This window comes from Amphiura filiformis, chromosome 9 (assembly GCF_039555335.1).
Source record: "Amphiura filiformis chromosome 9, Afil_fr2py, whole genome shotgun sequence".
In the NCBI taxonomy this organism is placed as follows: domain Eukaryota; kingdom Metazoa; phylum Echinodermata; class Ophiuroidea; order Amphilepidida; family Amphiuridae; genus Amphiura; species Amphiura filiformis.
In genome coordinates this window covers 70,077,444-70,149,532 of record NC_092636.1, presented here as the reverse complement: position 1 = coordinate 70,149,532, position 72,089 = coordinate 70,077,444, and the positions used below count along the sequence as shown (strand labels likewise).

Genomic DNA, 72,089 nt, shown 5'->3' with positions numbered 1-72,089 from the left:
TCAAAATGCCCCTTCTGCCACAAGTAACATGGCAAAGTGATGCCACGTGCACACATGCGTTGACATTAGCCAATGTCTATGGGCGTTTTCATATATTTTGGGGTCAAAGGTCATCAAGGGGTCACAACACGGCTGTGTTCGTGGTCTTAGACCACAGCTAAGTCTAGTTCTTTCTTTCTTCTTTCTGCCGACCACTACATTTGCTCTAGCACTTACATGCTTACACCGATTTTGACCTAACTTTGTCACAACCATCATTGACCATGCCCCTACATGTCATATGAAACTCGTGGGGTCAAAGGTCACGCAGGGGTCATAGGGGTCAAAACGTGATTTCAACTCAAAATGCTTCTTCTCTCACAGATTACGTAGGACAGTGAGACCACTTGCACACATGCATTGTTATTATCTTGTGTCTATGGGGTCCTCACAGATTTGGGGTCAAAGGTCATTAAGGGGTCACTTCCGGTATAAAACGAAAAAACTTCAAATTTATTTATTTGCTAAGCAAAACATAGGACAGTAACGGTATGTTCACACATAAATTGTAGTTACCCTGTGTATATGTGGTATTTTTTAATTTAGGGTCAAAGGTCATTAAGGGGCCACTTCCGGTATAAAACGAAATACTTTTAAAATGCTTCTTCTCCCACAAATTACGTAGGACAGTGACACCACTTGCACACATGAATTGTTATTACCCAGTGTCTATGGGGTGCTAACAGATTTGGGGTCAAACTTCATTAAGGGGTCACTTCCGGTATAAAACGAAAAACCTTCAAAAAATTTTATTTGCTAAGAAAAACATAGGACAGTAACGGTATGTTCACACATGAATTGTGGTTACCCAATTCATATGTGGTATTTTTTTTATTTCGGGTCAAAGGTCATTAAGGGGTCACTTCCGGCCTGAAACGAAAAACCTTCAAAATGCCCCTTCTGCCACAAATAACATAGCAAAGTGGTGCCACGTGCACACATGCATTGACATTAGCCAATGTCTATGGGGTTTTCATATATTTTGGGGTCAAAGGTCATTGGGGGTTACAACACGGCTGTGTTCGTGGTCTTAGACCACAGCTAAGTCTAGTTCTTTCTTTACACAGCCGTGACGTTAGTCACGGCTGTGTCTTTTTTCTTACAGGTTCTTTCTTCTTTCTTTCTTTCTTTCTGTCAACCATTACATTTGCTCTAGCACTCACATGCTTACATCGATTTTGACCTAACTTGGTCACAATGATCACTGACCGTGCCCCTACATGTCACATGAAACTTGTGGGGTCAAAAGTCATGCAGGGGTCATAGGGGTCAAAAACGTGACTTCAACTAAAGATGCATCTTCCCCCACAACTTCCGTTGGACAGTGACCCCACTTGCACACATGCATTGTTATTACCCAGTGTCTATGTGGTGTACACAGATTTGGGGTCAAAGGTCATTAAGGGGTCACTTCCGGTATAAAACGAAAAACCTTCAAAAAATTTTATTAGCTAAGTAAAACATCAGCACAGTAACGGTATGTTCACATATGATCTGCAGTCACCCAATGTATATGTGGTATTTTTTTTATTTGGGGTCAAAGCTCATTAAGGGGTCACTTCCGGTATAAAAAGAAATACCTTTAAAATGCATCTTCTTCCACAAATTATGTGGGACAGAGACGCCACTTGCACACATGCATTGTTATTACCCAGTGTATATAGGGTGTACACAGATTTGGGGTCAAAGGTCATTAAGGGGTCACTTCCGGTATAAAACGAAATACTTTCAAAAAATTTAATTAGCTAAGTAAAACATGGGACAGTAACGGTATGTTCACACATGATCTGCAGTCACCCAATGTATATGTGGTATTTTTTTATTTGGGGTCAAAGCCCATTAAGGGGTCACTTCCGGTATAAAACGAAATAGCTTTAAAATGCATCTTTTTCCACAGATTCTGTAGGACAGTGACGCCACTTGCACACATGCATTGTTATTACCCAGTGTCTATGGGGTGTACACAGATTTGGGGTCCCCGGTCCTTAAGGGGTCATTTCCGGTATAAAACGAAAAACTTTCAAAAAATTTTATTTGCTAATAAAAACAGGACAGTAACGGTATGTTTACACATTAATTGTGGTTACCCAATTCATATGTGTTATTTTTTTATTTGGGGTCAAATGTCATTAAGGGGTCACTTCCGGTCTGAGACGAAAAACCTTCAAAATGCCCCTTCTGCCACAAGTAACATGGCAAAGTGATGCCACATGCACACATGCGTTGACATTAGCCAACGTCTATGGGCGTTTTCATATATTTTGGGGTCAAAGGTCATTAAGGGGTAACAACACGGCTGTGTTCGTGGTCTTAGACCACAGCTAAGTCTAGTTCTTTCTTTCTTTCTTTCTTCTGTCAACCTTTACATTTGCTCTAGCACTCACATGCTTACATCGATTTTGACCTAACTTGGTCACAATGATCATTGACCGTGCCCCTACATGTCACATGAAACTCATGGGGTCAAAGGTCACGCAGAGGTCATAGGGTCAAAAACGTGATTTCAACTAAAATGCATCTCCTCCCACAACTTACGTAGGACAGCGACGCCACTAGCACACATGCATTGATATTACCCAGTGTCTATCTGGTGTACACAGATTTGGGGTCAAAGGTCATTAAGGGGTCACTTCCGGTATAAAACGAAATACCTTCAAAAATTTTTATTAGCTAAACAAACAATAGGGCAGTAACGGTATGTTCACATCTGAGTTGCAGTTACCTAGTGTATATGTGATATTTTTTTATATGGGTCAAAGGTCATTAAGGGGTCACGTCCGGCATAAAACGAAATAACCTTTAAAATGCATCTTCTCCCACAAATTACGTAGGACAGTGACGCCACTTGCACACATGTATTGTAATTACCTAGTGTCTATAGGGTGTACACAGATTTGGGGTCAAAGGTCATTAAGGGGTCACTTCCGGTATAAAACGAAATATCTTCAAAAAATTTTATTAGCTAAGAAAAACGTAGGACAGTAACGATATATGCACACATAAATTATGGTTGCCCAGTGTATATGTGGTATTTTTTAATTTGGGGTCAAAGGTCATTAAGGGGTCACTTCCGGTATAAAACGAAATACTTATAAAATGCATCTTCTTCCACAAATTACGTAGGACAGTGATACCACTTGCACACATGCATTGGTGTTACCCAGTGTATATGGGGTGTACACAGATTTGGGGTCAAAGGTCATTAAGGGGTCACTTCCGGTATAAAACGAAATATCTTCAAAAAATTTTATTAGCTAAGAAAAACGTAGGACAGTAACGGTATATGCACACATAAATTGTGGTTACCTAGTGTATATGTGGTATTTTTTAATTTGGGGTCAAAGGTCATTAAGGGGTCACTTCCGGTATAAAACGAAATACTTATAAAATGCATCTTCTTCCACAAATTACGTAGGACAGTGATACCACTTGCACACATGCATTGGTGTTACCCAGTGTATATGGGGTGTACACAGATTTGGGGTCAAAGGTCATTAAGGGGTCACTTCCGGTATAAAACGAAATACCTTCAAAAAATTTTATTAGCTAAGAAAAACAAAGGTCAGTAACGGTATGTTCATATATGAATTGTGGTTACCCAGTGTATATGTGGTATTTTTTATTTTGGGTCAAAGGTCATCAAGGGGTCACTTCCGGTCTGAGACGAAAACCTTCAAAATGCCCCTACTGCCACAAGTAACATGGCATAGTGATGCCACATGCAAATGTACATTGACACTAGCCAATGTCTATGGGACTTTCATATATTTTGGGGTCAAAGGCCAATAAGGGGTCACAGCACGGCTGTGTTCGTGGTCTTAGACCACAGCTAATTCTTTCTTTACACAGCCGTGACGTTAGTCACGGCTGTGTCTTTTTTCTTACAGGATCTTCTTCTTCTTTCTTCTTTCTTTCTGTCAACCATTACATTTGCTCTAGCACTCACATGCTTATATCGATTTTGACTTAACTTGGTCACAATGATCATTGATCGTGCCCCTACATGTCACATGAAACTTGTGGGGTCAAAGGTCACGCAGGGGTCATAGGGGTCAAAAACGTGATTTCAACTAAAAATGCATCTTCTCCTACAGATTACGTACGACAGTGACGCCACTTGCACACATGCGTTGTTATTAACCAGTGTCTATATGGTGTACACAGATTTGGGGTCAAAGGTCATTAAGGGTCACTTCCGGTATAAAACGAAATACTTTCAAATTTTTTATTAGCTAAGGAAAACATAGGACAGTAACGGTATATTCACATATGAGTTGCAGTTACCCAATGTATATGTGGTATTTTTTTATTTGGGGTCAAAGGTCATTAAGGGGTCACTTCCGGAATAAAACGAAATACCTTTAAAAATGCATCTTCTCCCACAAATTACGTAGGACAGTGACACCACTTGCACACATGCATTGCTATTACCCAGTGTCAATGTGGTGTACACAGATTTGGGGTCAAAGGTCATTAAGGGGCCACTTCCGGTATAAATTGAAATATCTTCAAAAAATTTATTAGCTAAGAAAAACATAGGAGAGTAATGGTATGTTCACATATGAATTGTGTTTAACCAATGTATATATGATATTTTTTTATTTGGGGTCAAAGGTCATTAAGTGGTCATTTCCGGTATAAAACGAAATACCTTTAAAATGCATCTTCTCCCACAAATTACTCAGGACAGTGATGCCACTTACACACATGCATTGTTATTACCCAGTGTTTATGGGGTGTAAACAGATTTGGGGTCAAAGGTCATTAAGGGCCACTTCCGGTCTGAGACGAAAAACGTTCAAAATGCCCTTCTGCCACAAATAACATGGCAAAATAATGCCACGTGCACGCATACATTGACATTAGCCAATGCCTATGGGGTTTTCATACATTTTGGGGTCAAAGGTCATTAAGAGGTCACAACACGGCTGTGTTCGTGGTCTTAGACCACAGCTAAGTCTAGTTCTTTCTTTTTTTCTTACACAGCCGTGACGTTAGTCACGGCTGTGTCTTTTTTCTTACAGGTTCTTCTTCTTCTTTACACAGCCGTGACGTTAGTCACGGCTGTGTCTTTTTTCTTACAGGATCTTCTTCTTCTTCTGTCAACCATTACATTTGCTCTAGCACTCACATGCTTACATCGATTTTGACCTAACTTGGTCACAATGATCATTGACCATGCCCCTACATGTCATATGAAACTCGCGGGGTCAAAGGTCACGCAGGGGTCACAAACGTGATTTCAACTAAAATGCATCTTCTCCTACAACTTACGTAGGACAGCGACCCCACTTGCACACATGCATTGTTATTACCCAGTGTCTATGTGGTGTACACAGATTTGTGGTCAAAGGTCATTAAGGGGTCACTTCCGGTATAAAACGAAAAACCTTCAAAAATTTTTATTAGCTAAATAAAACATAGCACAGTAACGGTATGTTCACATATGATCTGCATTCACCCAATGTATATGTGGTATTTTTTTATTTGGGGTCAAAGCTCATTAAGGGGTCACTTCCGGTATAAAACGAAATACCTTTAAAATGCATCTTCTTCCACAGATTCCGTAGGACAGTGACGCCACTTGCACACATGCATTGTTATTACCCAGTGTCTATGGGGTGTACACAGATTTGGGGTCAAAGGTCATTAAGGGGTCACTTCGGTATAAAACGAAATAACTTCAAAAAATTTTATTAGCTAAGAAATACATAGGAGAGTGATGGTGTGCTCACACATGAATTGTGTTTACCCAATGTATATATGGTATGTTTTTATTTGGGGTCAAAGGTCATTAAGGGGTCATTTCCAGTATAAAACGAAATACCTTTAAAATGCATCTTCTCCCACAAATTACGTAGGACAGTGATGCCACTTGCACACATGCATTGTTATTACCCAGTGTCTATGGGGTGTACACAGATTTGGGGTCAAAGGTCATTAAGGGGTCACTTCCGGTATAAAACGAAATAACTTCAAAAAAAATTATCAGCCAAGAAAAATATAGCACAGATACGGTACATTCACACATGAATTGATGTTACTCAGTGTATACGTGGTATTTTTTTTATTTGCGGTAAAAGGTTATTTCCGGTCTGAGACAAAAAACACTTCAAAATGCCCCTTCTGCCACAAATAACATGGCAAAGTGATGCCATGTGCACACATACATTGACATTAGCCAATGTCTATGGAGTTTTCATATATTTTGGGGTCAAAGGTCATTAAGGGGCCACAACACGGCTGTGTTCGTGGTCTTAGACCACAGCTAAGTCTAGTTCTTCTTTCTTTCTTCTTTCTGTCAACCATTACATTTGCTCTAGCACTCACATGCTTATATCGATTTTGACTTTACTTGGTCACAATGATCATTGACCGTGCCCCTACATGTCACATGAAACATGTGGGGTCAAAGGTCACGCAGGGGTCATAGGGGTCAAAAACGTGATTTCAACTAAAAATGCATCTTCTCCTACAGATTACGTACGACAGTGACGCCACTTGCACACATGCGTTGTTATTAACCAGTGTCTATATGGTGTACACAGATTTGGGGTCAAAGGTCATTAAGGGGTCACTTCCGGTATAAAACGAAATACTTTCAAATTTTTTTATTAGCTAAGGAAAACATAGGACAGTAACGGTATATTCACATATGAGTTGCAGTTACCCAATGTATATGTGGTATTTTTTTTTATTTTGGGTCAAATGTCATTAAGGGGCCACTTCCGGTATAAATTGAAATATCTTCAAAAAAATGTATTAGCTAAGAAGAACATAGGAGAGTAATGGTATGTTCACACATGAATTGTGTTTAACCAATGTATATATGATATTTTTTTATTTGGGGTCAAAGGTCATTAAGTGGTCATTTCCGGTATAAAACGAAATACCTTTAAAATGCATCTTCTCCCACAAATTACTCAGGACAGTGATGCCACTTACACACATGCATTGTTATTACCCAGTGTTTATGGGGTGTACACAGATTTGGGGTCAAAGGTCATTAAGGGGCCACTTCCGGTCTGAGACGAAAAACGTTCAAAATGCCCCTTCTGCCACAAATAACATGGCAAAATAATGCCACGTGCACGCATACATTGACATTAGCCAATGCCTATGGGGTTTTCATACATTTTGGGGTCAAAGGTCATTAAGAGGTCACAACACGGCTGTGTTCGTGGTCTTAGACCACAGCTAAGTCTAGTTTCTTCTGTCAACCTTTACATTTGCTCTAGCACTCACATGCTTACATCGATTTTGACCTAACTTGGTTACAATGATCATTGACCGTGCCCCTACATGTCACATGAAACTCGTTGGGTCAAAGGTCACGCAGGGGTCATAGGGGTCAAAAACGTGATTTCAACTAAAATGCATCTTCTCCGACAACTTAGGTAGGATAGCGACCCCACTTGCACACATGCATTGTTATTACCCAGTGTCTATGTGGTGTACACATATTTGGGGTCAAAGGTCATTAAGGGGTCACTTCCGGTATAAAACGAAAAACCTTCAAATTTTTTTATTAGCTAAGTAAAACATAGCACAGTAACGGTATGTTCACATATGATCCCCAGTCACCAAATGTGTATGTGGTATTTTTTTTTATTTGAGGTCAAAGCTCATTAAGGGGTCACTTCCGGTATAAAAAGAAATACCTTTAAAATGCATCTTCTTCACAAATTATGTGGGACAGAGACGCCACTTGCACACATGCATTGTTATTTCCCAGTGTCTATGGGGTGTACACAGATTTGGGGTCAAAGGTCATTAAGGGGTCACTTCCGGTATAAAACGAAATACATTCAAAAATTGTTATTAGCTAAGTAAAACATGGGACAGTAACGGTATGTTCACACATGATCTGCAGTCACTCAATGTATATGTGGTATTTTTTTATTTGGGGTCAAATCTCATTAAGGGGTCATTTCCGGTATAAAACGAAATGCCTTTAAAATGCATCTTCTTCCACAGATTTTGTAGGACAGTGACGCTACTTGCACACATGCATTGTTATTACCCAGTGTCTATGGGGTGTACACAGATTTGGGGTCAAAGGTCATTAAGGGGTCACTTCCGGTATAAAACGAAAACCTTTAACAATATTTTTGATTTGCTAAGAAAAACATAGGACAGTAACGGTATGTTCACACATGAATTGTGGTTACCCAATTCATATGTGGTATTTTTTTATTTGGGGTCAAATGTCATTAAGGGGTCACTTCCGGTCTGAGACGAAAAACCTTCAAAATGCCCCTTCTGCCACAAGTAACATGGCAAAGTGATGCCACGTGCACACATGCGTTGACATTAGCCAATGTCTATGGGCGTTTTCATATATTTTGGGGTCAAAGGTCATTAAGGGGTCACAACACGGCTGTGTTCGTGGTCTTAGACCACAGCTAAGTCTAGTTTGTATTTGTAATGTTCACACAATCTGACAATGTTCCAACTTATACCTAATAATATGAATCGAGCCATTTAACATGTGCTTGTAGGACAACGATTTTGAATTAAACTTGTTAATTGTGATATTTTAATTCCCCTAGAACACCGCAGTTAAGCGTCCAAAATTGTAAGAGGGTTTTCTTTTATTTTACCTCATTATTTCGCAAGAGTTGTTGTTACCAATAAACATATCATAATTTTGGGCAAAGGATAGCCAAATAGTTGACCGAAATCGTATATTTGCACCAATATTTGACTGAAATCGTATATTAGCATTACCGCCCCTTCGTGGCTTTATTGCAAGCCAGAGTGCTGCTAAATGTGAAACGAGATTACTTGAAATATATATTTCAGAGTTGAAAGAGTTTCAATTCTACGAATATATTTCTGAAATATGTCTCTCTGATTGGTTGATTGTCAAGAGCATTACGGCATCCTCAAAGCTTCTTGCTGTAATTCTCTAATCGATATCTATTATAGGACCGATCTTTTGAAATCCAAACAACCGTGTTCAAATGAAATAGTCTCGAATCATAATTTGTGCACGATACAACGTTGACACATCAGATTTCGGAATTTTATTAAAAATAGGCATAAATCACATTGAAAATGTTGAATGATATAACTATGGATCGAATTTACATTAATCAGTGTCCTGGGCCAGGATAACATTTAGGACTCCTTCGCATTCTAAAACAATACTTCTCCAAATGTCCTTGCTTTCATTTTCTCATTTAATTTGTTTTAATTTTAATTAATTTCTTTATCCACTGGCTCTGTGGAAATATTTCTCGTCCATTACCAGTATTAATCTATTTATTAATTAAAATGCACCATCTATTAAATTCCTGTAATACAATGTATAGGCCTAGTGTATTTGATAACAAATTTGTTTTTATTTTTGATTGGAATTTGGGTTCCATACATGATTTCATATAATATAAAATATGTTTGGGCATGTTATGGCGGAATTAGTATATGATTAAAAATAGACATACTCTTAGGCCCCCTTTTTAATGTTTGTACATTATTAATATTAATATTTATGTACAAAATGCAAATGAATGATATGTATATACATTTATATTTTATTGTTTTGTAAACATTAAATTTGATGTTTACTCATAATTATGTCTGAAAAAACCAAGATGTATCGGTGTTTAGTTTCCTGGGAAAGTGGATCAGATGAGCAGTGAGTAAAAACATTCGCCCTAAATCTTTATTTGATTTTTAATTTTTTATGAATTTATTAGGCCTACTGGTAAAGTGCAGAAAAAACCTCCAAACGCACTCTAGGATTTTTCATCAGCAGCAGTAGAAATTTCTCTTGCATAGATTTTCTGGTGACCTCGCTTGATTTAGCAAACAATGAACCGTCAGGGTTATCGCGCGTTATTTAATATGATTCAACTCGTCGTGGCACGTATATTTATTGCACGTGTAATACTTTTTGACGTCACGAAAAGTATTGTACATACAATATTGTACGTACAATACGGAGTCTGAAGCTAGCCTTAGTGTTGAAAAAAAGTGGGGGTTAACAATAGACGATTGTGTGTTTACATGTTGAAGAAGCAAAGATTAGTTGCTGACTCAATTTTGGATATGATGCTTCCTTTTGGCTGATGATGTTAGGACATTGAAGGTTATTGATATATAAATGTTAAAACGATGTGAAAATTGTATTTAAATTTTAGCTTTAACTGTCGTCACCCCTTTATAGATTGGGAGGACTGCACTGGCCTAAAAAAGTTGTGTGGGCAAATGTTTTTTTAGGTACCGTACATTGTACAAGTTGTGCTCCACTTTCTATGTTTTGAAATCCTGGTTAGGCACTATGCTATAAGTGCATCAGCGCTCAAAATAGGATTCGGATAGGGTCAGGACTCTGTTTTGTCATCTTCCTTCTGTGGGTCTTTGAACCTGCTCATTGTCTGGTGTTTTTTTGTTGTTTTTGTTGTTTTTTGTTTTGTTTTTGTAATTTTGATTTTGAAATGGAGCCTTCATCTTTGGTTCGAGTTGTATTTTTTCCTGTATGTATTTTAATGCTTTCTCTCCCCCACCAGCTCCAAGTACTGATAAAATACAAAAAACTGAAAAAGAAAGAAAGTAAAAAAAAAAAAAAGATGTGGACACCGTCAGTTCCCCTGTGTATTATCCGCCGGCGCCATTATCACGTGACTGTAGAAAATGCTGCTGCCACCAGATATAGGCTAAGTAAAACAGCGTATTACTATCAAGACTTATGTTTGAAAGCTGTCCTCTGACGTCATCTGTCAAAGTCGTTGATGATGACTTGCAAAACCCGGCGGTAAACCAGGTCTTATTTTAAGCTTATTGTTAATTTTGCACCTTCAAACATACAAACCATGTCAAAAGTTAGGTCTTTATAATAGGAAACGTTTTTGGGCGAAGGCACCATGTCAACAATGCCTAGAAAAGTTGCTTTTTGCCTTGTAAAAGTACGTAATTTTTCGGCACTTCCTGGTATCAGCATGGAAGCAGGTCGATTCGGCCAAACCAATTCGTCCACAGTTGACTTGGCCATATGCCAATTCATGCATTTGGCCCCAAGCTAAGTCAGCCACAAACCAATTCGATATTCACGAAAACAGCTGTAAAGTCGGCTCGCGGTCAATTTTGTTTTATTTCGTGTTTAGAAAATATATCATAAGCTTTAAAATGAAAAATCATTTGACTCCAAACGATATCCAGAAGTAAAAAAAAAAGAGGGTTAAGTGCACAACGTACAAAAAAGTGACTATATCTCATTAACCGATGATCCTACAGATATGCGACCACTGACTTTTTTTCCCTTATGACCAGAGGAAAAATTCGACATATGGCACGACTCGAGGATATTTGGTTAAAAAGATAGAGGGTTAAGTGCACAAAATTAAAAAAGAGTGACTATATCTCATTAACCAATGATCCTACAGATATGCGACCACTGACTTTTCTGTTCCTATGACCAGAGGAAAAATTTGACATATGGCACGACTCTGTAGGATATTTGGTTAAAAATAAAAAAAAGTGACTATATCTTATTAACCAATGATCCTACAGATATGCGACCACTGACTTTTTCTGTTCCTTATGACCAAGGGAAAAGTTTGACATATCTCACGACTCTGTAGGAAATGATGTAGGCCTACATCATCATCATCATACTGTTACATCATCATTTTATTTTCATTCAAATCAACATACAAAATATAAAAGACACAACATTTGAATGTCCTCATTGAGGAGATGCTCAAAAGGCCCAAAGGCCTGAAGCGAGCACCCCCTTACACTGCCTTAAGTTACAACATACAATTACACAAAGTTAACAAATAAAAGAAAAAGAAAGAGGAGAAGGAGGAAGCCCTGAAGCGAGCACCCCTTACACTGCCTTAAGTTACAACATACAATTACACAAAGTTAACAATTAAAGAAAAAAGAAAGAGGAGAAGAACATGCAAAGAAAGAACCAATATAAATATTTATAACATTTCATATAGACATTCCACAGTCCACACAAGAAATTGATAGTTGGAGTGGATATGGGTGGGGGTGGGAGGATGGGTGAGGTCATTAAATAATCCGTAAATATTAGATGTAATTGTTTATTAGACTTTTCTTTATTTGTAACTTAAACTGGTTTACTGATTTTGCCATCTTTATATATTTATCAGTAATATTCCATTTCCTAGGACCGGAAGCCCATGTTGTGAGGGCCACAAACTGCGGCTACCAGATACGCGAACGCTGACTTGTTTTGTTCTTTATGACCAGCGGAAAAGTTGGACATATCACACGACTCTTTAGGATATTTGGTTTAAAAGATAGAGGGTTATTGCACAAAGTACAACGAATTGGTTTGTGACCGAATGCAAGACATCAATTCATAAACAACGGTTATGGAGAAAATCACGAAATAGTTAAATTTGGCCAACTTTTTTTGTACATCAATATACAGGGTTCGAATTGGCATGTGGGCGATTTGGTTTGGGGCTGAATTGACGAATAGTATCGATATCGATATTGATATTTTTACAGAGAACGTGATATTTCGATATGATGATTCGAATTGTCACGTGATCGTCAAACCTGTACTAAAGGTGTCAGTTCTGCAGGAACTGACACGAAAAATTTATGGATGAATGATACGTACGAGGATGTTTATAAAGAAAAACAAACTCCGCAAACCGCCCCAAGAACAATAACGCTAAAGTGCATCAAAATATTTTAGCAAATTAGCTTCGGCATGCTAGGTACTGATAATTAGCGTTATTAGCGCTCAAACGCTATAAAGCGCTAATTAGCGCTATTCAATTGCGCGTCCCGTGAGTGTGTGTGTGTATTTATTTCCCTTGGGATATTTAGTCCCAATTTGCAGTGACATCACTCTGTACATGTTTAACATACTACCGAATTTTACAAATTACTCTTATCATATACAATGTATTCTTCATGCATATTAGTACCCCCATGTGGACCCCTCCCACATCCCGAAGGGGGGGGGGGGGTCAACAATTTGATGAATCATTGATTTTATATTGCGCATTATATACTATCAATTTCAGTCATGTAGGCCATATTATTAGGTCAAAAAAATGAAGAATGTCTCTCATGTACAAAAGTACCACTTTTTTAGGATGAAGGAATGATTTTTTTTCCAAACAAGTCTAAAACACTCTGGTTTTTATGTCAAATAGTCAAATTTTTAACTAAAAGCACACTGAACGTGAAGGCCCAGTTGGTGGGGTGGGGTAGGAGAGGCAGTGGATACCAAGCACAAAAAAGTTTAATTATTGCCTTATTTTTCTGCTTCAGCATCAGCCATATTGGTCATGTAATAAAACCAAAAAATATTTTTAAGAGTGTCTCTTGTGCATAAAAGTATAGGAAACTCGAAACTTTAAAGCATGTTTTCTGGAAGAAGGAAGTACTTGTTATTAAAAGTGTAAAACAAGCCAGGAGCTTTGAAATGTTCTTTTTTAATAGCCTCTGAAATGTCCTTTCCTGTGGTGCGAAATGTGCAAAAACCATCTGGCTTACCCCCACCAGGGCCCTTGAGCGGGACCCGAACCCGCGTCCGGTCGTGCTGGGCGAGAGCTCCACTTGCTACGCCCGCTACGATTTGCAAGTTCATGATTTTTTGGGGTCAGCCTGTGACATCTCTGAATTTTGTAACAATCCAAAACGTTGAGGGGTCTCATTTTTTTTTCAACACCCCGCTTAATTGTTGGACTGAGATTGACAAGCCAGTATATAAGCTCCGAGTATTTTGGTCAATTTTTAATATCATTAAAACTTTTGCTCCATTCGTGCGAATTTGTTCCAGCAAAATCATTTTGATAGTGGTTCATCAAGACACGGGTTTTGCAATTTGAGGCCCCGCAGGCGAGAATCAAGGCAGGGGCACACTGGTACCGGTAACCTCCCTCCCGTTTTCGAGGTTCACATCCCCCTCAGACACCCTGCCCGATGGTCGCGCTATTCCTGAATCCGCCACTGCCCTCTCGGCCTACTAAAAATTGCATGTTTTTTTTGCAATGTGGGTGGAGGGGGTATTTTTTGCAAAGGCCATAAAAATTTCTCCATAGGCCTATTAGGCCTATTTCACAACCCATTAGGTACAGGCCTATTAGGCCTAGTTTTCACGTGTTTTTTTCCTCATGCATTACTTTTATGTATTTAGGGGTCTGGCATATTCTTTGGAAGGGGGGTCCGAAATTTACAAAAAGTCAGCGCCAATAAAATTGCGACCCCCCTCCCGGCCACCACCGACACACCTTACTCCTTAACAGGTTGAAATTGTATTGAAATCGGTCCTTTTAAATTAAATAAACACACATCTGTAGTCATCTTGTGACTCAGATTCCCTACATTTGGTCATAAAAAATTTTATGACCCCCTATTTTTCTTTCCAAAAATGTATGACCCCCCGTATATTTGGCCCCCCTTCGAAGAAAATGTCAGGGGTTTTTTTAAAGATTGGTTTTAGGCCTATTTTTTTCTTATTTTTTCTTATATCGTTAGGCTATAATAGGCTATTATATTTTTATATTTTTATTTACGTATTTAGCCCTATTAGATTTCATATTGTAGGCCCTATGGATTAATTTTATTTTTTCTGAGAGAAAGAGAGAAGAGAGAGAGAGAAATAGAGGGGGAAAGCAAGAGGGACTGAAGGAGAGCCGAAGGAGAGCCGAAGGAGAGTGCGGGAGAAAAAAAGAGAGGAAGAAAATGGCAAAGAAAATTGGACACAGTTGTTTGACATAGCGGGTCAAATTGAAATAAGGCCGAGTTGGTACTAGATCGAGTTGTCACAGGGCCAGCCAACGTGAGTGACCTTGTGACCTCTTCGGAAATCAACACACGCTGAAAGTGAATTTCAAATCAAGTGTCCTGAGGATAAATATTTTGAAATTTTGGCATCTTTGGACAAAATTGGAAAGAAGTAAGTTAGTATTTAGAATGTAACGCAATTCATTAATCGTCATGTCCATTTTGACATCAATAGAATGAAAGATATTAACAAAAGAGCGATTTTGTCGTCATGTTTTTAATGGAGTGGCCGTAACTCGATAATTAAAAACCGTCACAAAATGACAGCGGAGTGTGCCTAAACGCCCGGATATTTCATTTTCGGTGAATCCTAGTAACACTTGCATACCACATATGTTATGGTAAGGTATCATAGAAATAATGTAGCTAAGAATTCTGGCGATAACATGATACACAAAAACAATATTATTGTTGCAAAAATGACAACAAAGTGCTAACAGATTCCATGCAAATTTTGTCAATGCTTAAGCTTATAAAATGAAATTAACGCAAGCTTTATACAGGCTGAATAGCAACATTGTTTTATTGACCTGTTTATTATATGCAGCCAAATCAAAAGCAAAATCGGGGCATGCATCACTAAATTATGGCCTCTGTCACACAAATCTTCATGCTCAAGAAACGTGAATTGAAACACTGACAAAGTACATTTGTGTATGAGCTAGATTAATAAATAATAATTAATAATAATGCTTAGAGTGTTAGCTTCGAGATGACCTATGATTTTTAGGTCTACGATGTTTATTTTCTGGAAAAAAATTGGTTTAGGTGTCTACGTACAGCCCAGATTAGGATGAGAACCATAAAAGCAAGGTTTTGAATTGGTGGTGCTATTCACCCTTCTGTTTACACATATATTTTTCTTAATATAATTAGACCTCAATTACATAATGGAATCTTATAACAATAAAGGTATTGGTATTACATATTAAATCAGATATATATGCATACATTTAGTATAACCTTTACTTAATCAGGCATTGCGTTAATAAATAGAAAACATACTGATATATTTTACGTAGTTTTAATGTGCTCTCCCTTTCATATGTAAACAAAAGAAAATCTCATCTAGACTTATTTAGCATTTCAATATGACATTTCTTTTCATCCTTTAGTGCATAAAAGTAAACTTTGTTACCTAAATAATTTATTAACTGAGGCCGCAATTGCATAATTTTGCATAAATAGTGTGCTCTTCCTTTAGTAATTTTAAATAAAGTTTTGCGGTTACAATATTGTTTAGGAATCTTACCAAATAATTAAGTCAGGATATTCTTGATAAAGTTGGCTGCATACTGCTTCCATCTTTTTCTTCCTTCTTTTAGAGTAACCATTTGCTTCAATTAATATAGATATTGAAAATAGCGCTGCCTCAATAAGATTTAGAAAGATTCAAAATTGGTGGCTCTATCTCTTCTTATTACACCATCTGTGTTATTAAAATACACATCAAATATAGAATTCAAGGTTATTACAATAAAAATATGATTGTTATTTAAATTAGATTAGATATATAGAGAAAATTAAACTTTGTCACATAAAGAATTAAAACGTATTAACCGGGCCACAATTGCATAATTTTGCATAAACAGTGTACTCTCCCTTTAATAATTAAATAACTTTCAGGTTTTGCGACTACAATATTGTTTAGGAATCGTATCAAAGAATAAAGTGAGGATAATCTCAATAAACTTGGCTGCATACTGTTCCCATTTTTTTTCCTTCCTTTGTTTAAGAGTAACAATTATTTCAAAATATGGATTTTGAAAATAACGCTGCCTTAATAAGAGTTAGCGAGATTCAAAATTGGTGGCGCTATTCACATTTCTACATGGTGTACTTCTTATTACACCGTCTGTTTTATTTAAATACACTTCAAATATGGAATTCAAGGTTATTACAATAAAAAATATGATTGTTATTTTACATTAGATTAGATATATGTATAGATTAATTGTATCCTTTATTCAGCTACTACCTTTTTAAGGTAGTTTTAAATGTGCTCTCCCTTTTAAATATCGTCACCCTCATAACCAAACTACCTAAGTCATTATTACATGTTTCTCATTTGGAATTTTGATTTTCTGAGTAATAAACCCATAATTAATCAAATTTCCAGTCACATTCTTCATTAACTTGTGGAATACATCAAAAGAGATATATTCCACAAGTTCATGAAGAATGCGGCATGGACTTTCTAAAAACAAAGCCCAACCCAAATACTACAATATATTTACTTTTGACCAGGGAGCACAATCCCAATGATTATTTCAACAATTCAAAATAGATTTGATATATTATAAACCATTTTATGTTCATTTTCGTTGATTTTACACATTTTGGCGGTCATTTTGGACGCCATATTGGATTTGATTTAAAAAAAAATAGAAACACAACCAAAATCTTATCAACTAATAACTTATGACCTTGAAACCCAAGCCCAATGATTATTTTACCAAATTGCCACAGTTTGAATATGTAATAACTTATTTTCTCTGCTATTGCACATTTTTGGCGGCCATTTTGGACGCCATGTTGGACTTTCTAAAAATAAAAGCTCAACCCAAATACTAAAATATATTTACTCTTGACCAGGGAGCACAATCCCAATGATTATTTCAACAATTCGGTCATTTTGGACGCCATATTGGATTTTGGGGGAAAATGCAGGTTAAGTTACATTTGCCTGCAATTTGGACATTTACAAAAAGAGGTCCAAAAACTCCCTTGGACGCCATGTTGGACTTTCTAAAAACAAAGCTCAACCCAAATACTACAATATATTAACAATGATGCGTCCGCGTCGTCTGTGTGGTTTACTTCGCGAGGGCAGCTTTAGCTGCCCGAGCGAAGTAAACCACGCAGACGCGCCGGACGCGAGTTGTTAATCGGCGTTGAACAACGGTGAAACATGATTGAATCCCTTTCAACAACGAAAACAAGCTAACGATCGTGTAATTCACATGATTATTTCCCTGATTATTTCGTGAGGAATGTCAGTTAATCATTGAGAGTCAGCCTTACAAAGATCGGTGATTTCTGTTGATATCAGCAATAAAACTGAATAAAATGGCAATCTTTATCCGATACTTCCATACTGAATTCAACATGTAAGCGTGATACGCACACAGATTCCAGACATGACGAATTTTACGCGCTCACGCGTAACGCGGATGTGCGCTAGCGTTCGCGTAGGCTATACGCTTACTGCCAAAGTGTGGATTCATCACGGATTAACAATGGTTGGCTCCTGTACAAAAGTATAGGAAGAGTTGTTGAAAATGTTACCAACTAATAACTTATGACCTTGAAACCCAAGCCCAATGATTTTTTTTTTTTTACCAAATGGCAACAGTTTGGATATGTTATAACTCATTTTCTCTGATTTTACATATTTTGGCAGTCATTTTGGACGCCATCTTTAATATCACCAGAGTGTTGCTAATATTTTTGTTAACATCTCAAATGTGTATAAAAGGACCATAAAGAGAAGTTAAAAAGTTGGTTTGGTTTAGTCCTGGGAAGGTGCACGGGTATCTTCCGTAGCACATTCACTTTAATCAGTTATAGGCCTGCTTTGGCATAGGGGCAGTATATTATGCAAATTATCATGTATCGTCAACTTTAGAAGGAAATAGAAACACAACGATGATTTTTTTTTTAATGTTTTGGAGGAAAACATCTTGGAATATGCTTCATATCTATATTTTAATTCTGCGTTACTGCATGTAAAAAAAACTTGGAAGGGATATATAACAATTCTTAAACACTTGAGAATGTTCCTGAAATCTTATTGGTTCTTACCCGTGTGATATGACACGATATCACACGGGTCAGCGCGTGTACATCGACGCGATACGCGTACTCGCTTTTTGAACCAATGGGAGGCGCACTGCAACAACGGGACTGATCGATTTTAAGCCCTAGGTAATTCCTTGTAAAATGTAGAATTTAATTTGATTAAAATGTGTATAAATACTTATGACATTTTTATTATTTTGAATTGAAGTGTTTAAGAATGAGAATAAAGGTATTATTTTTAGCCGCTGTCGTGCATCTATTGTCTCATATAACACGGGTGACATCAATATTTTTAGCGTGAAACAACTCGTTGTTTTACTTAAAATAATGATGTCGACCGTGTTATATGAGACGATAGATGCACTCCAGCGGCTAAAAACAATACCTTTATTCTCTAAGTATTATTTTTCAGGTGACTAACTTTGGAATTAAATCATTGGGTATACCGATCATCAGACGGATAATTCATCATGGTTTCAACTTAACAGAAATGCGTACACATGTATACTGTGAGGGCTTTAGGCTTGAAGTAATACACAGGAGGCATTCAGTTGTGTTACTCAGTATATGTGTATGTTTTATTCAGAGCATGTGTTCTTTCAGTCAGACTAGTCAAGTCAGGAGTGCTCTAAGTTGGTCATTTCTGGTCCTTATACACTCGGTTGTTTACATTCTTACATTAGGAACAATAGACATAAACATTTGCTTGCCCGGACAATACAAGTAATATTTGTGGTAGGGAAGATTAGCTAAGCAAGCCTTACCAGGCAAGAGAGGATAACATTGCTTGCCTACACTATACAAGCAAGGATTGTGGTAGGGGAGATTAGCTGAGCAAGCCTTGCCAGGCAAGAGAGGATAACATTGCTTGCCTACACAATACAAGCAAGGATTGTGGTTGGGGAGATTAGCTAAGCAAGCCTTGGCAGGCAAGAGAGGAGCAATGGCCTAGCTAAGTCTTGCCTGGATAGTGGTTGCTGAGCTAATTACCTATTGTGGCAAGGATTTGCCTAGCAAGAGCTTTGCTTTGCTTTGCCCTTGCACCTCAGCAAATACTCCAACAAACAACTATTATTTTGCAAAAGATTTGCCTTAGCACATAGATCAAAAGTAAAAGGGGGGTTGGGCACACAAGCTTAACAATACATTCTGTGGTGTCAAAATCATGACAAACCAAAGCCATTCCAGCACAGTCTCTACTCCAATAGTAGTCGAAAGTGCTCAACCACTATAAATAGTGGGGACGTAATATAACAAGTATTATTTTTCAGGTGACTAACTTTGGAATTAAAAGTGCTCAAACCCATTACAGGTGAGCGTAAAAACAAAATAAAAGTATAGATCTCTGGAAAAGGCAGCCGTTACTATTAGTTTCACAGCATAACCCTCACTTCCGATCATTGGGTATACCGATCATCAGACGGATAATTTGTCATGGTTAACAGAAATGCGTATACATGTATATACATTCTGTGGTGTCAAAATCATGACACACCAAAGCCATTCCAGCACAGTCTCTACTCCAAATTAGTCGAAAGTGCTCAACCACTATAAATAGTGGGGGCGTAATAAAGGGTTCAAAAGACCCCCCGCTAAAATTACAAAACATTTCTTAACATAACTTGACATACATTTGGTTGATTTGAAAAATTTAAAAACCTGAATAGAGGAATCTTTTTGCTACTCTCTAAATTTTTTGAGAATCATTTTTGTTGGTCAAAAATTATCACATTTTCCAAAAATGATGCTTTCAGAAAGAGTTGCACTTTTCAACATCCTATACTAGTCGGGCAGCAAACTACCCAGTTTTTAAGGCCCGTGGCCTTTTGATGAAGACAATGTGCCACCTATCCTAGGATGTTGTTTGGGTCCAAAGTAACATATTTATACATGTTTACAAAAATCCAGATGCAGCAGAAGGCGGCCATCTTGTTTTTCAAAATGGCGCCCATTTTGGCAAAATATTTCCAATATTTGTCAAATTGCCCCTTCCCAATGTCATTTTATTGGCACAGTAGTGATTGTTTTAGGCTTGTTATAGTAGTTTTGTCATGTTGGCATGCAGTAGCACCAATATTAATGATTTACAAATTCAAAATAGCCGCCAAAAATTCAAAATGGCCACCGAAATCAATTTATTTCCTTCAAACATACAATAAGCCTACATCAATCTGGTAACATATGAGATTGGACACGTGACATGAATATTAAAATAATAACACACACAAATCCCATACTTAATGCACAAACCACCCCACACCCTTCCCCCCCCCCCCCCCCGTATATTTCGTATATTATTTTAAAGTGCCACAGAAAATGTATCAAAAACGTTTTCTTGGCTCATACGGGTATCCTTTATACAAGAACAGTTGGTGGTGCTAGTTTGGGCTACAGGCTGTATTACTATATACATCCATAAGCACATGGCAGCAGGGGATATGTGGTTCTTAAAAAAAAAAATTTGAACCATTTAAGGACAATTTTGCCCAAATGTGCCCAGTTGGTTGCACTGGTCTCCACTGAAAACCCACCCATCGATACACCAAAATCGGTACCCCAAAACCGTGGCACCTTCCTGTACACCTTCAAACAGGAAGACCCCCCCAGGACATGGCATTGGCCAGACATTGAGAGGTATTGAGGGGTATTGAGAACATGGTAAAAGGTACCGAGTGGTCCCAGAAATGGTTTATGGGTCCCGGGGGATGGAATTTTTAATGGTTTCTATAGGGATGGTGTTAGGGACACCAGGGATGGGGTATAAAAGAGTACTAGTAAAGGGTACCGAAGGTCCCAGGGACAACAGTTTATGGATCCAGGTGAAGGTGCTAGGTTCCAGGGGTGACATTAGGGGTGTCAGCAATGGGGTTTGGGGTACCAAGGACAGGGTTAGGGGTTCGGGGATGAGGTTAGGGGTTCCAAGAATGGGGAGAGTCCCATGGTCGGTGTTAGGGCACCTAAAACAATGTTTACTGTACCAATAAATTCACAATGGGAAGGGTCAATTTGAAAAATATTGGATAGGGTGAGGGGTACTGGGATGGAGTAAAGGGTCACATGGTTTGGATAATGGGTACCGGGGACAGCGTTAGGTGCACTGAGGAAGGGCTAGGGGTACTGAGGACAGGGTAACGAATTATGGGTACCGGTGAAGGGGCTAGGGGTTTCAGAGATGACCGGTCATGGGTCCAGAAATGGGATTAGAGGTCGCATGATCGTGACGCGTGTTTGAGGTCCAAGGGATAGGATATGGGTGACTGGGGATTGAGTTAGGGGTACCAGGGTTGGAGAAATGGGTACCAGGAACTGGGTAAGGGGTACTGGGCATTGGGTATGGTGAACCAGATGTGGGCTAACAGGTTCCGAAGATTTGGTGATGAGTTAAAGGTCACATAGTTTGTGTTTGATGTCCCCGGGAATAGGGTAATAGGGATGGAGGCCAAGGGTTAGGGATATGAGTACCAGGAACAGGGTAAGGGGTGTAAGGCATTGAATATGGGGAACCAGATGTGGGAGCCAAAGATGGGATTAGGGTCCCAGGGATGGGTCATTGGTCTCGGGGACGGAGTTACGGGTTCCAGAAATAGAGTTAAAAGTCCCATAGTTGGTGTTAGAGGTTCCAGGGAATAGGGTAAGGGGTAATGGTGATAGAATTAGGGGTCCCAGGGTTGGGGTAGCCCATTAAATGGGTACCAAGAACAGAGTAAGGGGTGCCGGGCATTGGTTAAGGGTAACGGGGTTGCATGTACCAAAGGTGGGATTAGGATCCCAGGGACGGGTTATGGGCAGACCTGCCAACCTAGCGCAGTAAGAAAGAGAGACATTGAGGCCAAAACTTTGTACATGTACACAAACCAGGTACCGACAAATTCAAAGACTTGAGGTGTGCAATACTTTCAGAATTCAGGGAAGGTTTTGCAGGTCTAAATTTATCACAATAGACTAAAGAGAATGCTATAGCAAAATTTTGAATTGAAATTTGCATCATTTTCTGCTGTTCTTACATTTAAATTTGCCATCACTGAAATTTTCAGAAAGCAGGACTGTCCCTCTTTTTCACTTTGGAAAACCCCAAATGAGGGACAGTCCCTCAAAATGAGGGACAGTTGGCAGGTCTGTATGGGTCTGGCGAGAGTTCCAGGTTCCAGGAACGGAGTTTAAAAGTCCCAAAGTTGGTGTTAGAGGTCTCAGAGAATAAGGTAAGGGGTAATGGAGATGGAGTTAGGGGTCCCCGCGTTGCGGTAATGGGTACCAGGAAAGGGGTTAAGGGTACCGGGCATTAGGTAAGGGGTACCGGATGTGGGGTTACCGGTACCAAAGATGGGATTAGACTAGAGGTTCTAGGAATGGAGTTAAAGGTCTCATAGTTGGTGTTAGGTGTCCCGGGAATAGGGTTAGGGGTACTGGGGATGGAGTTCCGGGTTGCCAGATTTGGCGTTAGGAGTCCCAAGGATGGCGTTAGGGGTACCGAGGACTGTGTAAGGGTACTGGAGTAAGAGACTTAGGGTATTAAGGATATGGTTAGGGTGCCAAGGGTGTGGTTATGGGTTGGTCCGAGTACATCAAATTTAGCCAGAACATATCAGGTTATGGGCCACTGGGCAGTGGATTATGGGTTCCGGTGTTGTGTTAAGGGGTCCCTTGGAGGCAGCTAAAGTAATCGACAAAGACTCATGCAAGCAAACCAGATGGATTAGAGAAGCCATGTGGATCAGAAAACGGGTGGCCAACGTTATCAACCGCGATGAAGGGACATACTCACTCAATCATGTATATGACCAGCTATTACAAAGAACTATACCCTCTGGAGATGAGAGTAGGAGTGTTGCTGGTTCATCACATTACTGATAAAGTCTTCCGTAGGAAGATGAATGAAACGTCTAAAAACGTGAGTAATCAAGTGGATTTGTAAAGCACAACTTTCCAATAACATAGAGTTCTTGCAATGTTCTGGACGGCTGATGTATATATCATTATTCACTTGTCCTGCGATGGTACAATATGTGACAACAAATGCACATACAAAAATAATCAAATATAATTATTCTTTAAACTAATCAGTACTTAGCCAGCATTATTATTATTCTTGATGGTAACATAGAGTTCTTACAATGTTCTGGACGCCTGATGTATATATTCTTATTCACTTGTCCTGCGAAAATCAGCGAAGTCCATTGTACACTTGCATTGATAAATATCCTTGCGAATAAAATCCTCACACAACAATGACGTTGCTTTCTTCAAACATGTATCACCTTGCGCTGTTTTCTCCAAACACATATCCCCTTGCGCTGCTTTCTCCAAAAAGGGTGCTATTCCCACCTTTCACACAATATCTTCAGGAAGCAGGACTGCGATTCAGTTGTCCCCACTTATATTGACAGCTGTGTTGTATAAAAAAAACAGACATCAGCAAGTCGACAGAAGAATATATATTCCTTTCTTGGTAGAAGTACGTTCTTTGACGTATTCTAGATCTTCTCCGACAACACTGGCAGGCAGTAGTACATTGACTATAAACAATATTTCTGGTTCGCAATCTCTTTTCTTTGAAAGAATTGGACTCTAAGCACATTAGCTAGCTAGCCCAGATCAACACTAGAAACTGTGAAGAATCATGTTTACATTTTCTTATCTACCAAGCACTGGAAAAAAAACCCCATTCTATTAAAAGCCAATTACTACCTTCACACTATGCTACTACCTGGTAAATTCCCAAGTCTTAATTAAAACATTAACCTTTCACATGACATCACTTCCTGAGGGGAATCCCATATGATGTCATCTACACTTTACAATCTCTCTTTTTCCCATATGATTCAATTTGTTTTTGAGCAAGTGGATGCAAGAAAGGGGAATCCCTAAACAAAGATAAATACACCTGATTTGATTAAATTGGGCGCTTTGCCAACCCCCCCCCGTTAAAGTGTACTTTAACAATATAATTCTATATCAGGAACACGACTTGCTAACAGTTAACTATGTGAAGGGTTTTCCAGACCGCCGCACATATGTTCTTTATTTTTTAATTACATTTTATTTTCATGAAACATGGTAAAAATAATTCTGTAACATCCTATACAACACAGCCCTATGGAATTTGAACCCACGATAGCCCACCGCCATACGTACCCTGACCGAAATTTGACACAATTTTGACATATGTCAAAATTATGTCAAACAAAAACGATAAGAATTGGGACATTTATTTGACACAAATTTGACATAAATTTGACATATGTCAAATTTGTATAAAAAATTTGACATATTTTTGACATAGTTCTATGTCAAAAGTGTGTCAAATCACATTTGTGTCAAAATCATGTCAAATATTATTTTGTGTCAAAATTATGTCAAACAGGATCATATTTGACATACTTTTGATATGTCAAATATGTGTCAAAATATATTTGATACATATTTGACATAGTACTTGGTTATGTTAAAATTGTATCAAATCGTGATCATATTTGACACACTGATGTGAATGCAGTGGTGGAGCTGCCGTTGAGGTGAGCCAGCACAGGGAATCCTTTTCTACCCTGTTGCCCAGGTGCATGCACAGCTTCCAGTCAGTGCCAAGCAGGCGGCGGATGACATGATCGAGCCGGCAACTCGTGAAACCGCCCGGCCGTATGGCATTTTCCATATACTGGTTAGTTTTGTGGGGTTCATTATCGAACCCCAACGGTTTTAGCTTGTATTTATATTATTTATCAACATAGGCCTATTTGTTTGTGATATTTTAAGCGTTTTAAAATTTCTAAATAATCCCATTCAATTACACGGTTGACGATGAAAATTTACTGAATTTAGGGACTGCATGTCATACACCACCTGGTGCCAAGTTATTGGAAATCCCACTTGAGGGCAAAAAAATGCCACCAAATATTCAGATTTGTGCAAAATTGTGTCAAACAGGATCATATTTGACATACCCCGGTACTTTTGATATGTCAAATTTGTGTCAAAATAAATTTGATACATATTTGACATGTAGTTCTTGGTTATGTCAAAAGTATGCCAGAATGTGATCACATGGCTGCACCACAAAGGTGAGGGGCACGGAGGGGCTTAATTTTCCATTAAGCTTAAGTTTTGCCCAATGAAAACCATAAATCACTGAAAATATTGATGAAAACATATTAATGACAGAATTGGATGCTTTACGCCCAATATTTATTGATATACTATTTACCCGACTACCTCTCAACCAATATTTTTAAACTTGTAGCTTGACCTGTAAAATATTTTGCGAGTAATTTAATACCAAATTAAAATTCAAATACGGTATATGCAAAAACAAACACATGTGACCTTAATACAGATTATTTCACATAAAGTTGTTGTGACCTTAATACAGATTATTTCACATAAAGTTGTTGATCGGTCGGAAAGAGCAATCTGACTTTTTTGGGGGCCAAATAGTGAGAAAAATAGTCTTAAGTTTGCCACTCATGTATTCTAAACAATAATTAGTACGACACATAATTAGTGCGAAGTTTTGACGGATCCATTTGAAATCATGAATCAGAAAAATGGTCTTTAAAGTTAAGTTTTATGTGCATGATCCAGATCTGCATGATCTTTAACAGTCCGAGTCAAAATTAGCAAGGTTCTTTTTTCACATTCTTCTTTGCGTAAAATCTGAATTCTGAACTCCTCATTTTGCATAACTGATATGTACAGCATTTTCTTCTTGATGAGTCGCCATTGATGAGTTGCTATTCCTGCCGCATTCGGATCCCTTTTCAATAGCATCTGAAAGCAAATTGAACATAAAGTTACAAATTAAATAAGCTTACACATTTGGTAGTTTTCTGAAACAACTGAAAAAATATTTGGTGTCATCAACAAGAAATTCAGGATCATCAAGAGTATATGGTTGGGCAGGTATTTCCACATTACTTTTTAGAAATTAGAATCCATCAGGAAGAATCCATTACCTGGGATTTTTTTTCTCCCAGATTGACCCAAAATACATTTTCGAAGCTCTCAAGCATGCCTAGTTCTCAAGTACCGTAACTATTTCTATTAAAGGTATGATAGGCAAACCTTAGTTAACACATTTGCTATACTCATGCAGCCAAATTGGTCCAAAAATACAATACAAATTTTACATACAGCACGGGTATACATAGAAAATTAAAAGAAAAGATTTTTCAAGGAAACCTGCATAAATATGTACGGTGCGTACGTTACCGTACCGTAATACTTCAATGAATAACAATGCAATAAATGTACTTATCTTACCATTGCTAATTAATATTTATCAGTCCATATGAAACAAGTTTGGTAAATTAGATAGTGTAATTCAGTTTACGCTTTCTCAGATTAGGTGTCCATTTTCTATCTTGCTCCATCACTTGCAAGACATTTTGATATAAATGAATTATAGGGGGGCAAAGATTTTTGGCAGGCCAAAAGGGGGGGGCAAGCATTTTTGGCAGGTCGAAAGGGGGGCAAGCAATTTTTGGCACAGATATTTTGGGCATCTTTTCTATATTACGCCCTAAAAAGGCGTAGGAAAACATTAAGAACACGTTCAAATATGCAAAATTTCCACCTCGCTGCGCTCGCATTATATGTTAAGACAATTTAAGGTTTTAAATTCGGGGTCCCCAAAATCTTGTATGTCATATGTGTAAGGGGGGGGCAAAGATTTTTGGCACGTCAAAGGGGGGGGGCAAAGGTTTTTGGCACGTCGAAAGGGGGGGCAAAGGTTTTTGGCACGGCCAAAGGGGGGGCAAGCGATTTTTGGCAGACCATTTTGAGAATTCCCCCCCCCCGGTACACATAATTATTGCACCACCCCTAACCTGAGAAAGCGTAAACTGAATGATACTACCTAATTTACCAAACTTGTATCATATATGGACTGATAAATAAAAAGCAATGGTAAAAGTACATTTATTTATTACATTGTTATTCATAAGGCAGCCACAGTGATGTGCAGTATAACGTAATGAAAACTAAATAGCTGCCTGATTTATTTGTCATTAAGTTAAAAACACCTACCATGCACAAACTTCAAGCTTGTAGTGCGCGATGGACCCATTTTCCATGCAGAAACGGCTGTAAATAGAGAAACATGCACATGGCAGCTATTATTATAACGTCAAATATGTCTGAAAATAGCTGCCTTTGTGATTAGTTCAAATGGATTTGCATTTTATTGAGTATTGTCTGAGATTTGAAGTACTATAAAAACTTTCACTAAAGGCAGCTATTAATGTGTGTGTATAACTGTATACATAATACAATAGCTGCCAGCCGGACTTTGCTGCCGGTTGCCTCTGTCCGAACTTTAAGCTCACGTGGACCCCCTTCCCGACCTCCGATTGAATTTAAATTTGAGGGATGATTTTCTAGTTAAATGGTACAGTTTGACACTAGGAGCAAAAAATATGGTTGAAATGAGGGGCACTTGATGCACCTTAACTGGTACAGACTACAGTGATACATGTAGTGATGTACTGTAGTCATGTGTATAAGTAGAGTATAGGTAAGCTTAAAATACATTTTTTAATTTTCAAAAATGTTGACTGTATACTTACCATGTGCTTTATCCAGTACATACAGCATCCGATGATGCAGTTTAGTCTTAAATTGATTGGTACTCAGTAGCAGCATGAACAGCCAAAACTAAAATCTTACTCCATTGTCCCACCATGCTGCATGCATTCATGATTCACGTCACACTGCAGTGCAGTCATAAGATTCGTTTACTATATAATAGCTCAAGCCTGTCCACCGAATCACACATTGTATATAATGTTCATGACTAGATGATATTGATGCATTCCTCCGTTGGCATGACAGACTGGCTTTAAGCTTTTAAAACGAAAATTGAACCGTTAAAATTCAAATCCACCACCACAAGCTGCCATTTTCTTTTTCTTCTTCTGAATGGAAGTTCCTCCTTTATGTAGGAGCACCGAAACAAGAAATTCCCTTGGTTTAATGGTTAGCTGCATTAGCCCAGTGCATTAATGCCCTGTTAGTAATCGGGGGCTGTCATTTTTTCCCGAATGGGGGTGGGGTCGTGAAAATACTGGGGGGGGTCATAATGTTTATGCCAAAATGGGAGGGGTCATAATTTATTTACACCAAAAATAGGAGTTAATTAAAATATTTATCATGAAGAGCGCAAAATTTTGTCCATGTTCCGCTCCCTTTCCTGACACTTACTAGGCCTATAAATGTTTTTGCACGCTTCACCCTTAGTTCAAACAATGGATTGAGTCTGCGTGGGCAGAAGGGGGGTCATATAAATTTTCACCACGAGATTGTAAAAATTCTGATAGCACATCACTCAGCAAGACTACTCTTAGGAATGATCCGTTTTTCATCTCGAGCTTATAGCTATAAACTAGTAATGCCATCCTTAAAAATTATGTAAATCATAATGAGTAGGCCCGGCCAGCTCTTCCGATGATGCCTCAAAGCAACTTAATTCATGAGACTTCCTGGAGCTGGTCCCTACACGGTCCCTGCCTGACGGGGGGAACTTTATAAGTGAAGGTATGTGCCTACTGGCATCACGAAGTAGGGGCCTATCGGTACAAAATATTGGGGGCAGGGGTCATTGGGTATAGATATCAAATAAGGGTTATTGGCTAGAAAATTTTGAAAAAATTGAGCAAAATTCTATTTCATTGTTCAAAATTTTCCAAATTTCAATACAAATTTGCTGAAATAAGAGAATTTGAAAGTTGCTGCATTATTTTGTGGCATTTTGGTGATACCATTCTAGAAAAAGGGGTCATTGGGTAGTCAAAAGAGGGGTCATCAGGTATGACTTTTTCAAAAAAGGGGTCATCGGGTATAGTAGACTTCAAAAGAGGGGCCAATTGACAGGCACATAATACTGTCACACTTCTAAAGTTGAGTGCCCCCCGGCCTGGACACACCAGAAGCATACTGACCGGGGACAGGAGGAAGGGGGAACAAGTTTGCTCCATCTGGCTCGAAATACTGGGACAAAATTGCAATGACCAAAAATCGTAATTACTTTGATCTGGCTGCCTCAAAAATGGAGCAAAATCCTATTTCTTGTTCAAAATTTTCCAAATTTCAATGCAAATTTGCTGCATTATGTTGTGGCATTTTAGTGATACCATTCTAGAAAAAGGGGGTCATTGGGTAGTCGCAACTAAAAAAGGGGTCATTGGGTAGCCGCACCTAAAAAGAGGGGTATGACTTTTGAAAAAAGGAGTCATCGGGTATAGTCAACTTCAAAAGAGGGGCCTATTGACAGGCACATACTATCACTTCTAAAGTTGAGTGCCCCGGCCTGGACACACCAGAAGCATTGGGCACACACTGGGTCACATAATTTAATTTATACAAAAAACATTAAGAGTCCCACGTTACATCGCATGGTAAAAGTGAAAAGAACGATGTTTTAATATAAAATAATTCACTGACGTTTTGTACGAAACGTCAGTGAATTATTTTATATTAAAACATTGTTGAACAACACCTTTTTGTTCAGTTTCTTTTCACATTATACAAAGCCTTATATCATGTCAGATCTTGATCTTATGTCTTGATATGTAGTTTCAATAAACCATGATAAACAGTAAATATTCTATGCGGTCATTAAATTCATATTCTCTACTGATCATGATGTTTGATTCTAAAAATTCAATGATGCTAAAAAAGATAAAACAATGTTTCATTTTACAATGTACATGCATTTGGTCAGTAAAATGTATAAGTTGGATTTGACACAATTTTGACACAATGAAATTATCAACAAAATGGCTAAGTAAAATTTGACACAAATTTGACACAATGAAATTATCATGAAAATGACTAAGTAAAATTTGACACCAATTTGACATACAAAAAATTTTTCTGAGTTGGATTTGACATAATTTTGACACACTGAAATTATCAGGAAAATGACTAAGTAAATTTTGACACAAATTTGACATACAAAAAATTTTTTAAGTCAAATTTGACACAGATTTGACACAATTTTGACACAAATTTGACCCTCATACTTTTCATTTGAGAATCTAAGTTAAATTTGACATAGTTTTGACATACTTCAATTTTTTTGACACATATTTGATACAATCAAATATATGTCAAAATCTATTTGACATAGTTTTGATATATCAAATTTGTATCAACATGCCATTTAACATATTTTTGATATACTTTTGATATATATTTGACATAAAAATTTCTGCGTGGGTATGCTAGCATACAGCATACTCTTCCAAGCACGGTCTTCAAAGTGACAATACACTACGTATTGTCACAGTGTTTTCCATGTACAATATGTGTGTATTGGGTCACTGAGCTGCTATCTGGTTCACTTGTTCTATTACCGGTATATTTACCCATTAAAGTTAATATGACTAATACGCTGCTACTTGGGTCACCAGATCTGTTATGGCGCACTGGCAATGTACTACTATACATTGGTAGTTATCATTGCAAATTACGTTAGAGTTTCATTTTTGACATTTATTTTTTATTCATTTATTAACTTACAACTGCCGCTACACCCACAACAATGCATTATATATTATCTTGTTATGAATAAGAATCCATGTGTATTTTTTTCATGTCACGTACAATACAGCCTGTCTAAAAAAAATTGTGCAAGTAAAAAGCGCCTTCTATGGCAATTAGAGAATACCGTTGTGACATAATGCTTACATCAACGTCACGGGCGCAGTCTTAGCTCTCAAATGCCGTTTGTTCTGTTCAATTTGCTTGTTCCAATTTCGAGATATGTTTAATTAACAACGAAAGGGTAAAATCACAATTGTGCCACTTTTACTAGGGAAGAGAGCTGTACATGTAAATCAATGATAGCTGATGTTGATGCGTCTATTTCACTCCTCCTCTCGGGGCGCATGCATTAGACGCATCAACATCAGCACGCGTGCATTATTTTGTCTAATATCTCTCCCAACAAGTAATACGCGTTCATTAAAGGCCCTTTCAGTGATTTCACAGGAACATTTAAAAAATGGAAATTTGTCAGAGTTGCTTAGAAATAAAGAATAAGTCTACAGAATTACATTAAACCACTTTTCCCCTGAATACATCGACAAATTAGTCAAAAAACAGAAGTTTTAAAAGGTTTTCTACTTCAACTCTGAGAAAATCGAGATTTTCGTACAGTGCGCCACCAATCGACTGGAAAAACTTCCTAGTCCAGTGTTTCTAACACGGGGAAAGTAGAGGCTAAATTGATTTAAAACAGACGCTTTTAAGCTACAATTTTGTAGTAGAAAACAAAATAAGCAATTAAAGGTCACCGAGGCAAACTAACGGTCAATTCAAATATGAAAAACAGTTAAAATTGTGTATTTTGTTTAAAATAGTAGCTACTGATGTAATAAGTAGTAGAAACAATACGCAACGCGTGTTGGTACGTGGAGAGTGAGCTTCTTTCGATCTCGAGTCGGACTTTTTGTACTGTCAGTATCAAAAGTCCAGAATCATGCAAATGCTTTATTTTGTCTAAAATACACGGCTTTCGACCGAACCACTAGCAGGCTATGTTAGCACATCTATGCCAATTACAAAGGTACCAAAATCTGAATTTTGATGATTTTTACGATCGTCCGGATGAGCAAATCACTGAATGGGCCTTTAACCTATAACATGTATAAGTGCGCAATATTTGTTTGTCTTTTAACATGTCTTAAGTGACTAAGAGAACAGCATTTACCATGATAAAATCATGATAAAATCATTGACATGCACATGTATTTAATTCTTACAGCAGAATACGAAATATTTATTTATCTTTTAATCTCTTTTAAGTGGGAAAAGAGAATCATCATTCCTGCATCATGATAAAACAGTAAAAACGGTCCAAAATTTTGTATTGTGTTATTGATGCATTTTTTTGATTTCACGAAGGAACTCTTGATAAACTTGATGCTATCACTGTTACATGTAAAGCCCTCTTCCCTAGTAAAAGTGGCACAATTGTGATTTTACCCTTTCGTCTTTAACTAAACATATCTCGAGATTAAAACAAGCAAATTGAACAGAACAAACGGCATTTCAGAGCCAAGACTACGCCCTTGACGTTGATGTAAGCATTATGTCACAGCGGTATTTTCTAATTGCCAGAGAGGGCGCTTTTCACTTGCACAATTTTTTTGAGACAGGCTGTATAGTATGCTCTAAACCAATTAGTCAAAAATACACTAATATGTGTACCTGCCATGTTTATTATAACAATAATATTTATTTCAATTGTCACAAATTACAAACAATGCATAAAACAGAATGAGCAATAAAATTACAATCGAGGAAAGAAAGAAATGGACTTAAAAGTCCAAACACGGTGTGTTTTTCTTTCCTTATAATACACATAAATTTATAGATTTGGAAAACTGAAGAAATAACTTTTTCATACATGATCATCTACAAACAGAACAAAAATGCTGCAAAAGAAATGCACAACAAAACAGCATGACATCATGTGATTATAAAGTCACTTCTTCAGAAATCCAAGAAACTTATGGCAAAATAAAATACTAGGGATGAGTATAAATTATAAAAAAAAGAAAACACATAATAACACTGTGAAGTCACACAGAAGAGATAAACAAAATGGTACATTGCATGAAATATTATTTACATAAATTCTTAAGGGAAGGTGATTGGCGGACAGAGCTGGGAAGTTCATTCCACAATCGTGGAAAGGACACGAGCACGGAATTGTGAAAGGCGTTTGTATACGAGAGATACAGTGAAGAAAGGTTTGTCTGAATTATAATATGATTTCACAAATTGAAAAATATGAATGCAAAACTAAATTATGAACAAAGAGGGCAATGATTATCGCATCAGCTTTGCTTTCCACAAGGCATTGACTTTTATGATTACTCAGGGCAAAATTGCTCATATTTTCACTATTCTGTTTGACTGCTTGGGTTCACACAGCATTTGATTTTTGAGCCGTTAGACAACACACTTTCAATAACTATCTTGAACAATGTTTCATATATCTTGGAACAATGTACACATTATTTTTCGGTAAGAAGGCCTGTTTGAAAAGCAATGCTTGGTACTGAATGTATTTTACCCTCCATAAAGAAAGATTAAACAACAACAAACAAAACAAAATTGTACAAACATTCAGTCATGTAAGCAATGTCAGGGTAGAGATTGTTTCACAAAACGTGACGGGGTATGGCATATTAATCACTGCAAGTTTTTGCCTACTTACCACATGCCACACTATTACAATTGGCATACACGAGAAGTAGATGATATACATTTATACATTAGCCTTGATTGTTGTTCTCAATTATAAACATCTTAAAAATGTTCAACCTTTGGCGAAACCTCATAATTTTATGCGATTTGGACCACTCGAAATGTTGCCAAATTGCAGTACAAATACTAATTATAGAATTACAAATGAAATGTCAGTCTTTCAACGTCAACAACAGGAACGTAAACATGGTTGAACCCATTGGAACGTCAAATTTACGTACCTTATAGTTTCGACTTGACATTATGTCAAATGATGTTGTAAACACGCTCGACATTAATTCTAATTGGGATGTATAAATTATCTTTCCACCACGTACGTTTGTAATACAAATATGCGTCTAAATGGCAGTAACCAATCTTAATCAAACCATGAGAAGGTTGTTGGTAGACTCTCTCGTGGTTCACACCTATAGAGATTTTCCCACACTTTTTTTAGAGTTTCATCTTGGTACCTTGTCATATCGCACACGGAGTGGCAGATGAATCCGTACGAAAAAGCATCGGTTGACTCAGAAGGGAGTACCCTGTCCTCTAGTAACTCTGGGGCGATCCAAGGGTAATCATCTCGCCATTCTTGCAGTTCGTCTTTTGTTTTCAATTTGTATTTACTCCATCGTGGTTTGTCGATAAACGTTGCTTTACCTTTGTAGCAAATAAACAAAACAGAGAAGAAGAATGTTTAATTTAGTATGTAGAACAAGTTTTGATAGACTTAAAAAGGAAAATTCGTTTTGTCGGGGCCCGGAGGCTGTAGTCGAATTTTTTTGAGGAGTATGGAACCCCTACCAATATCTAAGGATTTTTATTCTTCAAAAAGAGAGTAAATACGGGTAGAAAGAGAAAAAAAGGATATAAAAAGAAAGAAAGGAAAACAAGGGAAGGAAAATCAGGGGAAAAGAGTGGAAAGGAGAAAAATTAAAAAAGAAAAGGAGGGAAAGGAAAGAAAAGGAGCTCATTAACATTTATCTCTGCGGGATGGGGGATATATATAACTAACTGGAGAGCATAATTATGCATTATCTGCACTTTCTGTCTAACTTCCAAAAAAACAAACTTCCAAATGGTCCGGTCTTGAGCTGCCCCTTCTGCTTCATTAACTGACATGCCAGTGTCCAGGAGTGTGAGATCTCTCCATCATTTTGTCCAAAACTCCATGTATAGTTTTAGGCCGACCACGTCTGCGCTTCCCATGAATTGGTATCCGTCTGTACAGCATTTTGGTGTTCTCTCACTTACCATGCGTAGCACATGTCCAACCAATTTTAGCCTACGTTTTTTTTAAGGTGTTTGTCAGTTGTGGCTGCTTTGTCATTGATTTTATCTGTCTATTTAGAATGTGCTGAGACCAGACAATCCACAAGATCTTCCTCTGGCATCGCATGTCAAAAGCATCTAGACTAGCTTCTTCTTTCTCTGTAAGGCTTCAACATACGACAGCATGCAGTAGAGTGGACAGGACACATGCATTATAAAATTCATCTTTGTGTCAAAGTTAATATAGTGGTCTTTATTCACTGCATTTAATTCTCTGAATGCTGCCGATGTTTTAAAGCGATATCCCACTTTGATGGTACCCTCATTTCCAAGTGGAACAGAGGGGACTGTTAATAGTGCTGTAGAACAAAATAAAATTGTGGATGTACTTAGATTTATCTAAAGCGTTTGATACCATATATCATAAAATGTTGCTCTATAAGTTGGAACACTACGGGTTTAGAGGAATAGTGACAAAGGAAAACAATATGTGAACTATAATGACATCAAATCAGAACTTAGGACATTTCGTCATGTGAATGCAACAAAGTCGTATCTATATTTTGCTATTTTGCAGGAGAGGCCATTTCGTGTCAAGATTTATTTTGTCTTTTATTGTTTTTTAATACCTTGTTCATGCCATAAGATTGCAATTACTTCGATTTAAGACTTGGAGGTGTTTTTTTTTCAAAACTCATTCAGTCCACTGCCAGAGGAGGCTTAACGGCATTCCTACAATGTGATTGGGAAATTTGATCAATATAACCTAATCTTAAAGGCAAAGTCCCCATTGCCACACACACAAAATGGTAATTTTAAAAATGCAGCCAACAAGCTAATAGTTGAGACTTATAACTTATATTTGCATATCTTACAGGAAACATTCACATTGTCCCACTGCATTAATTATATTCATAAGTCTCAATGTTTTGAATGTTAAATATAAGGATGAAAACACCAGATATTTGCACACAATCCCAATGCAAGGTATGGTCAACTGTACCATATGTGTACAAAAGCCAGACTTACCAAGGTCAGAAACCCCATTGGGTCACGGGAATGCCTTTAAACATCCTCTGGTCCACTGCTGCACGTTTTGAGAAAAGTAACAATGTTTTTTTTTAATTCATGATTTTTTGGAAATATTTTGTAACTTGACTTTGTCACTGCATTACTATATGAAGTGTTTGTGCCGATCTATCCTGGACCAAACACCAAAATTGGAAGGCACAGTGGACGACCGGATATTTCGGGCAATTCATCAATGCCATGCATTGGCTTTATTAGACGCGTGATCGATTTGAAATGCGAGTGTTCAATCCGCTCGAATATTCATAATGAGTCTAGCGTAAAAAGTGTCTAGCGTATTAGGTATCAATTTAAAGAGTATTACATTTTGAAAAATTATGTGGGTTTTGTCTTGTCATGAATTCATCACATTTTGATTTGTGGCTTCTTAAAAAAATTTGACTAGTTTATACATCTAACAAGTGTTTGCAACTTTCCCTTATACAAACTTACCAATATATCGTACATGTACTCTGAATATCGTATCGACCTTGCCTTTGATCGCCCCCGTAGTATCAGAAGTTATAATCCTGCTCATAATATATAATCATTAGTTGAAAGGTGTAATATATATAAATGATCACACACAGTTGATGGGGTCTGATGCACAAGGGCCCTTAAACTTAAGGCACCTTTGCCACACATTTTTCGAGGGAAATTGAAAGAAAAAAGTGTACATGATTTCTATGGGATTTACCCGCAATTTCCTGAAAAAAAGGGTTGTCCTAAAATTGTTTGAGGTCTGAAATGGGGCCCCGAAATAATTTGCAAATACCAAAATCTTACCAAAATCAATGATGACTGGGCGTTTGTTGTCATGTCTGATCATGATATTATCCTCCTTTAAGTCGTTATGAATGATGTTCATGGAGTGAAGAGCATTGATACCATCAGCAGTCTCCTTCAAGATCATCTTCCAGGGTAGACCTAGTATAACAACGACAAATAACAGGCTTACTAAATACCGTTGCACTTAAATCGTTTACGACAAAGTAGCGGAATAAAAATTATGATGAATTTGCATAGATAATTCTTAATTATCATCAACTCAAATAATCACATACAATACATACATAAAGAGTCAATCATAAGAACGTACCCTTAACTTTGGTTGACTATTAAATCAAATAACTTTGTTTTTGTAGTAATCAATGTATACTATAGCTAAACAGCATCGATTTGTCATCGAGTAGTACCAAATTAATTATCAAGCAAAACAGAATAGAAGGGATTAGCATGACTTGACAATCATAAATATAGATTCAATCTTGCAAATTTAATCTGAACACGCGAGAGAAATGCTAATTTTACGCTACTTTGTGCAGTTTCTGGTACAACTTTGTATAAGTTTGTGCAAGTTTGGAAAAATGTTGAAATGTTTGCCAACTTACACTGTGAACGGTGGTCCCAGCTTCTTTTGTTATGCATAGTCACGCAAAAAGTCGATCGATACATGTTGAAATCAGCATAATTCAGAAATACACCTTTTTGCTTTGAAATTAATTTTCTCGGTCAAATATAAAACAATACTTTTTTGCTTCAATAATGTCAATTAAAAACATAGTGCTTGGATATATACTTTTTTAAATCCTGGTGTTAAAATTAGGCATGAAATTATGTCTTTTAGTGTAAGATTTTTGATTTCGCCCGAGAGCTTTTTGCGGAATTCATGTTTTAGCGTTTCAAACTAATATAATTCGCTAAAGAAATATATTTCCCACCTCTGTAAGACACATCGTGTGGGTCTATATATTATAGTTTTGTCAGAATATCCGTTTTGATTTCATCTTTTTTCCCAAAATGTCCAACCAGTGCTTCATTTCTAATATAACCAGCAGAAATAATCGATATTTCTATTGTGGCTTGCAAAATCATCCATCCATGGGTACATTCGCGACTTGATTTTGACAAAATTGGAAATCGGAATTGAAAAATGCATTCAAAACCATTCTGACAAAACTATGACATATAGCCCATTATGATGTGCTTTAGAAAGTTGGGAAATATCTTTCGTCAGCGAATTATGTTACTTTGAAAAGCAAATACCTTAACTCCAGAAAAAGCTCGCGGGGCAAAATGAAGCCTGTGAAAATCGAATATCTTACACTAGAAGCCTAAATTTCACACCTAAGTTTAACACCAGGGTTTGAAAAAATATACAGTACCAAGCATTATAGTTTTCTTCTGACATTTACCGAAGAAATGAAAATTATTGCTTTTCCTTTGACCAAGAAAATTAATTATTGCGTGAAAAGGTGTGACTAAAAATTTTGCTTATTTTAACACCGAATTTGATCGTTTCAAGCGCCTAATTTAGTGACTGAGTGGGTCTTGTTTAACAATAGGCATCGACTGACTAGCGTTCAGCCTGCTTAAGCCATGTTTGGCCATTTACCCCTGTGACATGGGACCTTTTTGACACGCACTGTTACACTGAAACTGGCCGCGGCCGGTAATTTGAGAATATTGTTGCATCATCATTTTTTGCTTTAATATTGGAATAACTTTTGCTACTTTTAGTTGCTCTGGGACATTTCCTTTGCTGTAGATTGTAGATGGAGAAAAGTTAAACATTGCTGTCAACGGACAAGTTATTTCACTAACTACTTGTGTTGTTATGAAGTTTCCGATACCATCATATCCTGCACTCTTATTCGGATAAAATGTGTTTATAATTTTCTCAATTTCAGACTCCACAATTGGATTCATAAACAGGGGAGAAATAATTTTAAATAGTCTTACTCTTGTTATGAATATTGGATGGTAATGTCGAGTCTACGTTTATTATAAAAAATCATTAAATTCATTAGCAACAATAAAAGTAGCTATTATTTAAAATCATATTCAGTACGTGTTAAAAATTAAGTTTTACATTAAGTGTATTTACATTACCTATCGAACAAAACCATCCAGCTCATTTACATATGGCACGATGTATTAATTTCTATCGACCTTTAAAATCAATGTAGCTAGAAGGTGCTCGGGCCGATTTTTATAAAACCTTAGAACAATGACTATTTGTGCACTCCCGTTGATGAAAAGTGACCATTGACCTCGGTGAAGGTCACATAGGGGTCACAGGAGCCAACACCCCTAATTTTGCTATAAAATGATACCTCCTCTACAAATGCCATACGAAAGTGACATGGGTTGGTCATATGGTAGGTCATTTGCCGGATAGGATTTGTTGTCAAATATCACTTTGGTGTCTCAGGGGTCAAAATGAGAATTTTTTACAAATATTTTCAAAAATTAATATCTGCTATATGCCAAGTAGCACATTAATACCACTTGCACTGATGCATGGTCAATAACCAGAGTTTACATTGATGTCACACACGTGGGGTCAAAGTTCATTTAAGGTCAGTTTGGGCACCCGATAAGTTGGGCTAAAATGAGCAACATCAGCTATATCCAAGCCTTTGGTGGGTAAAGCAGGTCCATACTAGGTATACTGAAACTGCATTATAGAACAATTGATCAATGTTGGCTTTGACCTCAGAGGTCTAAGTTCATAGGTCAAAGGTAAAATCTCAAAATGCTCCAATTGGACTGACATTTGCATACAATGATCCTTATGACATTCTAAGCATATTAAAAATATTTTGAAATTCAATTAAGGTCATTAAGATGTCATAAACATGCTCTAATTGACATGAACATTAATGGGAATGGTTTTTGTGACCTTCTAAACATCTTTAAAATACAATTGAATTCATTCAAGATAATTAAGGGGTCGTGAAGGTGTCAACGGTCATTTTAATGCTCCAATTGAGCTGCAAATTGATAGGAGTGATCCTCGTGACGTTCTAGACATCTTAATAATACAATAAAATAATTCAAGGTCTTTCAGCGTTGAACATCGGCTGTGTACCCGTAGTCTATGGACCACATAGCCCTAGTTCATTCTGCTATTGTAATGTTTTAGTTCAAAATGAAAGTGGCCGATGTGAATGTAGTTTTACCACAAACAAAGTTGGCAAAAGTGTAAGTAGCCACAAGTAATTAATGAAGATCTCACATTATTTACTGAGAAAAAACAAACAAATCATGTTTCTTCAAATAGTGGTCCACAGAAAAGGCTCCATTTTAAGTATAGGGTGTCCTACCCGAGCAACTTACAATAGTGTTATGCTACACTCTGTTTGTAGTTACCTTTTCATAATTAGCAGTGCAAGTTATTTAGCATATCATGTCTACCACATGTCATGGTTCTAGTGGTGTAGGCATACTTCTGAAGATAGTAGCATAAACAGGGATTTTCGTGCCGCGACGTGTAATTTTGGTAATTTCGGTCTGATATCCCTCATTTTTCAGGTCCGATGTGGTGAACAATAAGTTAATAATTATTGTATTTATATATGCTTCAATTGCCCAATATTAAGAGTTTATAAGTATCAACAACAAAAAAAGATTTTCCAACGTATTATTTTGTTCTCTCCATTCTACTGATCATTCAGTATTAAGAGCGAATTCATTTCTAATATATAGTTTCTTACCACGTTTTCTAGCATCACTTTTTGCCGATTTGATAAGCGTCCACAAGGACCTCCCGTGCACATACTCTATCGCCAACAACATTCCAGGCGAGTTGATGTCCGTTAGGTTGTCATCAGTTTTTATAACACCTAACACATTGACTATATTTGGATGTGGTTTGAAAGAAAGCATCATGTTCGCCTCTCTAATAACACATGTTTCTAACGTTGCTTTGGAGACTCCCCTTGGATTCAGTGAAAAATCCTTCACTGCAATTTTCTGTTCTTGATACTGATGCAATTTTACGCGTCCAAATATGCCCGTGCCAAGAGTTTTATTCAAATTAGATGTATGACCGCAATCAAGTTCGGGTACATATTTGTGCGTCTGAGGTTTTACCTTGGTCAAATCCTGAACAGCTTTCCATCTAACATCCCGTTCTAGATCTAGTCTAGCCACTGAATGTTGAAGTTCCTTTTCTGCCGTTTCGTTCCTCAAATGTTCCATCTTTAACTCCATTTTCAAGCTATTCACGACGTTCATTATTCCAGTTTTATCCGCTAGATGCTGTTTTTGTTGCTCAGCCAGCCTTATTTCTAGAAGATTTGCATTCGCTTCTGCTTCCAACCTTCTGAGCTTTTCCTTATCTAACTCGTTTTCCTTATGAAGCTCTTCACTAAGTTCTACTCTCTGACACATAGGTTCTGAATTCGGTTGTGTTTCTCTTTCCAACTCTTCAGGAGTCGCAGGTACTGTGTGTATCATGCGAACATAATAATAACAAATTGGTTTCATTTTCCCTCGCGAACCCGGTCTCATTCTTCTAATTTGATGGCCTATGTTCTTAAAAGCCTTCTGAAATAGACGTCCTCTTTTCTCAGTTGTCTTTATGTTCGGATATTTACTCGTCAAAAAATCCATTACAACCGTAACAGGTATTTTATCCGTTTTGCCACCAGGTTCGAAAGCAGTCATTATATCCGAACAAATCATATCATCTGAAAGGGCCATATTGAATGTCAGAGCCACTGGTTCAGTTGCAGATTAGCTTGAACAGTTGAAACTTGAACAGTTGAAACTTGAACAATTGATTAGAATCATTGTGTTTGATTCACCCCAGTCTCAGCATAAGACACATACACACCCACACCCCGTTTTAACTCCTTCTCACACTGCCAAATTACTCAACTGCACAATGCAATGTATCTTTCATCTTTCATTTAATGTAGAAACAGCAACATAAAGTCTCAGGATTCAGTGTAAAACCAATATTACACATACATAACATGTTAACTCTGTAAATTGGATGTCAACTGACACGGTTCATGTCATATGTCATGGTATTGTTCGCTTTGAAATAAATATCTTTCGGTTCATTGACTTATGAGTTCACAAATAGTATGTTGATACTTCGGGTAAAGTACAAAGCTAATACAGGGTAAGTCTGAAAAAGAATTTCAGTTTCAGTTTGCAGTTTCAGTTTATTTATTTACCATATCAACAACGCAATGAAAAGATATATAATACATAATGGAAGGATGACCAAAAAAGACCATTTATATGTAGACAGGGACATGACCTACAAGTAATAAATACATGTTAGCACCAAAGGCAGATCTATAAAATAAAACCACACTCCCAAACAGTTGGTCAAGACCACTGGGAAGAACAAAACAAGCGTGTAAAAAGCATGATTAGCTGGGCATAAGAGCAAATGACACGAAATGGACAGAATGGTGTGGAAGTGAGGACTACAGAAAAATGAGACTAGTATTTAACTTGAATAACAATCAGTACATAGAAATAATCACCACTTGGACAGTTAATTTGATTTATACATTAATTTAAATTTTTTAACTGAAAAGCAAATACGAATAGTTGTCTCAATGGCGTTCCATAAAATGGGACCATGTCTTCTGATTGTATTTCTGGCAAGATCAGAGACAACATTATGAAGGCGAATTAATTATGAATTCTATTGACCGCAAAAAAAATAATCAGACAAATTTATAGGCAGTACGTTATTCGTACATTTATACATAAATACAGCTTTAGATACATTATGAATATCATGTACAGTGTTTGCGATGAACTAAATCTAAATTGCAATTATTACGATCAGCCCAAATTAAACTACAGTAATGAATATGTGGATGAACTAAAGTATTATATAATGAGAACAAGATGTTTACATGTTAAACGTGCTTTAGTCTGAAGCGTATACCAGAATATTTTCAGACAGTATTTGCAATAATCTTCCCAAGTTAGGCATTCATCCAGAATTAAACCAAGGAATTATGTGCTGGAAACTCGAGAAATAATATAATTATCAATGGCGATATGAAAATCTGGATAATTGCGGTTACTGAACCTGTTTTTAAAAATCATATAATTACTTTTGTTAATATTAAGAGATAACTTATTCGCCTTGAACCAAGTAGAGATATTCGCAAGATCGTAATTAATATTACTAATTAATTGATTCAAATCATTGTGAGAAACCAACATATAAGTATCATCGGCATATAAAATAAAATGGGAATTTTTACCAGCAGACATTAAATCATTTATATAAATAATGAAAAATAAAGGCCCTAAAATTGAGCCTTGAGGAACTCCGCAATAGATATTTAATAAAGACGATTTATGATGATTATAAGTAACAAATTGAGATCTGTTAGTGAGATAGCTCCTGAACCACTCGAAGACTACGCCACGAATACCGTAATGAGGAAGCCTGGAAAGAAGAATAGCATGGTTTATGGTGTCGAAAGCCTTCGAGAGAGGGCCAGGAATAGCCCAATAGTATATTTTCTCCTATCAAGAACGGAAATAATATTATTATATGTTTGAAGAATGACCATTTCTGATGAAAAATTAGGACAAAACCCAAATTGATTTTTATGATGTAAATCAAAGCTATGAATGAAACTATGAAGTCTTTTGTGGATTATACGTTCCAAAATTTTAGAAAAAACAGGTAAGACCAATATAGGCCTATAATTGCCAAAATATCATTCTCACCACTTTTAAAAACAAGAACTACTTAAACAATCTTGAGCTTTTCGGGCAATACACCAGAACTTAACGATAATTTAAATATATGAACAAGAGGAGGTGCTATTAAATCCCTGACTGATTTAACAACGTCCAGTTTTATGTCATCAAATCCGCTACTAGCACCAGACTTCAATGTTTTGCAGATGGACAGGACTTCTGTTACATCAGTTGGTGAGAAAAATAGAGAACTGGTGGAAGAATTGATTTATCTGATATAATGTTGAAAATTAATGTCTGTATGATGAATGTTACGTGCCAAATCAGGACCAATATTAACAAAATAAGAATTAAAATTGTCGGCGATAATTTGAGGATCAGAAATTTGAGAATCATTAATTTTGAAAAAGGAAGGACTATTTTTAGGTCCTCTTTGTCGTCCCAAGTGTTATTAAGAACATTCCAAGTTTGCTTTGAATTAAACTTAGATTCTTCAAGTTTCTCAGCATAATAGCGACGCTTAGAAATTCTGATTAAAGCAGTAAGGTTATTACGATAAGCCACATAAGCAAGTTCAGTAGGACGACTTACATACTTTTTGTGAAATTTTCTTTGCGAAGAATAGATTTTAAAATCGCTGAGGCAATCCAAGGTTTACGAGGAATGCGACGACGGCTAGATTTAGTGAGGCGTTTTGACCTAATTGGAAAATAAAAATTATAAACATCAGCAAATTTATGAATAAAAGCATTATATGTAAGATCCGTGATGCAATTCCAATCGACTAAACTTAAATTATTTTGAAAGTTGTTATCTCTGGTTTGGTTGAAGAGCCGAGTTGGAATTTGAGTTAAATTAATGATAGAAACAGAAGCAGACTTGGTAACTTGATAAACTAGCAGTCACCCGTCTTTCGCGGTCACCGTCTTTCGCGGTCACTGTCTTTTGTGGTACTGATATTTTATATCATTTTGTTTTAAATGTTCTATTTAATGTGATTAGTGATGTGAGAGGATATTGTCATTTAGAATTACAATTGAGAAGTTCAGATGCAATTTCAATGTTTGAGTTAATTTTGTTACCTTGGGGTGCACCCCACTTTCAAAGTTGTGGTGCAATTTCACCTGATGCAGCACAGTTTGAAGTGCAGTCTCAGAACAACCAAAATAAATTTACAATTTTGTAGGACACTTACGTTCCACATGGGCCTAAATATTTTGCACAGACACAAATTACCTGTCAGCTGCTCCTGTATCAGACAAACCCTCTCCGACCCAGTCCCTTAGTTGAATAAATGTAGGCTTTCAAGACATCCAAATACTTATCCTTACCAGACTTGCACCTGCATTGCTGCAAAATCACCCAATTTTTTTTCTTAACCATGATCTGTTCCTATGGGAACTTTGTTTGTTTGTTTTGTTTTATTTCTTCTTTAACCTGGGACACTCAATCAGTTGAAAACACAATTAATCATCTGTTCTTCCTTGAGGCCCAGGGAAATCTCAGGGAAATTGTTCAAAAGTCACCCATTTGGGTAACCAAACCACAGGTTTGGCAACCCTGATTAATTTGTCCTTCATTTACAAACTAATTCAATAAACAAACACTCTACTGTTGACTATAATTATGTTTTCCATAAAAACAAACACTGTTGAACACAGAATACATGCTAATGTTGACAAATTAGTTGCATAAACAATATATGTTAATTTCTACTGTGTCATGTAATAGTTGAGACTTCAGGCATAATATCTTCACACCGATGACAGGACAAAAGGCCTATTTCAGGCTATGTCAACATTAGTGTATTGTGTTGGAGTGAAAAGTTTCAGCTCGCAGGGAGCTTTTAGTGCTTTTTAAAGTAATTAACATTATTTGACACCATTAACAAAAACAAAATTGGACGTTTTATTGGGGTGCGGACAACCTTACTCTATACAACGCAAAAATCCATTTTCCAAAATAATGTAAACCGTAGAAGTTTTTAGCCTTACCAATTCGCCAAATTCAGTAATTTATTATAGATAGGAAAATGATCACTAACATCAACAATGACAACACAATATTTATTTATTTATTTATTTATTTATTTATTTATTTATTTATTTATTTATTTATTTATTTATTTATTTATTTATTTATTTATTTATTTATTTATTTATTTATTTATTTATTTATTAAAATGTTGATTTTCAGTAGGGCCCTGAGACAAACATTAAGCATTAAAATACACGTAGATTATACATTATTAGAAACCATAACAAATGAGCTGACATAAATATTACACAGCATTAAAATACATTATATTATACAGCATAATTTAAAATAATTCAGAGAAACACGAAAAATTTAAAAACATTTAACATGTATGAGCTGCAGAATCAGTTGTGCTACAATTTCAGGTCTTCTTTGAGTTTCCTTTTAAATTGCATTAGTGAGTTGACTTGACGAATATCTTTCGAAATAACATTCCATAATACGCTACCTTTGTATCGGAAAGAGCTTTTATCATAATTTGTATTGCACTTTGGAACATATAAATCGCCATTTACACTACCTCTAGTGTTAACAGAATCTATGATACTAACTGGACGACACAAAAGACTCCAAGTGAGGAATATTAACATGGCATGGGCAACATCCGAGCTCTAAAATAACTTCAAAATTCCCTCATTTTTACCACCTCAATCAAAGCAGGCAGTACTCAAAACCCAAAATATTGGAATATCATATTGTACTGCTTCAGTGTTTCATCACTCATCAACATTTTTGCGCCTGCAGTTGGAAGTAATTTGCCACCTTTTTCTACTCAGCTGTTGAGACTAGTCTGGTGCCGAATTTGGAAACCTTGCAATGCATCTCCACACACATGCTTACTTACTTGCTTACTTGCTTATTTCGGGTGGTTTTCCCGAACCACGACAGCTTTCCATATCCTCCTGTCCTGCATCGCCGTTCCCAGGTCTGGTGCTTGTAGTCCAGTGTCCTGCTTGAGAACATCTACATAATGTAAGGGGTGGTCTACCAGGGTTTCTTGTTCCATGTTTGGGTGTCCAGGTTATCAGATTGGCGACAGGTTCGCACTTACTCCTGAAGCAGTGTCCAGCGAAGCGTGTACTCCTTTCTCTAATCTTCTCTGAGAGTCTTGGAAGATCTCCATACAGCTCTTTGTTGTTTAAATGCTGCTTCCAATGGATGTTGTACGCTGCCCTAAGCATTCGAGAGTAACATCCGTCCAGCTCTTTAACCAGGGGTTATGGTCCAGGCTTCGCATCCATATGTTAACACAGAATCCACTGTTGCACTGAAAACCCGCAGTTGTAATTTCTTTGGTAGAGCAGACTTCCAGATCTTGTTTAGGCTGTTACATGCTCTCCAAGCTGCTGCCTTACGTGTTTTGACATCGTGCTCTGTGCTAGCCATCCATGCTCCGAGATATTTGACGTCTTTCACTTCAACTAGCTTTGTGCCATTATTTGTGCTGATGTTAACCTGCTGATCTTGGTTAAAAGACATAAACTTTGTCTTGGTGGCATTCATCTTTAAGCCGACTCTTCCGACTGATGTTTCGACCCTTCGCAGCAGTTCCTGAGCTTGCTTAGTTTCCTCTGACAGGAGGGCGATGTCATCCGCGAAGTCCAGGTCGGTTACCACATCTGGCCCAACTCGTCGGCTCTTTCTCCTTTCTAGATGGAATCCGAGTGCTTCTTCCTTGCCATCTATAGCCATTCTCAAAGCATAGTCGAGCACTATCACAAACAGATAGGGAGCAAGGGTATCACCTTGTAGAACTCCAGCTAGGATGTCAAATAGCTCAGGGGAGATTACTTTGGCTCTGGTTTTCTTGTATGTCCTTCCAATTGCATCCACAATCTGTTTTGGTATCCCATAGGCTATGAGGATCTGTAGCATCTTGCCTCTGTGAATAGTATCGAAGGCTTTTCTGAAGTCAATTAATGTTATAATGGCTGGTAGATTTTTAGCCTTCTCTCCTTCTATTATCCTTCTAAGAGCCAGTATGTGGCTGACAGTTGTTCTTCCTACTCTGAAACCATTCTGGCTGTTTCTCAGAAGTCTAGCAACTTCGGGTCTTATCCTGTTGAGTATCATCCTATTGAAGGTTTTGGCTACTATTGAGGATAGGCTGATGCCACGGTAGTTACCTCCTCGGTATCCTTAGGTATCCTGACTTCGGTATTGGGATTATATTTAGAATAGACCATTGATCAGGCATTCTTTCTTTCAGAAATTCATCGTTGCAAAAACCTAGCACCAGGTCATCCAGGTCACATCTCGTTAAGACTTCTGGTGTGATGCCGTCTTCTCCACTACTCTTTCCTTCTGCTATTGCTGCCTTTGCCTTTGTATATTCCTATCCATCTGAGTATCTCCTGTCAGCTGGCCCCTCATTGACGATTTTCTTCCAGTAATGTCATTAATCAGTCTCCAACTCTGACTGTGTTTACAGTTGTCATGTGCCATTTCAACTTCTCTTAACTTGGTGTTGAGATCGTCCTCTATTGCATGATTATAGGCTCCTGCTTAGTCAGACTTTGCCTGGTTATAACTGAGCCTGTTGTCTTCTGTTGTGCTTTCTTGATATGTCTCATAAGCATCTTTGATTTTCAGTCTTGCTGATGTTACTCTGTGATCACTTGAGAAGCACGCCTTCCTGATTTTCTTTCCAACAGGTATTATCTTCTCTGTTGCTTCTGCAGTGGCGCTTATAAATATCGTTCGGTGGCATTTTCATCAATATCTTCTAGAGGTTGGAATCTGTTGCGTACCTCAATTGTATATTGCAGCTTGTTATCAGAGCATAAAACCCTCCAGTCGTAGTGTTTCTTTCTTGGCAACGCTTTGCTCTTTCTTAGACTTAGACTTAGTCTGATCCTTGCTGATACGATCCTATGATCAGATCCTATGCTAGAAAAGGTGCTATAGGCTTCAGCGTCCAGCAAGCTGTTCTTCCACTTCTTCCGAATCAGAACGTAGTCCAATTGGTATTTGCTTCCTGTTGGGCTCATGCACGTCCACAGCTTCCCTTTCCTCTTTCGGAAGTAGGTATTAGCGATTACAAGTTTTTTTCTCAATTGCTAAATCTACCATATATTTTCCATTTCTGTTGGTTGTGTCATGATAGGTAAGATTTACACCTACTGTTCCAACTCTACCATTGAAGTCTCCTACTATTACAAGGACATTGTGAGCTGGGATGGAATCGATGGCTCTTCTTAGGTTGTCATAGTGTGCTTCAATGTTGTCTTCATTGTCCACGTTAGTTGGACAATAGGTAAATATAACTGTTGTTGCAGGGTTACCCTGAAAGTTGGCAGATAGGATACGGTCTGTGTGTTGTGTCACGCTAGCTAGTGAGCTTTTTGCATTAGAACTGAGAACAATGCCAACTCTGCCAGTTGCTGCACCTGCTCCATTTCTGACAGCTGAAGTTGTAATTAGCGTCTGGCCAAGGATGTACTCATATCTGACTGGTTCTTTGTGGACTATGCGATGTTCCTGTATCCCCAGTATGTCTATGTTGTATGCCATTAAGCTGCACACTAGTTCCTCACTGCATCTTTGTTCTCTGATGGTCCTCACATTCATGGTGGAGATTGTTACAATTTTCCTGCAGTTCATAAGGTTACTCCTATTGCCTCCACACTTATCAGTCTTGTCCCTTCCTTGCGGCTTTGAGGACAAGCCATCATTTGATTTCTCAAAATCTGTGTCAGCTCCAGGAGTTGGTGTTTTTGTAGGGACTCTAACCCTAGTGTAGTTTAGGTTTGCTGTCATAGTTTTTCTTTTGCTGATTAATTCTGCGGTCGCAACTCCTACAGAATGGTTTAACATAGGAGTTTTCCTTCTCACAGTTGTCCTGTGGCCGATGTATAACGATAAATCATTTAATCTACGCCCTCCACTCCTATCACGTCTGTCTCCAACCAGATATGGTAAGTTGGATCCCTGCTTGTGTTCACTGACCGTATCCATAGATTATTATGAACGCCCTTCTGTCGGAGACAAGAGATTGCAAGGTAGGACGAATCTCATGTCTTAATGCTAGAGAGGGTGCAAAAAAGAGCCCTCATGATTATTCTTGGTCCAGATTATCTGTCGTATGACCATGCTCTTGAACTGTGCAACCTCTCCAGCCTTCAGGAAAGGCGTAAAATGCTTTGTGTTAAATTTGCCATTGATATCTACAAGTCTGATGAGTTCAGTGCCTGGTTGCCTTTACGAGTTAAAGATAAAGTGCAATATTCTCTGAGAAATGCAAACCATTTTAACAAAATCAAGTGCAGAACCAATCGGTTTCAAAATAGTGCAATTCCTTATCTTGTCAATTTGCTCAATGATCTCTTGTAAAGTGCTCTAATTTTAATCATGTTGCTGGCTAACTGTTTTTATATTGATGTGTTATTTTTCCACATTCTTGATATATTATCTCATTGTATTGTTGTATTGAAAGTGCAGGTGGGGTGGGAGGATAGGCTATCTTATGTGAGTTTTGTTGGTGTGAGGACTCTGATTGTGGTATAATTCAGGATGTGTCTAGTGTTTTGATGAGTGGTGTGGGTGTGCAACTGTTGTGAGTGGTTATGTGTCCTTTCAGTGTGCTGTTGTGATTTGAGCTGTGCAAATGTCGTGTGCTTGTGAGTAGTCTGGGTTGGATTTCTTGGGGTGGATTATAGCTTGTTTTATTTTCGTATGGTTTGTGCTATAGGGTTTGCTGCAATATTTTGTTTATTTATTTTGTTGTTCACTTTTATCATATTCTTTATTGTGTATAATTATATGTGTTTTAAACTTTGTAAACTTTGCTGTAATTTAGCCTACGGGCTACAATGCATTGTGCTAATAAACCACAAATGAATAAATGAATGAATGAATGAATGAATGAATGAATGAATGAATGAATGAATGAATGAATAAATGAATGAATGAATGAATGAATGAATGAATGAATGAATGAATGAATGAATGAATGAATGAATGAATGAATGAATGGTAGTGAACTACCTCGACTATTTAACCCATAGCTGGGGCTTGGTTGATGAGCGCCAGGGCATGTCCACACGCCGGTGGGCCTGCACGCCGCATCTCTGGGGCCCAAAGCTGCTCCGAGATAACTTACAGTTTCACCTGGGGCCGTGGGGTACCCAGTTACCGTGTGTTGTCTCTGGGAGGCACTGTAAGAGTCTTGATGTAGGAAAGACTATGTACTGGCAGGGGAAGGCTTACGCACTTTGCTTCCCCTTTCACCTTACGGCTAGCCAGCGGCAGAAGCTGAAAGCAGAAATTGCAAGCACTATACTACATGCTACATGCTAATACTAGTCTACCTCGCTAATGCACTAGACGCATCACAACACCCTGTGTCCAGAGGACACCAACACACACACATGCATTGTAGGTAATCTCCTTGGTATGCTTGGTTGTCTCACTTAAAGCCTTCTCATCAACCAGTGGAATATTATACAGCTACATGTATATTTACAACCTGGATTGTTTATTATGTGTCACGTTTTTTATGGGGACTTAGACATGTTAGTGATTGCTTCCTTGTTCTTACTTATGGAATTTAAGCTTACCTATCACTGCTGTGTGGAAGAAGACATCTCCATTTGCTTACTTGCTCAGGCTATCATAAGCACCTAGTGTGTTTTTTGGTGACTATTCAGTTCACAATGAAGCATTCTTTGTGTCTTCAAACTCTTGTGGGAGTCGTGGCTTTATCGTCTCTCGTGTGTATGCAAAAAAACTCCTAATTGATTGACATTGACGCCATTCATAACATGGGGCTATTCACCAAAAGTTCCATGTGGTATCCTACCTATCAACTTGTCTCACAGTAATCACATGGGGCTTCTACAAACAAACCTCCTTTCCAGCCTACGATGTTCACGTTCCTATAGATCATCCATAAAATTGACCACTCGTAAGGATACTCTGCAGTTTCTTCCTGTGTTACTGATTATTCAAGCATCGGACACAGAAACAAATCCTGGGCCTATTGACTTCATGTTTGACTTTTGCAACCTACCCTGTGATCCATCAAGCCAGAGAATTATCATTTGTGATGATTGTACTAGCCATTATTACCCAGACTGCATCTCGATGCCAAGTCAATTGCACAATATTTTAACAAAACCTAATGCCTCCTGGATATGCTCATGCGGAACCTCAAATTACAGTACCTGCTTGTCAGACAGTTTCTCTATGGAAAGTTCCAACCACTATGAGGTACTCTCATCTCTCACTGATGGCAACTTAACATCCTTGCATGACATTAGTGATCCTGGTTTACCTCTGGATACATCATCACCCAAGAAACCGAAGGTGTCGCACAGGAGTAACAGTACCCTCAAAGTCTTAAATGTTAACTTCCAGTATTCAGGCAAAGAAAGCTAGCTTTTGGAATGTTATTGACTCTCGCAACGCAGATGTAATAATTGGCAGTGAAACATGGATAAACCCAGACATTTATAACGATAAAATCCTACCACCTGATTACACCACTTATCGAAGAGATCGTTCCGATGGATATGGTTGTGTCCTCCTGTCTATTAAATCAGATCTGATCAGTCAAGAAATAGACATGGGTTCAGAAAGTTCTTGTAAAATTGTTGCTGCCAAAGTTGAACTTACCAGCAAAGATCCCCTGATCATATGTTCAGCCTATAGACCTCCTAATGATAGTGAAGAAAACGCATTCAAGCTGTGGTCTACCATCCCCGACCTTGTTCATGACAATCCAAATGCTATGGATTGGGTTGGAGGTGATTTCAATTTACCAGATATAAGTTGGCCAACAATTAGCATCATTGATAACAGAGTTAAGCGATCAATCAATGAAACGTTCATCTCAACTATTCAAGACCTTGGACTTGAACAGATTGTTGAATTCCCAACCCGTCTTCAGAACACTCTCAACTTGTTTCTTACAAATCGTGCAACACTGGTGAACAAGTGTGAACCATATCCTGGTGTTAGTGACCATGAGATCGTTGTTGCATGTAGTAATACAAATGTAAGACGTCAGAAGCCAGTTAAAAGAAAGATCTTTATGTGGAACAAGGTGGATTCAAATACAATCAAACACAAGCTGTCTAGTTTTGCAGATGAATTTATATCAAACTTTGACTCGTCAACTCCCATTAGTGATTTATGGTCTACCTTCAGAAATCAGTGCATGAACGTAATGGATGAGTTGGTTCCATCTAAAATGCCATCTTCCCAGGTTCACCAACCTTGGATTAACTCAACCGTCAAGCGTCTTGCAAGACGCAAACAAAAAGCTTACAGAAAGGCAACTAATCATGAAGATGATTGGAGCTACTGCAAGAAACTCAAACGCATTGACCAGCAGAAATGTAGACACGCTTACCATAATTATGTACATGACTGGGGAGAAATATTGATCAGAATCCAAGGACATTTTGGAGATTTGTACAGGGAAAACCATGTGACAACAATGGCGTTGCCCCGTTGTATCAAGATGGAATTACCTTCAGTGACAGCAAAGTGAAGGCCGAGATTCTGAATAAGCAATTTACATCAGTTTACACAAAGGAAGATACCAATAATCTACCTGATCTTGGCTCATCACCTTACCCTAAATTGCCTGATATCACCATTGACTGTGAAGGTGTTCTGAAACTTCTTCAAAATCTGAAGCCGCACAAAGCTACTGGCCCAGATAACATCCCAACCAGATTGCTCAAAGAATATGCAGATGAGCTTGCACCATGCCTGATTTTAATTTTTCAAGCTTCACTTGCTCAAGGTGAAATTCCAACTGACTGGAAGTTTGGGCATGTTGCACCGATTTTCAAGAAGGGAGATAGACACAAAGCATCCAACTATCGTCCTATAACTCTCACATCTGTCAGTTGCAAATTATTGGAGAATATCTTGCATGGTACCATCATATCACACCTTGAAGATCACCATATCTTATCAGATGCCCAGTATGGCTTCAGAAAAAAACGGTCGTGTGATGCTCAACTGATACGCACTGTTCATGATTTGGCAAAAGGATTGAATGAGAGACAACAAATTGACGCAATATTATTAGACTTCTCCAAAGCCTTCGATGCTGTGCCACATAAGCGCCTCCTTCATAAGTAATCTCATTACGGGATAGGTGGTAATACCTTGGCCTGAATTGAGGACTTCTTATCCAATCGCTCCCAGCGTGTTCTACTTGAGAGACAAGTCTCATCTGTAACATCTGTAACATCTGGAGTCCCGCAGGGGTCCGTCCTGGGCCCCTTGCTTTTTCTGTTTTTTATCAATGACTTGCCAGAGTGTGTCACATCAACCACGCGCCTATTTGCAGATGACTCTCTGCTCTACCGAGTCATCAAAAGTCCCGACGATGACAGCTTGTTGCAAGAAGATTTAAACTGTCTCCAGACATTGGAAAAGCAGTAGGGTATGTCATTCAATCCTGATAAATGTGAGGTCCTGCGTATTACCAACAAGCGATCTCCCATTCACACCACTTATTCACTTCATGGCCAACATCTAGCCTTAACAATCAATTCCAAATACCTGGGAGTAACAATCAGCTCTGACTTATCCTGGAATGCTCACATCAACACCATAACCAAAAAAAAAACAGACCCTTGGTTTCCTGCAGCGAATGCCAGCAAATGTCCTCCTGACATTAAGAGAGCTTTGTCCTCCCATTTCTTGAGTACTCATCATCTGCCTGGGCACCCCACACGCAACGAAATATCCAGAGCCTGGAAGCTGTACAGAGACGGGCAGCACGATTTGTAACTAGTGATTATCGCCGTACCAGCGTCACTGACATGCTTCAGTCACTGCAGTGGGATACACTACACCAACGGAGGATGAGATCGCAGGCGGTGATTTGTTACAATATTGTAGCATCTATGGTGTATATTCCAGCTGCTGACTACCTTACCATCAGAAGAGGCAGGAACATTGACTCACTGAGATGAGGCTACAGTCATAAGTTCATCCAACCACATGCAAGAGTTTTAGCTTTCCAGTACTCGTTCTTTCCATATACCATCAAGCTATGGAATAATCTTCCTCCGTCCCTCATTGCAGCTCCGTCCGTAGAAGCATTTCGGCACGGACTTGCTAGCATCCAGCTTCCATAATTGATGACGCTATTTTTACTCGCACGAAGCACTGTATAATTATAATAAACTTCCTTCACGTTCATCACTAGCACTTTTGTTCGCCTCGCCATGTTAATATTCAAGGTCCAGCAATACTCAATTCTGAGGGATGCACTGTATCTAATGAAAATGAATAATGATGATGAAGACACAAATCATTGAGGTAGGAGGGTGCAATTTCATTTTAAACTTAAAACATCATACATCCAGTTAAGAAAATAATGCGGTCGCTTATATTCATGAAGCCTAAAGTACGTAACAGGTCGTTTATATGAGTTCTGTATGGTACACTTAGTATAATTCGCATTGCCGTGTTTTGGAGTTTTTGAAGCTTATTTAAATTTATTACACTGCAGCTATTCCAAATAGTAATTGCTTAATCAAAATGTGGTAAAACCATTGTGTTGTAAATAGTAATCAGTGAACTTCTTGGGACAAACGGCTTAACTCTTCTCATGACTGCAAGACTTGCACACACTTTACGACAAATATTGTTGATCTGCTCTTTCCATTTCAAGTTAACATCAATTTGAACACCAAGATATTTGAAACATGTGACATTTTCAATCTCAACATTATTCATATACACTGTAACATGATCAATTTTACTAGTTTATTGATGTCAAAGTTCCAAATCAAGAAATGTTATGTTTTTATGAAGTAGTCTATTTCCCGGTCAACTTGCATGGAACTGGTACGAAACGACAAACGTCTTATGCATGTCATCATCGAGTTAGTGTGTCCATTATTTATTTGATGTCTTCTCCAAACGTTCTTGTTGCGTATGTGTAATTTGCAATTCCATTCATTATCCTCGTGTATGTATACGTAAATGACACAATAAAGACAATATTTGAGGTCTCAAAAAGTTTACATGTAGATTTTTTATGAACTAAGTTAAAGTTAACATATATATATAAATATCTTTATAAATAATCTGTGTACCCTCTTCTAATATTACTGTGAATGTCAAGTACACAACTTGTTTACTTAGCCCTAATTCCACACATTTCTAAGTAGTCTAGGAGCAAGGGGTTTGAAAATTGGTCGAGTTAATACTTCTCAATAACTATAGGTCGTAGAGAGCACAAACTATATATTTTCTTAATGCATGTCATCAGACGAGTAATTTGATATACCTCGGAACAAGATCAACGCATTTGTAATTTTTTACCCTTGTGTGACCTTTCGTGACCTCTAGCAAAAAAAAAACTACCTAAATCCACTACCCCTAGCAGTAATCAAGAGGGTCTATCCTAACACCTCATAGTAACAAATATTAGGACCTAAGACATAGGTGTTGAACTCAATCCTTAATAATTAAAGCCCGTATGAGATTTAGCTCCTAGACTAAAGCAACAATGGCATAGCCTAATGTATGTAACGCGAGGTTCTTGATCGTGCATTACACAGCGTTTTATTCTGAACAAACTGAAACTGAAAATTGTTCAGCTTCATTTCGAGATAATATGCAATGTTTAATTTATCTTTCTTTTTTGTAATACGTTCAACCATGAACAATAAATATAAAGTAGTTTGATAGTTTGATACAATAGTTTGATGACACTCGTAACTTACCTTTCTTTTAAGATATGAAGTTGAAACTTAAAAGACACATGCAAAAGAAATCAATTACTAACGTGTGAACAATTGACATCGTTTTGCTGTAACATCGCAAAATGCGGTTCATTCTCTGTTTATTCTACTTTTAAACTGTCTAGTTGGTACAGACTGAGTCAAAAAGAAGTAAACTCATGTTTGAGGGGCTGTAACTAGAGATTTGTAAGGAATCTGCTATAAATGAAAATATCATTGGAAAGTGCAAACACTACTTGTCTAAATAAAAAAAGAATTGTTGCAATTGCTCACAGCAAACTAAAGTTATACTTATTTGAATACAACCACCCATTTTTGTAGCTGCACATGGCTGATTGATTTTCATCCATTTCAATTTCGACGAATCAGCAAAGTGCTAACAGGATTTATTGTTGAAATGACAACTTTTGCTTGCTTTTAATTAATATACAACAAACAGAATGTAACTCCATGATGGTACTGTAAATGGTAGAGATACCAATTCAGGTCTTTACGAACGATCCGGCAGAAGCTTGATTGGGGAATGTTGGGTAAAGGATTGCGTCTTGAGCTGATCTTTGGGTCTTGCTGTAACACAAGTCTAACTCCAGCAATGTTCACTTGTGGTCTAGCAGTTCTATACTGAAGCTTCCGGCTGTCTGTTCCTTAGTGTCCCATGCACATTGAGCTTGTTGACATTCTTATATAATGTTCCCTTACATGGAATCCGATTGGCTGTGGGAAATTGGAGACGAAAAAAAGACACTGAACTTCAGTGGGACTCTTAGTTTCATGATAGTTCGTCGACAGAAACGTGCGCCCCCGTGCGGTAAATTATGGTGCCATGTTGTCATTTGGCCCGTTTCATTATAATGTAGTGCAATGAGGTAAAATTCCTATTGACAAAAACCTCTAACATGCGGGAATTATTGATCGAAACCACACGTAACTTTATTTGCATTTGAATATCGCATCTTACCAATCAATATAATAGGTACTTAGGAAGTGAAACCGTGTGCAGCTACGAAAATGGGTGATTGTATTCAAATGAGTATAACTTGAGTTTGCCGTGAGCAATTTAATTGCAACAATTTCTTTTGTATTTAAAGGTATAGAATTTGCTCTGTCCAATGATATTTTCATTTTTCTCAGATTTCTTACAGATCTCTAGTTACATCCCCTCAAACATGAGTTTACTTCTTTTTGACTCAGCCTATATAGTCGGCAAGGTGTTGGACTTCTACGTACGTACGTTAAAAGTAACATATCACTAACGATCATTGCGGTTCATTTCTGTTCACTTCTATGCAATTGTGGAAACAATCAACGGATCTGAACGGTATTGCTCGAAATTCCAAGTTCTGTGCAAATACGCCGAAAGACGTTTTGGACACTGTTAATATTTTCATGGTGAATGATTGATTCCGTTTCATGACATTGTTCCCTACTATATTATATAACGAGGGCTTAGAGCAAGAACTAGCAAGAATACGCATGGTCACTTAAACAGTTAGCATGGTTAGTTAGATGCATGTGACCATGTACATACCCCCAAAGTCACTTACATTATATTATAGAGGGCAGAATTAACCGTCCATTTGTTGCCGGAATTAGTAACATGTAATTGTGGGCATAGCTAGTTCTTGCTCTAAGCCCTCGATAATTTCCGTCACATAACTCTGATTTGTATAGATGTATCTATGTAGCTAAGAATGTAAAAATCTTTTCACTAACGATATGTCCATCCTCTTAGCGGCTTCACATTTGAAGGATGTAATCAGCTCGTTTATCTCAGGAAACTTACGATTTACACGCTTCACTTGCTGCAGTAAGTACCCAAATGCGTACGCATCTGTCGTTGGTGAATATACAGCCTGGTCTTTGAGTATTTCAGGAGGTATCCACCCACGACTCTTTTGAAATTCACAAATGTCAGCATCATTGTCTAGTCCGTAGCGCTCGCTGTTTTCTTGAGTTGGCTCCACTAATGTTGCTTTGCCAAAATCTATGATGCGAGGGACATGGTTACTGTCTATCAATATGTTGCTTTCGTGGAGGTCATTATGAACAATGTTGTAACGCTTCATCCATTCCATACCGGTTGCTATGGCTTTCATGACTTTCGGCCACATCATACGATCTGCAGCGTTAAAAATTACATAATATTAATAAGGAGATTTTGATTTTCCAGTGTACAAGGTACTCAAGCCACTCATAATCTCACGCGTTTGGAGCAGTGTGATCCAGTCAATAAACCTCTTTTTTTTTCATTATACAGGGTGTCCCAGAAAAAATTACTGAGTGAATAAATTTAAACGTAAGTCGAGAATTAGACATCAGAATCAAACAATTTTAAGTGTAGCGCATATCCTATTTTAATGTGCATCACGTACGAAAATTTTATTTGATTCGGTTGACTGGTTGCGAATAAATTAACGATTACATAATGCGCACATCAATGCAGTTCATTCCAAGTTTGATCACAGGTGCTTTTTTCATACTCGGTTACCGCTTCCTGAAGTTTGTGTATCTCATTAAATTTAGTCCACATTATCTATTTTATAATCCGACGGTGTTATGTTATGCATGCTTTCACTGAAGATGAATAACAGCTTGTCCGAGAAAACTTTGATTTCTACAATGGGAAGCTTTCAAACTTGAATTCTTTAGGTTGTGCAAATATGTTATATTTTAAATTTCCAAAGAACATTTGAGCCGAGAATGACAATGATCAAGTGCTTACAGTTTACGTATGATTTTTGATACCATGCAACATTAATGTTGAAGTTTTAAAAGATTTAAACTTTGCATTACAATTTTACGAAATATTGTGTGAGAATTTTTTTAAGCAAGCTGGAATTCGTTTATGCAATAACATTCTTTATGCAACATTAATCAACATTTAACATTAACGAAAAAAGGTATTTACAAGTACCGAGCATCATCTTACATGCAAGCTTTCATTTTTAATATCGAGCAGATTTTCAAATTTGAACAAAACCTAATTAAATGTTTTGCAAGAAACAGATTCTTTAAAAAGAACGAAAAGCATTTCACAGAACAAAACATGAAGCCCATTGACAGTTAACCACTATAATAGTGCGCATTGTGTTGAATGATCTTTTCTTCAAACTTGGAATGAATTGAATTGACGCATGCGTTATGTAATCGCTCATTTCTTCGCAATCAGTCAACCGATTCCAGTAAAATTGACGTATAGGATGCAGAATAAAATGGGCTACACGCTGATATTTAGAATTTTGGATTCTGATGTCTATTTCTCGACTTACGTTCAAATCTATTCGCCCGGTATTTTTTTCTGGGACACCCTGTATAAGTACGAGGCAAACCTGAATTGCTTTCTTAAATCCAAAACCCAAAAATAACGTCAAAATAGGACAAATATAATGGTTTTAACAGTGATTATAAATGTTAAGTTCATGAGTGCCATCTGTTTTTATCTAAAATGAACCAATGTGTCAACAAATTAATTATTTCTCATTTAATGAAATCCAACTTGAATAAATTCAAATCTCGCTTCTGTCTGTTAAGGACATGGATTTAGTATTTTCGTTATTAACGATTTTATTGCATTGCTAACTGTTTGGAAGGAGTAATACATAATTATGCTGGAAATGCGCTCACAGATTGATAGTCAAAATAGCCATCTCAATATTCAAGCTTTCTTGTTCGCCCAACAACTTGCGGGTTTTTTTTTCATGTGATTTATTTTGGTCGACATATCACCTCCATCCCCTTATTGTATGTATGTGGGGGTGGGGTGGGGTGTATGTGGGCGTGTGTATTGGTGTGTGTGTGTGTATGTATTCTATGGGTATGTATGCATATATGTGGGTATTTATGCATATGTATATGGATTTCTATAAGCCCTGCTCAGATACCCACTTACTAGTGCCTTTTTATATATTATTTTTCTTTCTTGGGTATCTCACCTCTCTCAGCCTTCGTATCTTTCCTGAATAGAATTTGCCACAGACTGTGTCCACCAATGTATTCCATAACTAGTCTGTAACTGTCGTCTTGGATGACTACTCCTTTTAGATTACAAATGTGAGCATGTGATGGCATTGCCATCATGATTGAAGCTTCCCATATGATGGAGTCTTCCCATTCCTGTTTGGATCTTCCTTCAGGACTTCTGAACTCTTTCACTGCAACTCGCTCACGAAGATACTTACAAAATGACACTTTGGAAAAGGTACCTGTTCCAAGTGATTTGACTGTGTTTGACAATTCTGTTGGGGGTATTTCAGGTAAACTTTGTTTTAGCATCTGTTTTGAATATTGCCGATCTAGTGGTGACAAACGTGATCCCTGTGAATGAATCACCATGTGACCAATTCGTTGGCAACGTTTACGTTCTTCTTCGTTTACTCTTATTGTCAGTCTTCTGTTTTTATTGGTGATTTGCCTAGATTTCCGTCGTAGTCTCTTTATGGTAGCACATAACCTCTTATTCTCAAGTTGAAGTCGTTTATTCTTCTCATTGGCCTCTTCTAAGGCTTGCCGGTAATTCACATGTTCAGTTTCATTATCCTCGTCTACATGTTGACCATCGCATAGTTCTTCAACATTTTCATTTACTGGATCTGTTACCATCAAGTTATAATAATGGTATACCGGATTTGGTATCTTGCGTGATTTTCCAGGCTTATGTCTCACCATTTGTGGAAAAGCATTCTTAAACAATCTTGCCCGTCCAATAGAAGAATTGGGTCCTTCGGGAAAATTATCCCGAATATAGTCCAGAACATAGGAAACCGGGACTTTGCTCGCCTTCCCGCTAGGCTTGAAATGTTTGCGCAGTTTATGAACTATCGATTCCATGGTACAAAACAAGTTATGAGAGTCAGAACTTCAGAACAAAATGGTACATGATCGTACGCGACGGATGTAATCCATAACCATTATGACTAAGAATATTTCCTGAAAAGGTCCTTCTTGCTGTTATTGATTTGCTGAAATTGAGTGGAAATTATAAATATTTAAGACGAATGGCATGTTAAGAGTGGTGACAGTTGATTTTTGTCAATGCCGCTGGCATGAGATTACAATGTGAGTATTATACAAATACAACATGTTTTAAGTCAAAACTACTGGTCCCTCGGTGTTGGATGATTTGACTACTTCCCGATGATTTGACTACTTCCCGAATTATTTATTTATTTATTTATTTCACAATAAGTAACCTGCTCAATAAAAATTGATTTTCAGCAGGGCCCTGCTTAACGTATAAAACACAGTTTTACATGTGTAATTGCACAGGCGCGGGGAAGTAGTCAAAATACCGTACTCGGACGCTGGCGTTATTAACCAATAAGATGTCTGGATTACCTAATAAATATTTATGAGGTATAGTAAAGGCCTATAACTTATTTACCTTATAGTAATCGCAAAGTAATTTATGAGAGCCCAATTCCCCCTGCTGGACGCTCAAGGGGCATAAAAACAATACAAGTAAACAAACATAAAAACATGACTGTAAAAATTACATAATTGTACGAGCGTCATTCAATAAGTTCTACCTCCATCATCACATCTCTGTTATCTTAGGTGCCAGGATATTGAAGTTACTTATGGTTATACTCTTACATCTTGCCTACACAATAAAAGTTATTTTTGATTTGAAAGGTCGCCAACATCATTACAGGTTTATTTCTGAAAATGATTAAATTGGTTTATTTTTGTTAAAATACTTAAATCAATATCTAATGCTTGCAGTTTTACTGGGTATTGTGAATTTTGCACAACAAAACTGATACATGTTCAGAATAGCACACGAATTGACCCTTTTCAATAGGTTGTTGACTTCGAACGGATCAGCACTTGTTGGTTCAAGTCATATTAATAGGTTCATAGGTTAAAATTAAATAAGCCTTATGCACAGTTTTTGAATTTTGGAATCATATAGGCCTACAAGGTTATAAACAATCTGTTTACCTTATTTTCATGTAAAGATGCATCCATTGCTTAAAATATGACATAATTACGAATTACCCTTAAACGTGATCTAGTCAAAATTTGGCAAATTTCACTGACATTTGTGTGTCTGCTGAACCCTTTGATGTTTTATTCTCATATAAAACATGTTTCATTTTGTTTTGAAATCCCAATGTATGTCAGGGAGTTGAAACATGACCAAAATATTTATCCTGAGTAAGCAGTTGGGCATCTTGAAAACATTTTTATGGACATTATATAAAGCTAAAATATGATGCTTACTAAACTTTTGGCTTCAATTTTTAACCGTTTCCGATGTACCAAATCTGTATTCGCTTTAAACGACATATCATAACAACCAAAAATCACATTTTTATTAAATAACTTTTATTTGTGTAGCCTCGATTTAAGATTAAAGTATGTGTAATTCCAATAGGCTGGCACATAAGATAGCAGAGATATGATGATGGAGGTAGAACTTTTGAATCGTATATACACATTTACATGTAATATAGGCCTACACATTGCACTACAACCATGTTGTACAGTACCACGATAACAACAGTATAACAAGCAAGCATGCATCGGTGCAACTTATTATATTTTTTAACTTTTTTGCAGTAAAATTACTTTAAAAATCATTCGCAAAAGTCCTTTCACCATATTTTGCAACTTACAAATCTTCACTCCTGTCGCATCTTTGGTCTTCGTACACGAGGTATCAACTTGTTGAGAAGATTGAATCTTACAGAAAATATACCTCGAACTTAATACGTTGACAAATCGAAGTGCGATGTGTTATGTTATCAGGCATTACTTTCATTTTTGATTGTACTCAAAACATTATTGTCTTGTATTGAAGGTCATCGCGTACTCACTTTGAACTCTAATCAACCGATGGCTATAATTGTTGTACAAGGCTCACTCAGTCATTTAACGCGGCTATACAAACGATCGAATATGGTGTTGAAATGAACAAAATTTTGAGTTACATTTAATATAAAATTAATTTTCTCAGCCAAATGAAAAGCAATCATTTTCATTTTTTCAGTAAATGTCAGGAAAAAACTATAATGCTTGATACAGTTTTGTGTGGGTGGGGGTGTGTGTGTGTGTAACCGTCGTCAAGAACCCCCTTTACTTTTGGTTTTATTTCAAATTATGTTTTATCCATCATTTATGGCAAATTATTATTTCCATCATAGCTATGTAAAATTATGGTTTTGCATTTGTTTTGTTTTTATTCTCACTCCAATGTTTTGATTATATTCAGTCAAAATTGCTTTGTTTACATCATCATGATAGTAGTGGCATGCACCTAGAATACTTTGCACTTACCATGTGATTTTACCCCAGTAACAGGGAAGTTGCCTAGTAACCGATTGTGATATAAAATTGGATGGTTTGAACCCAATGCTACACATTTATTGGTCGAGCTATGAGTTTTTAAATATTGGACGAGACGAAGTCGAGTCCAATATTTTAAAACTCATATTGGGTGAAAAAACCATCCAATTTTATTATTATTATGTTTTCAAAATCTTTACTTGTCTTGAATCTCTTTATGGATAAATTATTGGTCTGTGTTTATCGTAGAACTCTAATAGGTTCGAAAGCATGCAGCTTCCAAGTTCATGGCCAGCAAAATATACAGTACCGGTAATATTCGGTGCAGCTGCAATATTTGAAGGATTTACCAATGCTAGCAGTAGAGTCTAAAGAGACTGACACCTGTGGCACTATGCTGGTTTCATACTTTCCTGCCGCTTGCCGCTTTGCTGCTCAAACTGCAACGATTTTACTGCACTGTGCAGTCGCACCAGCTACGGTTACAGTACTTAGCAAGCCGAGAATCACTCTACCAGTTTGCCCAAAGCGACAGATCGCTAGGTCTAGGAGTTGAATTCAATTTCAGTCAACTCGGGCGCTGCGGGGTGCACCGCTCAGTCCGACACGCCGCTAGTCCGACACGCCGCTAGTCCGACACGCCGCTAGTCCGACACGCCGCTAGTCCGAATTTGAAAAACACTTTTTTAGTCCGACACTCCGCTAGTCCGAATTTAAAATACACTCTGCCAGTCCGACACGCCGCTAGTCCGAATGTGAAATGCAAAGCGCTAGTCCGACACACCGCTAGTCCGAATCTGAAAAACACTTTTTCAGTACGACACTCCGCTAGTCCGAATATGAAAAACACTGCGCTAGTCCGAAACTGAAAAACACGGCGCTAGTCCGACACTTCGCTAGTCCGAATTTAAAAAGCATACCGCTAGTCCGAAACTGAAAAACTGAAACTGAAATCTGAAAAGCACTGCGCTAGTCCGAATCTGAAAAGCACTGCGCTAGTCCGAATATGAAAACACTGCGCTAGTCCGAAATTCGGACTAGCGCAGTGTTTCTCAGATTCGGACTAGCGCAGTGTTTTTTAAATTCGGACTAGCGAAGTGCTCTTCAGATTCGGACTAGCGAAGTGCTTTTCAAATTCGGACTAAGATTTTTTTTTACTAGTCTCAAAACATATACAAATCACTGGCCTACAGTACATTTTACTTGGAGAAAAATCAACAAACACATGGTATTTGTTTCAAACCAGATTTAAAGCAATAATAAGCATAAAGAATAGATTCCTATTTAAATTTTTGTTTTCACTGATCACATTATCCCCTTTTAATTTCATGCCAAACAAATGAGGTATACGAAGAAAATTGAGATTTCATTCTAGCGCCTACATAATTTGCGTGTACTACATGTAATACTGCACGGAGCATCGCGCTCGACGTGTGTACATATAAGCTGACGTGACATCCACGGGACATGTTAGCAAGCATTCGATCTGTGAACTCTGAATAAAACTCCCCGGTTTTAATCTAAAAAGTTTAATTTTATTGTTATGAATGCACTTCAGGCTATAGTCTTTTACGTGGTATTTTAGTACACCACTGGGCATTATAACTATGCAAAGAGTGGAAATCCGAGTAAAATTGAGGGCGTCGCTGTGAAGCAAATCATACTTAATGGCTTTAACAACAGACAAGATATATGAAACCAGGCCAGTACGCATGATTTATTTTTGTTTGGGGTGGGGCACAGCATCATCATGAGGTCAATAATTACATTTGTACAGACGAAATCATATGGAAATGTTAACGCACCATCAGCATGACAGGCGCTGGATCAAAAATAAACTGAATTAATAAAATTCACCTCTAGAGATATATTCCATTCCATTTAATGAAAAGAATCATAATCCAGGATAATTGAAGCTTGCACTCTCTCATTGTATCTATAGAATTGATTGAGCCACACACCATACAGAGTTAAATTCATACAATACATACAAGAGCAGCTTTCTGATTTTTTGAGCTAATAAAAGTTCCGATTTTGATACAAGTTTGAAACCTTTTGATATGAATAAACAAGAGTTTCAAAATATTGAAAACATTGTTTATCGGTGTTTAAATTACAAAGGGGTTTTTCAATTTCAATGTTCTTTTATAACCAATTTTTTGTCATTTAAACTCAAGTTTAGACCTTCAATTTTAATAAAATTGCATACAAATAATTAGATTTAAGTTATTTAAGTTTCTATTTTGCTTTATTTATCTATACCACTGTTCAGTATTGTAAATTGTTATAACATTCAAAGTTTAATTTATATTAAAATTTCAAATAACCATTCGTTACATTTGAATACCTGAGTGGAAGAAGGGCCCAACTCCATTTTACAAAAATGAGTTTATCATATTTTAAAAGACCTGTACCCTTGCCATTGCAACATAATATCATTTCACATATAAAGGGTTCACAAAAAATAACTCCCCCCTAAAATTACAAAACATTTCTTTGCATAACTTGACATGCATTTCGTTGATTTGAAAAATTTAAAAACCTGTAAATTAAGGAATCGTGTTTCTACCCTCCCAAGGTTTTTTCTTCTAAAAATCTTTTTGTTTTGGCCAAAAATAATCACATTTTCCAAAAATGATGCTTTTAGAAAAAGTTGCACTTTTCATCATCCTCATTTATGTCAAAATTAGCTTCAACGAATCATTATTTTGCATTACATGATGGTTTCATGGGTGACTATGGATCAGAGACATAAAGGTAAAGGAAAACAAAACAATTAAACATTGATATCGAGAAAGTTTTGTACATTACATGTATGGGATGTTGAAAAGTGCAATTTTTTTAAAGCATCATTTTTGAAAAATGTGATTATTTTTTACCAAAACCAAAGGAATTTGTGAAGGAATAACTTTGGTAGGGTAGCAAAAAGATGCCTTTATTCACAGGTTTTTAAATTTTTCAAATCAACAAAATGAATGTCAAGTTATGCAAAGAAATGTTTTGTAATTCTGTAATTCTTAAATTGGTTTTACCATTTTTGAAACACCGGCTCAATAAAACCTTCTAGAAATACCCCGTACATGTCAATGAATCATTGTTTTAAATTGCAGGATGATTGTATGGGTGACTGGGTTATCGTATACATGAAAAATAAAGAAAACAAAAACACCATTAAATCAATCAAAACATTGATATCGAGAATGTTTTTGAACATTACATGTATAGGATGTGGAAAAGTGCAACATTTTCTGAAAGCATAATTTTTAAAAAAAGTGATTATTTTTGGCCAAAACAAACAGATTTAAAAAGAAATGAACTTTGGGAGGGTAGGAAAATGATTTCTCTATTCACAGGTTTTTAATTTTTTCAAATCAACGAAAAGTATGTCAAGTTATGCTAAGAAATGTTTCGTAATTTTAAGGGGGGAGTTATTTTTTGTGAACCCTTTATTTTATAATGTATGTTCATGTACCGGTACTTAAGGTCCCTCAAGATGAAAAGAGCCTGTCGCTTAAAACTTGTCCAAATATTGTGTTTTTTGTTTATATCTCAAAAAAAGTGTTGATGGAGTTGGGCCCTTCTTCCACTCAGGTATTCATTTGCTTTTTGGACAAAACATTTCTGGACAAAACGTCATTGAACATAACACATTTCTCGTGGGTTTTTTTTATAAATATTCTGCACGTATTGAGAATGTTTGAATTTTGAAGTTATGCACTTGTAAAAGATGTTCAAAAAACGTTTACTCTTAACATCAATTATTAATATCTTCATGAAAATGGCAAATCAGCAACCATTATGCGTTCATGTGCTTCAAAATGACGAATGGCAATTGTCGGCTATCATGCTTGTGTTTGAAATCGACATCCTGTCTAAAGTGTCATAATTCAGGGACCTCCACTAGTCTCAACACCCAGTCGCAAACGATGTTAGTAATGTTGGTGACGTGACCGGCGCAGTGGACATAATTTTGCGAAAAGGCTTAAAAATTGTTATGTCTCAAAGCCGCCGCGCGCGTTCGTTTTTCTTAGCGCGTCCATGTCAGCTGAAACGGCAAATTATGTTTTTATTTCCTTTTTTTATATAGTTTTTTGACGTAAAATCATAAAATTCTGAGACAGATTTGGAAAAAAAGTTACTTAGCTCGATACTCGCACTGTTAAAGGCCCATTCAGTGATTTGCTCATCCGGACATCGTAAAAATCATTAAAATTCAGATTTTGGTATCTTTGTCATTGTCATACATGTGCTAACATAGCCTGCGAGTGGTTCAGCCGAAAGCTGTGTATTTAACGAATCTGTAATTTAGATACTGACGGTATCGAAATTAGCTACATGTATTTGAATGGGGCTTCAACTTCGTCAGTACTGCTGTTTTCTTCTTTTTTTGCCAAATTTGTCATTTCAAAAATACCAAATGACAATTTGAATGACTTATCCTTCACTTTTAAGCAATTTATAAACATTTTTTTACACATGCGCTGGGATTACTGAATTGGTCTTTAGGTTTAACACAATTGATATTTGTATTGTGTATTACCGCAATTTTATGCTGTGTACTCTTGAACACTCGAAAATGATATCTGAATTGAAAATTAAGTTTATATAAAAGTTCTTAGAAAATAAAAATCTGAACTCATTTCGCATTCGTTTTTGAAACTGCCATGGACATAACATCTGAATATGTTTTTTTCCAAATCAGGGTTGTTGCTAGCCCAAGTCGTCATAGAGAGAGAGAGAGAGAGAGAGAAAGGGGGTGTAGGGTGTAGAGTATGGAGTTGAGAGGGATTTTTAAAAAGTGGGGACCCCCAAAATGACCCCATTGTGTGGGTCAAAAGCACTAGTCCCCAGTTTTTGTGAGAGCATTTTGGTCTCTCAATTTTTAGAGTGGCGCATGCACATAATTAATTCTGTGGGCGTATGTCAAATAGAAATAGGGGGCGCTCTGTCGACTAGTGGCATGAAAATAATGCTAGGACGTATGGTTAGTGCGTTCTTGGGACCCGAATTTTGGCCATGTCCCCACTTCTGCGGTTTGGCAAGGGAGAGAGAGAAAAAAAGACCTTTTAAAAGTGGGGAGCTCAAAAATGACCTCATGAAGTAGTTCACATGTACTATACCAGTCCCCAGTTTGTTTGAGAGTATTTTGGTTTCTCGACTTCTTAAGGACCAGGGGGAACTCCCAATTTGGAGGTGACGCGTATGTAGGGCTGTAACCCAAGGACCCCATATTTTTATGAGCACATGCTCTGTCACTCAAAGACCCCATATTTTTCCTTTCGATCTGTCACCCCAAAGATTTCCATTTGAACATTAGCAAGTCATCTATCACTGATTTTGTTACTTCTTTGGATATAACAAAGCCATTAAATAGAACTAGAAATTCAATTTTCGAGGCTTCATTTGGCTCTCACCCAAAGACCCCATTTTAAAAGAGGTCATAATTTATTCTCACCCAATGCCCCCCGAATTTAGATCCAAACGGTCCGTCTCTCACCTAATTACCCCATATGATGTACATTTTGCGCTCACCGAATGTCCCCAAGCGCGATGCAGTATATTATTTGCTTCGTGATATTTTCTCTTTAAATTGCACGATTTTGTGGTAATAGAATAGAAATAAATGGTGCAGCATTATCCTTTACAAGCAAATATTGTATCCTCGGCAGTAAAAACGTTTAAATAATGGGTTCGGCTGCGCCTCATCAATTAGGCGACGAAAACTACGGGAGGACGGACCTTTCAAGTTGGGTCGGTCGGGCTTTTTGTTGTTGTTTTTTTGTTTTTTTTAGAAATGACCCAAAAAATCACCATCATCTGTAAATAAATTGCAATTTGAGAAAATCAAATAAAAAAATTGGTTCGGCATTCATTTTGTTCAGGAAAAATGTATTTCCCAATTTGTTCAAAACCTGGGTCGGTCGGGCCCGTAGACAGTGACGCCGAGAGCCATTACAGGTCCGGGGGCAATGTGAGCGTACGGGCCCCTTTGATCAGCGATGACGGTGCAGGACCATAAGTGTGTGCGTGTGGGTTGGGGGAGGGGGTAGGGGTAGCAGTGGTGTAAATTTCTTTGTGACATGGGGGAGGGAGGTTGGTGTAAAATCCTTGAACATATATGTTGAAGCGAAGCGAAAATAGCATATTTAGCTGCCAATAATCAAATATGAACATTGAAGGAGACAAATGCGCGTTAAGCGCGCACAAATTTGCAATTTGAAAGTGGCATTTTGCTCCCTTAATAACTTCCACGCAAAGTGCAAAAATTTGCCAATTTGAAGCTAAATTTATCCAAGTATGAACCGTTGACCTGGTCAAATACGCGCAAAGCGCGCAAAAAATTGCAATTCGAATTAGCGACTTTTGCTCCCATATTGAACTTATTGAAACAAACTCCATGCGGAGCGCGGGAAAATTGCCAATTTTAAGGTAAATGATCAAATAATAGGGCACAATGCACGCGAATCGCGCGAAAAGTTGTATTTTGTGTTCCCACGATTAAGCTGCACTCCTCCGATTTCTCGAAGATTTCATTACTAGTATATCGAGGATGATCATTTAGACAAAAGAAAACAGTAAATTCAAGTGCAACTTACTTATTAGAGTATGTACTTCGAAGGCTATCTTGGTTTTTTAAATCCACGTTTCCTTTCTTTGTTTTTTACGGGCCCGCTACCGGTACTTTTGTTTGCTTTTTATGGGCCGTAAAAGAGCAAAGAAAACAGACCTTGATAATAGACCCGTAAAGGCAAAGAAAAGAGACAGTATGGTAGTGGGCCCGTAAAGAGCAAAGAAAAGATACCATAGGCCCGTAAAGGAAAGGAAAGAGACCTTAGTGTGTATGTAAAAAAGCTTAATAAGCAAGGAAACGATACCTTAATGGACCCATAAAAGAAAAAAGAGACCTGGGGGCCGTAAAAAGCAAAGAAGAGATACCTTAGGCCTAATGAACAAGAAAAGAGACCTTTGTTGGCCCGTATAGAAAAAGCAAAGAAAAAATATGCTTTAATTACAAGGTATTTTTTCATTACCTTTTACGGGCCCTGAGGTCCCTTTTCTTTGCTTTTACTGCCCCATAGTAAAGTATGTTTTCTTCACTTCTTACGGCCCCCTAGGACCCCGGGCCCCGGGGTAACGCACCCGTTTACCCTTCCTTGTCGGCGGCACTGCCCGTAGAACAGGGTTTTCTTTTTTCGTCGCCTTATTTACGTTTTACTGCCTCGGATACATTATTTGAGTGTAAAGGATAATGCATTACCCTTAATTGTTTTAATTTATTGTGATCATTGTTGGTGAGCCTTCACAGTGCAGATTTGCTGATGGAACAATCAACAAACTCTCAGTTTACTGGCAAAAAGTTGTCAAGTTCTCAAGGGTAGTAGGGACAGGTTCATTAAGTTATGCAATGATCATGCTAAAAAGTAAAGTGAGATGCAAAGAATTTACCGGGTGTTAATTTAAGTAATTTGTACTTTGTTCAACAAACTTATTGACCGCCCCTCGATCATGCGCTTCAAAGCCCACACGCAGCTCATAAACACAAGATAGATTTTCAAGAAGACAATTATTAGGGACGTGATTAGATTTTCACTTCTGTAATTCACCTCTGGGCAGATCCCCAAATTGTGAAGATAGCAAAAATATATTCACCTTATCTCAAATGTGCTATTTGCAAATTTGAGTATTGTTAGTTTCAAAACTGACATAGATACAACAACAGAGGGTGCATTTAATATATATGTTACAACCCTGTGTTACAAGGGCGTTTACCAAGGTGGTTGAAAATTATTTAGTTTCTGGGTTGTTAGGATGAACAAATTGTATTCTTTAATCGGAGCAGCCAGCATATAGAAAGATCTTCGATTAATCTTGCGATCTCTTATTATGTAAAGAACAACAGGTGAAAAACCCTGCTATCCGATCCTACATATATAGTTTTGCATTGTACATCGTTCACCATTTCTTCATATCGAATGTGTAGTCTAGAACAAAGACTTGTGTATGTTGTTCTTGAAGATGAAACCACTTGTATACAACTCACTTTTTCACGCTCGACAAGGTGTGAACAACAACATTCATGCATGTCATAATAAACCTTGGACTAAGTACTTAAATCACAATAAACCAAGAGGTTGCAGAGGTGGTATACACAAAAAGCGTAGTATATCTGCTTGTTCAACTATCCCATCATGCAGTTCAAACTCTTCCACTCAGACCGGCGTAAATACAAACAATCTCATCAATATTTGCACTACTCGAGATCTCGCCCATAATGCTCCTCTCGTGCGTTTTGCGACCTGGAACGCCCGATCTATAAATGCCAAAAATAAATCTACTGCGTTATGTGACTTG

General features: G+C 37.4%; 1 protein-coding gene across 2 annotated transcripts; it reads right to left on the bottom strand.

Moving 5' to 3' along the window:
* Positions 1-32,914: 32,914 nt before the first annotated feature.
* LOC140161401 (uncharacterized) lies at positions 32,915-63,196 on the bottom strand. Of its 2 annotated transcripts, XM_072184917.1 has the most exons (5): positions 63,068-63,196; positions 60,383-61,408; positions 58,234-58,569; positions 37,003-37,143; positions 32,915-34,536 (listed from the first exon to the last, which is right to left on the bottom strand). In XM_072184917.1, the coding sequence occupies exons 2-5, from the start codon at positions 61,275-61,277 to the stop codon at positions 34,253-34,255; spliced, it is 1,656 nt and encodes a 551-aa protein (XP_072041018.1). In that variant the 5' UTR covers positions 61,278-61,408; positions 63,068-63,196; the 3' UTR covers positions 32,915-34,252. The 2 variants fall into 2 exon arrangements, with proteins under 2 accessions (XP_072041018.1, XP_072041019.1); XM_072184918.1 differs by lacking the exons at positions 58,234-58,569; positions 60,383-61,408; positions 63,068-63,196 and adding an exon at positions 40,716-41,965.
* Positions 63,197-72,089: the final 8,893 nt, after the last annotated feature.

Bases quoted from the DNA above. Each gene is read 5' to 3' on its own strand.
- LOC140161401 (XM_072184917.1), bottom strand. From the start codon at position 61,277: ATGGAATCGATAGTTCATAAACTGCGCAAACATTTCAAGCCTAGCGGG. The intron at 37,144-58,233 runs GTAAGTTTCCTG...TTGTTATACTAG, and splicing joins GCAAGTGAAGCGTGTAAATC to GTCTACCCTGGAAGATGATC. The intron at 34,537-37,002 runs GTAAGATTTTGG...TTTGCTACAAAG, and splicing joins CCCAGTCATCATTGATTTTG to GTAAAGCAACGTTTATCGAC.